General features: G+C 31.4%; 3 protein-coding genes and 1 long non-coding RNA gene across 7 annotated transcripts in view; 1 reads left to right on the plus strand and 3 right to left on the minus strand.

Annotated features, from left to right (window-relative positions):
- Window positions 1-11587, plus strand: part of LOC144546487 (uncharacterized) — a 14570-nt gene extending 2983 nt beyond the window's left edge. The window contains exons 2-3 of one of the 3 annotated variants that reach the window (XR_013508795.1): window positions 3872-3982; window positions 4025-4133. Coding sequence is in view for 2 of the 3 variants with exons in the window: in XM_078295040.1 (XP_078151166.1) it covers window positions 3872-3982; window positions 11304-11429 (237 nt within the window). In the remaining variant the exon portion in view is untranslated. Of the gene's footprint in view, window positions 1-3871; window positions 3983-4024; window positions 4134-11303 lie in introns of those variants that run through there. The other 2 variants (XM_078295040.1, XM_078295039.1) reach the window with 2 other exon arrangements.
- Window positions 11588-19491: 7904 nt separating this feature from the next.
- LOC144546267 (uncharacterized) lies at window positions 19492-59023 on the minus strand. Of its 2 annotated transcripts, XM_078294813.1 has the most exons (15): window positions 58623-59023; window positions 57103-57258; window positions 54995-55405; window positions 40346-40501; window positions 38413-38960; window positions 37255-37388; window positions 36371-36531; window positions 34957-35272; window positions 33803-34117; window positions 33227-33587; window positions 32324-32454; window positions 31152-31289; window positions 30797-30878; window positions 20560-20671; window positions 19492-19769 (listed from the first exon to the last, which is right to left on the minus strand). In XM_078294813.1, exons 1-15 carry the CDS (start codon window positions 58947-58949, stop codon window positions 19650-19652), a joined length of 3468 nt encoding a protein of 1155 aa, XP_078150939.1. In that variant the 5' UTR covers window positions 58950-59023; the 3' UTR covers window positions 19492-19649. The 2 variants fall into 2 exon arrangements, with proteins under 2 accessions (XP_078150939.1, XP_078150940.1); XM_078294814.1 differs by lacking the exons at window positions 54995-55405; window positions 57103-57258; window positions 58623-59023 and adding an exon at window positions 42302-42728 and having other exon boundaries at window positions 38413-38969.
- LOC144546271 (uncharacterized) lies at window positions 43197-44528 on the minus strand. Its single transcript, XR_013508733.1, has 2 exons — window positions 44255-44528; window positions 43197-43687 (listed from the first exon to the last, which is right to left on the minus strand). It is a non-coding gene; the product is annotated as an uncharacterized LOC144546271 (long non-coding RNA).
- Window positions 59024-62889: 3866 nt separating the features above from the next.
- LOC144546269 (putative cyclic nucleotide-gated ion channel 6) lies at window positions 62890-69250 on the minus strand. The gene is made up of 9 exons (XM_078294822.1): window positions 69020-69250; window positions 67225-67759; window positions 66772-66984; window positions 65847-66136; window positions 65306-65417; window positions 65070-65200; window positions 64264-64369; window positions 63640-64017; window positions 62890-63364 (listed from the first exon to the last, which is right to left on the minus strand). Exons 1-9 carry the CDS (start codon window positions 69079-69081, stop codon window positions 63065-63067), a joined length of 2127 nt encoding a protein of 708 aa, XP_078150948.1. The 5' UTR covers window positions 69082-69250; the 3' UTR covers window positions 62890-63064.
- Window positions 69251-72089: the final 2839 nt, after the last annotated feature.

Here is a 72089-nt window from a genome sequence, read left to right on the forward strand (position 1 = left end):
CAACTTTTGGGTTAATGGACTCCATAACCGTCCAATCTATTTTAAGGTTGAAATCTTAAAGTAGATCATCGAACCTAAATGAGGTCCAACATGCATCATTTTTATTTTATTCATTAGTACTCCAACTCTATTGGAGATCTCGAGATTTTATTTTATTAATTCACATTGGGCGCTGCATGCCAACTGCTCATTTGTATTTAACTCATATATGACTAAGAAATGAATGTTTCATATATAAATATTCAAAGATATAACTTTTAGTTGCATGAGAATCAGTTTTTGATATTGTAGTAAAAAGATATTGTCATATAGTCATAATTGTATTAAATAATCTAATTAAAATATATTTTTGCCATCACATTTATTACAGCTACCAACAACAGAATTTAATCAGGATAAAAATAAATCTATTGGATATTAATTTTTTTTTTATCCGAGACAACATTGCATGTGGCAATTTGTACCTTCTACTAGAATTTGGAGCTGTACTAGTACTAGCTAACATGGGGGCTTTGTTTATTTTATTTAATGAAATAGATTAAAAACTAAGCTAATCCTCAGTAAACATTAATCATTGCATGAATCATAAATTAAGCAATTATATACTGATATAAGGGTGAGTCTATGGTACTATGCATATTACGATTTTGCTCGTAATACGGCTCAATATTTGACTTTTCAAAATTCTAACGGTCGATCCGAACCGTTCATCTTGTTCTCCATATTAATATGTGTTTAGAGACCAAATTTTACATTTTTTGAAATTTGTTTACTATTTTTTTAGATTTATTGAAAATCACTGTTTTTGGATGGTCCAGAATTTTCAGATCAAGTGATTTTCTAAATATCTAAAAAAATAATAAAACAATTTCAAAAAATGTAAAATTTGGTCTCCAAACACATATTAATATGGAGAACAAGATGAATGGTTCAGATCGAACATTAGAATTTTGAAAACTCAAATATTGAGCCGTAGCACGGACCAACCCGTGATATGCATAGTACCATAGACTCACTCCTGATATAAAATTAGTAGATAAAAAATGATAGAATATATATATACATTACTGAATAAAAAACCAATAAATCATCAAATAAAAAATAATGAAATAAGAAATGAACAGCAAAGAAAGAAATAACACAATAAATACTTAATACTGATTCTCTTCTTCAAAATTCAAATTATAACCCCTCAAATCATAGCTAAAATCATGCTTATTAGAATTCATCGAACTGATTCTGTTCTTCATACTTGCACTATTCACAAGAGATCTCCATTTGCTATTAGCAGGAAGGCATCTCACATTTCCAACTTTCTCTTTCTCTTCGTCTTCTAGAACCCGGTACTACAGCGAAGCTCTCGAGAAACTGCAACCAAAGCACGTCATGCGGTGAGTGGCCGGCAAAGGCAAATCATCTTGAATCATGAAGTTTGTTTCGAGCGGCAACGCAACATGAAGTGCCGCCATGGTTTAATAAGGAGAGAAACAAAGATACTATAAAAGAGAATGGTTTTCTAGATGTTTTATTTTTAGTTACTGTTAAGGATGCTTTGGAGAGTTGTAAATGTAGAGGAGAGGAGAGAAATGAGAACCCTGAAGATTACTTTCAGGCTCATCGGTTGACACGTGTCAGATTAAGAGATGTGCTAAATATGCCGATGAGTATCGGTTCAAATTTAGCTTGATGTCTGATCTGAACTTTTTGATCCGCGTTATGATTCATAAGAACCATTAAAATTATAAAGTTTTAAGCTGAATGCACAAATTTTGACACAAATCGAACGGTACGTATAGATCTAACATCAAATTGAATTTGATCTGATACTCATTGAACATGCCCTTATCTTCCCATAATTTTTTATAGTGCATATACTATTTAGCTTACCCTTAATTAAGTTTGTATTCAGGTCTAGTCGACACGTGTCGAATTATGAGATGTGATAAACATGTTTATACATGTCTTTGACACGTTCATCACTTGCTACCCAAAACTAGTTAATTATGATAATGATGTGTTGATTATGAGAGCAACCAAAAGTACATGACTTGTATACATGCGCATGCATGGATGCTACATTTAAATAACCATATTTGTATATCATGTGCATAAATATATTCATCCTTTTTGGTTGTCCCTACTGGTTCCTGATTCCTTTTTATTGTCATGTTTTCGTGTATTGTCCTATGAATGATTTTGAAAACGAGTATTTGTATTTATTTGATAAAAAAAATATAGTTCTTCAATTCATTTAGAATTTAAATATATATTGGGAGAAATTCAGCACTTTATAGTTTTGACAAAGATAATTAAGTTCTTCAATATGAATTGTCATGGACAAAAAAATTAATATTATGGGCTTAAACTTAACGCCATTAAATTTCATCAAACTAATATTTTTGCAGTGCATTTACTAATTATAAAGTTTTAAACCAAATGCACAAATTTTGACACATACCGAACGATACATATCTAATATCGAACCGGATTTGATCTGATGCTCATAGAACATGGCCCCCTTTGCTTACCATATTTTGCTGTGCATTTACTATTTAGCTTACCCTTAATTAAGTTTGTATTCAGGTCGGTTTGACACGTGTTCGATTAAGATATGTGCTAAACATGTTTACGCATGTTTTTGACACATTTAGTACTTGCTACCTACAATTAATTAATTATGAGAGCTACTAAATTAAGTACATGACTTTAAACATGCGCATGCATGGATGCAATAACCATACTCCTTTTTTTCTTGAAACCCATATTTCTTTGTTTTCATGTCCCTAGCTACTGGTCCCTAATTACCTTTTATTATCATATTTTCTTGTATATTCCCTGGGAAAGATTTTGAACACGAATATTTGTATTTGTTATAACCTCAACAATATTAGTACTCTATATTTTTGACAAAGAAAAAGTTAAGTTATTGAAGATTAATTGTCACAAAAAGAAAAATTAAATGTATTACCCAAATATATAAACTCAGCGCAGCCTAAAATCTTAATTGTAACCTTGTTTACTGTATAAAACAGGCTTCAATCAAGAATAGCTTATGGGCTGGGCTTAAGTTTTTTTACAAATGGGATTTGCAAATGGAATTTTTTTCATCTAAAAGTAGCTTAATTTTTTCAAAATTAATATGCATAAACATAGGTCATCCGGTTAATGGAGGTGACGCAAAATCAAATCTCCGCATATGCTTTTGATTTTGCGTAGATCAAATCTGTGTTTATGATAAGAATTGAATATCTCAAAAATTAATGATAAGATCTTAATTACAAAGTAATTAAGATAGTAATTAAAAAATATTCGGAATTCATTTTAGATTAAACTTTGATGGAAATAAAGAAAATTTTGAGGACAATACTCAGGAAAATAAGAAATAAGCTGGAGGCCCAAACAATACCAGAAAAGCCCAAAATTAAATTCTATCCTGTTATACTATTGTTAACGGGCTTTAAAAAAGTTTACCCCACAGCTTATACAAAATTAATTTGGTTACCAATTCAGTTCAATGTTTGATCAGATTCGTTTGATCCGTATTAAGATATTATTTGTATTAAAAAAATATATCGTATGCACAAATTTTAATGCATTAGAGATCGAACTAAATTTGATCCCATATTCATTGGTACACTTCCGGTTCACACAAAGAAACCCATCAAAATAAGATCATATGGAGGCATGGAGCTCATTCATTTATTGATATAGATAGATACATTAGAAACGTAGGTACATACATAAATAAGATAAGATCATGCCTGGCTCTCCATATTACAAACTAGCATACAAATATATTAATTTAACAAACACATATCTCATGGGTATGGGTGGCCATGTGGATGATGATGTGGTCGATGATGGAGCGGAGGTGGACCGGGAGGTGGAACGTGAGGCGGAGGTGGGCTGGGATACAAAACATGAGGCGGTGGCGGCGCATGTGGGCCCGGTGGTGGTGGATGCGGGCCAGGAGGTGGTGGAGGTGCGTGTGGGCCCGGGGGTGGTGGATATGGGCCTGGTGGAGGCGGATGCGGGCCAGGAGGTGGCGGAGGTGCGTGTGGGTCCGGGGGTGGCGGCCAATGCGGATTTGGATAGTACATCTCTTCCTTCTCTTTATAGTTTGATTTAACTTGTGTTTTGTAAGTTGTATTGATATTTATAATAAGATCAGTTGAAATTAGGATTGCAACTGTTGGTCAAAGCTCAAAACTACCATTCAAAAGAGTTTTGGGAAATTTTGACATTTACTTAGGATGGAAGTCTATGAATGACATCAACCTTTGAAATCCAAAAATCAATTTTTCTGTAAGTGGTAGTTTGGATGGATCTGTAAGTTTCTAGACTTGGATAAAAGCTTAATGGAATTCAAGGATCCATTATATCTTGCAGTGTGTGTAACTTTGTGCACCATTGGTTCATGAAATATGTGCAAATGATCAGACAAGAGTAACAATTGTATCTTGTACAAAGAATTGATCCAAAAAATGCTACTTCATCAGGAATTCCATTGAACACATGTTCTTTTGTTTATTAATTGTATAATGACATTTATTTATTTTATACTAAAATCTCTGTTTTTTTTTTCCTTAAATTGTAGCTAATATTGAATTTTGAACCTATGATATTTCACCCGAACAAACATTAGTTAACTAATTGTGTTTGTCGAGAGTTCTTTAGTAACATTTAAAATTGTCCAAAAATAAAAAAATATAATAATAAATAAAAGAAAATATTTGAAAAAAGAAAAACATGCATGTCTCTAACTGAATGACATATTACCTTTTTTTTTTAGCAAATGAGGGGTTGAAGTGTTTATTTATTTATAAATTCTCAGATATTTATACAACTTCAGCAACATATATGATCTTAGTCAATTACGTAGTTTTCTTATGTCATTTCAAGTTGTCTGGATATGTTAAAATTATATACATAATTAGGTGATCTGGCTATATATGTTCTAGAAGTTGCTTTTAGTCTATTCATCACGTGACCTAAATATATACCTTATATATGATTAAGAAAGGAATGCATGTGTAGATGACAACAGGGACGTGTGGATTGAGCTGTTAGTTATCTCTCCACCTACCCTTATAGAGTCATATATATCCAGAGAGAGAGAGATAAGATCATCGATCTATGATATAACTTTGTAATTGTATATAATATTTAATCAGTATTTTATCTATTAACAAAAAATAATGTGTTTTATCTAAAAAGTTATGGATTTGAAATTTGAAAGGAATTTTTTTTTGTAGATATTTAAATTTAAAATGGACTTATATATATTCTAAAAAGAAAAAGCTTATAATTGTATGAAAAAAAGAGGGTTTAATTTAATGTTGGTTATTCTGTTTATTGTTTTGGTAAATTGTAGACAAATTAAAGTGAATAACATATTATATATAGCCGTCATACACTTGCAAAGATTTCGTGTAAATTAGACAAAAGATTAAAAAAAATCATCTGCTTAATTTTTTTATTAGAATTCATTGGCAATTAATTTTAGATTTAAATTTATTGAGAACAAAAGTCATGGAATAAAATTATTACCGTGTAACATCTCTACTAGCTAGTGCAAAAATGTTTGGTTGTGACTTAAATAGTGAAATAAGGTATTTAGGCTTCAGTTATTTCATCAAATGTGGTTTAATTGAACCAGATTGATATGGAATATGTTGATCTTTAGACTGGTAAATTCGCCTAAATTAACCTACTTCTCCAGATGGTTTAATTTTATTTGGTTGTGAGACCTAACTTTTTATTTTTATTTTTCAATTGTTTTTTAAGGAATGTAATTAAATAAGCTATTAATTTTGCTCATTTGTCTCATTTAATTTTCCAGGAACAATAATACTCTTATAAAGATAAATTTCTTATAGTCTTCATTTTTATCATTTTCTATCCATTTCTCTCTCCACAGCTAGCAGCTGCATTCTTTATCACTTAATTATTATTATTTTTAATCCAGAGAAGAAAATGAACCATTGATTCGATTTCTTTAGGCATTTTCAAAGAAACAAAATTGATGGTACGATTCATTTTATAATATATACCTTGGCCAAAAAATATATTAAATTATTTATCAAAGGAGTAGAATTATTAGGTTCTTTCTATGGAATCGAAAAATCAAACTCTCCTTCTAATTTCTGATAATGTTTTTACTAAATTTCTAAAATTAAAAGATCAAACACTCTTTTTATGGAATCGGAAAATCAAACACTCTTTCTATGGAATTGAAAAATCAAACATTCTTTCAAAATGAAGGTAATTACAAGTTTCTCACTTCAATTCTATTATTTGTTATTAATTAGTGTTACTTAGTTGTTCAATATATATGTATATACAGAGATATTGACTAATATGCTTTCGGTAGCACTTCGACTGAAGTGCTACCAAATCAAAATTTTAAAAAATCGCATTCGAAATTTCGAACTAAGTAGCTCAGTAAATTAGTTAAATATTGAACAGGTCGAATAACAGACTATTTTAGTTAATCATTTCTTATTGTCATTTAGTACACATGACGAGGTGGCTATAGACAGGCAATCTGAAGTTGTACGCTAAACAAATGAAGTTGACCTCGAGATCTGTAATTATGTTTGACTAATTAATAGATCAACTTTTGGGTTAATGGACTCCATAACCGTCCAATCTATTTTAAAGTTGAAATCTTAAAGTAGATCATCGAACCTAAATGAGGTCCAACATGCATCATTTTTATTTTATTCATTAGTACTCCAACTCTATTGGAGAACTCGAGATTTTATTTTATTTTATTAATTCACATTGGGCGCTGCATGCCAACTGCTCATTTGTATTTAACTCATATATGACTAAGAAAGGAATGTTTCATATATAAATATTCAAAGATATAACTTTTAGTTGCATGAGAATCAGTTTTTGATATTGTAGTAAAAAGATATTGTCATATAGTCATAATTATATTAAATAATCTAATTAAAATATATTTTTGCCATCGCATTTATTACAGCTACCAACAACATAATTTAATCAGGATAAAAATAAATCTATTGGATATTAATTTTTTTTTATCCGAGACAACATTGCATGTGGCAATTTGTACCTTCTACTAGAATTTGGAGCTGTACTAGTACTAGCTAACATGGGGGCTTTGTTTATTTTATTTAATGAAACAGATTAAAAACTAAGCTAAACCGCAGTAAACATTAATCACTGCATGAATCATAAATTAAGCAATTATATACTGATATAAGGGTGAGTCTATGGTACTATGCATATCACGGGTTGGTCCGTGCTACGGCTCAATATTTGAGTTTTCAAAATTTTAATGTTCGATCCGAACCGTTCATCTTGTTCTCCATATTAATATGTGTTTGGAGCAGGCTTCTAAATAGCTAGCTATAGCGGCGCTATAGCTACGCTATAGCTTTTCTGGACCATAAACGCTAAGCTATGAGATAAAATTGCGCTAACTCAGCTACGACCGCTATAGCTATAATAGCTGACCGCTATTACCGCTATATGAGACCCGCTATAGCTACCGCTATGCTACATGGTTTTTTTTTTGCAATTTATATGGACTTCTGTACTTCTATTCTTATTTCTAATGCTATATGGTCTTCTACGATAAGTATACTAAACCAAACTATATGCTTCTATTTTTATTTGTGATTTATTCTTTCATTCTATATCGAGAAATATTCAAATACTAATTATTCATTTTGATTATTCTTTTTATAGTATTCGTTTGTAAAATTATTATCGTTCGTTTCAATTGAAAGCTGATTTTGATTATTATTATAATTATAAAATGTTTAAATATGTATATTGACTTCATTTACCTTATAAAATTAATTGCTCTTTGTCTATTATAATATGTAATACCATGAAGTATAAACTATTAAATAATGTTACTTTTTAGATTTTTTTCATTCTTATTTGCGTAATTGATAAAAAATATAGACTTAGATTAGTTGTAATTTAGTTGTTACATCAATTCTCTAATATTGATTATGTTGATAATTAGTAGAAATATAGAATATAAAGTTTGAAAATGGAAAATCGCTATGTGTGATAGCTTCCGCTATAGCTACGCTATTCGCAATAGCTTTTTTTTTTGGTCTCCCCGCTATGCCGCTATAATCGCTATTTAGAACCTTGGTTTGGAGACCAAATTTTATATTTTTTGAAATTTGTTTACTATTTTTTTAGATTTATTGAAAATCACTGTTTTTGGATGGTCCAGAATTTTCAGATCAAGTGATTTTCTAAATATCTAAAAAAATAATAAAACAATTTCAAAAAATGTAAAATTTGGTCTCCAAACACATATTAATATGGAGAACAAGATGAACGGTTCGGATCGAACATTAGAATTTTGAAAACTCAAATATTGAGCCGTAGCACGGACCAACCCGTGATATGCATAGTACCATAGACTTACTCCTGATATAAAATTAGTAGATAAAAAATGATAGAATATATATATACATTACTGAATAAAAAACCAATAAATCATCAAATAAAAAATAATGAAATAAGAAATGAACAGCAAAGAAAGAAATAACACAATAAATACTTAATACTGATTCTCTTCTTCAAAATTCAAATTATAACCCCTCAAATCATAGCTAAAATCATGCTTATTAGAATTCATCGAACTGATTCTGTTCTTCATACTTGCACTATTCACAAGAGATCTCCATTTGCTATTAGCAGGAAGGCATCTCACATTTCCAACTTTCTCTTTCTCTTCGTCTTCTAGAACCCGGTACTGCAGCGCGGCTCTCGAGAAACTGCAACCAAAGCACGTCATGCGGTGAGTGGCCGGCAAAGGCAAATCATCTTGAATCATGAAGTTTGTTTCGAGCGGCAACGCAACATGAAGTGCCGCCATGGTTTAATAAGGAGAGAAACAAAGATACTATAAAAGAGAATGGTTTTCTAGATGTTTTATTTTTAGTTACTGTTAAGGATGCTTTGGAGAGTTGTAAATGTAGAGGAGAGGAGAGAAATGAGAACCCTGAAGATTACTTTCAGGCTCATCGGTTGACACGTGTCAGATTAAGAGATGTGCTAAATATGCCAATGAGTATCGGTTCAAATTTAGCTTGATGTCTGATCTAAACTTTTTGATCCGCGTTATGATTCATAAGAACCATTAAAATTATAAAGTTTTAAGCTGAATGCATAAATTTTGACACAGATCGAATGGTACGTATAGATCTAACATCAAATTGAATTTGATTTGATACTCATTGAACACCCTTAGCTTCCCATAATTTTTTATAGTGCATATACTATTTAGCTTAACCTTAATTAAGTTTATATTCGGGTCTAGTCGACACGTGTCGAATTACAAGTTGTGCTAAACATGTTTATACATGTCTTTGACACGTTCATTACTTGCTACCCAAAACTAGTTAATTATGATAATGATGTGTTGATTATGAGAGCAACCAAAAGTACATGACTTGTATACATGCGCATGCATGGATGCTACATTTAAATAACCATATTTGTATATCATGTGCATAAATATATCCATCCTTTTTGGTTGTCCCTACTGGTTCCTGATTCCTTTTTATTGTCATGTTTTCGTGTATTGTCCTATGAAAGATTTTGAAAACGAGTATTTGTATTTATTTGATAAAAAATATAGTTCTTCAATTCATTTAGAATTTAAATATATATTGGGAAAACTTCAGCACTTTATAGTTTTGACAAAGATAAGTTCTTCAATATGAATTGTCATAGACAAAAAAAAAATAGTATTATGGGCTTAATTCAACTATATATGGGCTTAAACTTAACGCCATTAAATTTCATCAAACTAATATTTTTGCAGTGCATTTACTAATTATAAAGTTTTAAACCAAATGCACAAATTTTGACACATATCGAACGATACATATCTAATATAGAACATGGCCCCCTTTCCTTACCATATTTTTCTGCATTTACTATTTAGCTTACCCTTAATTAAGTTTGTATTCAGGTCGGGTTGACATGTGTTCGATTAAGATATGTGCTAAACATGTTTATGCATGTTTTCGACACGTTTACTACTTGCTATAGCTACCTAAAATTAATTAATTATGAAATTGATGTGTTGATTATGAGATCGAGCTACTAAATTAAGTACATGACTTTAAACATGCGCATGCATGGATGCAACATTTGAATAACCATAGTCATTTTTTCCTTGAAACCCATATTTCTTTGTTTTCATGTCCCTACACTGGTCCCTAACTCCCTTTTATTATCATATTTTCTTGTATATTCCCTGGGAAAGATTTTGAAAACAAATATTTGTGTTTGTTACCTATATGTTTGACAAAGACAAAGTTAAGTTATTGAAGATGAATTGTCACGAAAAGAAAAATATAAATGTATTACATAAATATATAAACTCAGCGCAGCCTAAAATCTTAATTGTAACCTTGTTTACTGTATAAATTAAAAACAGCCTTCAATCAAGAATAGCTTATGGACTGGGCTTAATTTTTTTTACTTATGGGATTTTCAAATGGAATTTCTTCATCAAAAGGTAGCTTAATTTTTTCAACATATGGACAAACATAGGTCATCCGGTGATGGGAGGTGACGCAAAAATCAAATCTGCGCATATGGTTTTGATTTTTGCATAGATCAAATCTGCGTGGATGATAAGAATTGAATTTCTCAAATTTAATGATAAGATCATAATTTTAAAATAATTAAAATAGTAATTAAAAAATATTCGGAATTCATTTTAGATTAAACTTTCATATATGGAAATAAAAACAAAATTTAGCACAATAATCAGGAAAATAAGAAATAAGCTGGAGGCCCAAACAATATATACCCAGAAAAGCCCAAAATTAAATTCTACCCAATTGTTAACGGGCTTTAAAAAAGTTTACCCCCACAGCTTATACAAAATTAATAAATTTGTATGTACAAATTTTAATGCATTGGAGATCAAACTAAATTTGATCCGATATCCATTAATTAGTATACTCCCGGTTCACACAAAGAAACCAATCCATCACAGTAAGATCATATGGAGCTCATTCATTTATTCATATAGATAGATACATTACAAACGTAGGTGCATACATAAATAAGATAAGATCATGCCTGGCTCTCCATATTACAAACTAGCATACAAATATATTAATTTAACAAACACATATCTCAGGGGTGTGGGTGGCCATGTGGATGATGGGGCGGAGGTGGGCCGGGAGGTGGAACCTCAGGCGGAGGTGGGCCAGGATGTGAAACATGAGGGGGTGGCGGCTCATGTGGGCCTGGTGGTGGTGGATGTGGGCCTGGTGGAGGCGGATGTGGGCCAGGAGGCGACGGAGGTGCTTGTGGGCCTGGCGGAGGCGGTGAATGCGGATTCGGACGGTGCATCTCTTCCTTCTCTTTATAGTTTGATTTCACTTGTGTGTGTTGTAACTTGAGGTTTGATAGCAAGTTGTATTGGTATTTATAATAAGATCAGATGAAATTAGGGTTGTAAGTTGTAACTATTGGTCAAAGCTGAAAACTACCATTCAAAAGAGATTTGGAAAATTGTGATATTTACTTAGGATTGAAGTCTATGAATGACATCAACCTTTCAAATCAAAAAATCAAAATTTTCTGTATGTGGTGATTTGGATGGATCTGAAAGTTTCTAGACTTGACTAGAAGCTCAATGAAATTCAAGGATTCATTATATCTTGCAGTGTGTGTACATTTGTGCACCATTGGTTCATGAAATATGTGCAAATTAATGATCAGACATGAGTAACAATTGTATCTTGTACAAAGAATTGATCAAAATAATACTACTTCATCAGGAATTAATCCCATTGAACACATGTTCTTATGTTTATTAATTTTATAATGACATTTATTTTATTTTTATAGTAAAATCTCTTTTTTTTGTTCTTAATATTGTAGCTAATATTGAATTTTGAACATATGTTATTTCACACGAAGAAACATTAGTTTACCAATTGTGTTTGTCGAGAGAGTTTTTTAGTAACATTTAAAATTATCTAGAAAATTTAAAAAATATAATAATAAATAAACAAAAGAAAATGAGAGGCTGAAGTGAGAGAGATTAATTACGTACGTATTACTTTGTTTTTTTTAGCAAATGAGAGGCTGAAGTGTTAATTTTTTATAAATTCTCAGATATCTATAAAACTTCAACAACATATATGATCTTAGTCAATTACGTACGTAGTTTTCTAATGTCATTTCAAATTGTCCGGATATGTTAAAATTACATACATAATTGAGGTGAAGTGGCTATGTTCTAGAAGTTGCTTTTAGTCTATTCATCACTTGACCTTATATATACCTTATATTTGATTAAGGAATGTGTAGATGACAACAGCGACGTGTAGATTGAGCTGTTAGTATCTCTCCACCTACCCCTATAGTCCTATACGTATAGAGAGAGAGAGAGATCATCTATGATATAACTTTGTAGTTGTATATAATATATAATCAATATTTTATCTATTAACAAAAAGAGTATGGCTACGGTGCTATAGGACGTTGCATAGAGGGCTACGGTGCTACGGCTCAATATTTGAGTTTTCAAAATCCTACTGGCCAATTCGAACCGTTCATCTTGTTCTCCATGTTAATATGTGTTTGGAGACCAAATTTTACATTTTTTAGAAATTATTTACTATTTTTTTAGATAGATAGAAAATCACTTGATCTAAAAAATCCTGCACCATTCAGATATTTGATTTTCTACCTATCTAAAAAATTAGTAAAAAATTTTCAAAAAATGTAAAATTTGGTCTCGAAACACATATTAATATGGAGAACAAGATGAACGGTTCGGATCGACCGTTATAGATTTGAAATTTCGAAAGAAATATTTTTTTATGTAAAAAGTTATGGATTTGAAAATTCGAAAGAAATATTTTTTTTGTAGATATTTAATTGAAAATGGACTTATATATATTCTAAAAAGAAAAAGCTTATAGTTGTATGAAAAAAAACGGCTTTAATTTTATGTTGGTTATTCTATTTATTGTTTTGGAAAATTGTACACAAATTGAAGTAAATATCTATTATATATAGTCGTCATGCATACACTTGCAAATTTGTATAACCTAAGGATTTCGTGTAAATTAGACAAAAAAAATTGAAAAAAAAATCATCTGCTTAATTTTTTTTATTAGAAGTCATTGGCAATTAATTTTAGATTTAAAATTTATTGAGAACAAAAATCATGGAATAAAATTATTACCGTATAACATCTCTGCTAGCTAGTGCAAAAATGTTTGGTTGTGAATTAAATAGTGGAATAAGGTCTTTGGGCTTCAGTTATTCCATCAAATGTGGTTTAATTGAGCCGAATTAATATGGAATATGTTGATCTTTAGACTGATAAATTTGCCTAAATTAACCCACTTCTCCAAATGGTTGAATTTTATTTGGTTGTGAGACCTAACTTTTCATTTTTTTTATTATTTTTTAATTATTTTTTAAGGAATGTAATTAAATAAGCTATTAATTTTGCTACCATTTAAACACAAAGGAACTTGTAACTTTTAACTTTCTAAATTAACAAAATATGCAAAAATATGCACTTGAGTCATGAACAAAGTTATCTTGTGATCCTTTTGAATTAATCGGTAATTTAGTCAAGAGGGGGAAATGGGGTTGGGTTTAAATCCATCTTTGTTCCATCTGATGGGGCCTATTCGGTCATATTTAAAGAGAAAGCAATTATTTTTCGCCTATGCGTCAGTTTTAGTGTGGGAGAAAATTTTATTTCAGCCCAAGCTCTACCTTTTTGCTTTGAGTGTAGTCTGAATCTTTTTTCGCTGGCCCAAGTCTTATTCTTTCAGCCAAAGCACTACTTGTTTAAGCACATCATTAGGCCATATCGATCTTAATTATCCAACTAAATATTTTTTTAGATGAGATTAAAGCTCATAAGAAGCTTAAATTCTTAAGCCAAAATCCCTCTATCCATAGTTGATTTGTCGCATTTAATTTTTCACAAACAATAATACTCTTATAAAGATAAACTCCTTAAAGTCTTCTTCATTTTTATCATTTTCTATCAATTTATTTCTCCACAGTTAGCAGCTGCATTCTTTATCACTTAATTATTTTATTTTCTTAATCCATAGAAGAAAACTTACCATTGATTCAATTTCTTTAAGCATTTCCAAAAAAAATAAAAGTGATGGTACAATTCATTTTATAATATATACCTTGGCCAGAAAAAAAATATTAATTTTTTTATCAAAGGAATATAATGATTAAATTATTTCTATGGAATCGAAAAATCAAACACCTTTTCTAGTTCCAGATAATGCTTTTACTAAATTTCTAAAATAAAATAATCAAACACTCTTTCTATGGAATCGAAAAATCAAACACTCTTTCTATGGAATCGAAAATTCAAACACTCTTTCTATGGAATCAAAAAATCAAACATATAGCCTATAGGCGTGGCTTTCTGATTTCATTTCAAATTTTCCAGATATGTACAAATTATTTATACATATTTTAGGTGAAGTACTGCGTTCAAGAAAGTTGGATTTAAAATTTTTCTGATATGTACAAATTATTTATCACTTAGATCTAATTTCTATGGAGAAAATTTCAATTTTATCCAGTGGCTTTAAGATAAGCAATCTGAAGTTGTGAGCTAAACAAATGAAGTTGACCTCGAAATCTGTAATTATGTTTAACTAATTAATTGATCTACTTTTGGGTTAATGGACTCCATAACCGTCTGATTCGCTTCAAAATTGATGCAAAGGCGTATGAATATTAAAACTGAGGGCACAAATCTTAAAGTAGATCATCGAACCTAAAGGAGGTCCAACAAGCATCATTTTTATTTTATTTTATTAATTCACATTGGGCACTGCATGCCAACTGCTTATTTGTATTTAACTCGTATATGACTAAGCAAGGAATGTTTTGTATATAAATATTCTAAGATATAACTTTTAATTGCATGAGAATCAGTTTTTGATATTGTAGCAAAAAAATATTTTCATATAGTCATAATTGTATTAAATAATCTAACAGAAACATATTTTTGTCATCGCATTTATTAAATACAGCTACCAACAACATAATTTAATCAGAGATAAAAAAAAAAACCTCTATTAGATGTTAATTTTTTTATACGAGACAACATTGCATGTGGCAATTTGTACCCTCTACCAAAGTTTGGAGCTGTACTGGTACTAGCTAACATGGGTGCTTCATTTATTTTATTTAATGAAACAGATTAAAAACTAAGCTAAACCTCAATAAACATTAATCATTACATGAATCATCAATTAAGCAATTATATACTGATAAAAAATTAGTAGAATAAAAATTGATAGACTATAATTACATTACTGAATAAAAAAACCAATAAATCATCAAATAAAAAATAATGAAATAAGAAATGAACAGCAAAGAAAGAAATAACACAATAAATAGTTAATACTGATTCTCTTCTTCAAAATTCAAATTATAACTCCTCAAATCATAGCTAAAATCAGGCTTGTTAGAATTAATCACACTGATTCTCTTCTTCATGCTTGCACTATTCACAAGAGATCTCCATTTGCTATTAGCTGGAAGACATCTCACATTTCCAGCCTTCTCTTTCTCTTCATCTTCTAGAACCTGGTATTGTAATGCGGGTCTCGAGAAAGCACAACCGAAACACGTCATGCGGTGAGTCGCCGGCGAAGGTAAATCATCTTGCATCATGAAGTTTGTTTCAAGCGGCAACGCTACGTGAAGTGTCGCCATGGTGCCAGGAGAGAAACAAATTAAAGTTACTATTAAGGATGCTTTGGAGAGTTATAAATGTAGAGGAGAGGAGAGGAGAGGACAGGAGAGAAAGAGAGAGCAAATGAAACGCGTATAGACAGCTGGTGAACTTGATTTTTGAATCTCTGCAGCGTGGGGGACACGTTTGTTAACTGTTAATTAGTCAAATTAATTATCTAATTAAAATTCTAGATTTTGGGGCTGTCAGTTCTCAACTGTCAATTTCTAAATTTGTTTTTCTACTATTATCATTTAGAATAACAAATGATGGTTATTTTTGTTGAAAAATATATATATTTAAAAACAAGACATTTCTTAAATATATTATTGCCATTCAAAAGTTACTATTATCAGTTTCCTTATTATATTAGTTATGTTTATTATTGCCATAGATATATGTTTATACTAAGGAAACTGATAATAAGAAAATTATTTTATCAAGGAACTTAAGTCTCTCTCTCTATATGTAGAGAGAGATGGACTAACTTGTTTTGGGAATTAAAGAGGATATTTTACTTTCCGCTTATATTTTCATTTTTGAATTTCAAATAGTCAATTTGAACCTTCCAAGATGCTCTTCGTGTTAAGATGTTATTGGAGACCAAATTTTACATTTTGTTTGGAAATTTTTTACTATTATTTCAGAATTTTTGAAAATCATTACTTTGTTGAATTTTTTAAAATTTTCAAAAATTCTAAAAAAAGAATAGTGAAAAAATAGATGTTTATATTATTACAATAGTTTTTACACTATTACAATAGATGTTTATATTAGTGAAAGTGGACAATAAAAAGTTATTTTGTTGATAAACTTAGGTTGGTCTATATTTTTAACTAAATATTTAACAATTAATATTTTTTTAATATATTCTAAATATCAGTAGTCCTTTGTTATATGTGGTACTAATTAATAATTTTAAAATATATTATAAATATCTAGTTAAATTATGTAAACTGCTGGTAGTATATCTTTTCTTTGGCCAGGTGCCCAATGATTTATAAACTTGGGGACAGAACTAGGTGGTTGAAAACCTTTCCCATAAAATATTTGATTCCTCTCAATTATCTATTTTCTTTAATTCAAAACTATACTGTCAACAGATGGACTTAAGAATAATGTAATGGCTTGCTCTACAAAAAGAAATTAAGAATCAACCAATTAAACAAATTTTCTTGAATAAAAGCTTTATGCATGACAGCTAGAATAAATTGGGAAAAAAAATAATAAAATAAAACACATTCTTTGTCACTAATTTACTCATATGTTAATTAGTCAAAATATTAGATTTAGGTGCTGCTTGAGATATTCCATCTTAATTGAGCAAAAAAATGGATACTGAGTAGTAATTCCTTAATTTTCAATTTGTAGATTTATTTTTTAAACTATATATTTGTGTTAGTTAATGTGGACAATAAAAAATTATTTTGTGAATAAATTTAGGTTTGTGTTTATGCTATTGAACTAGTACTGTTTAACATATTTTTATTTCATAACTATCATGACATATATTGATCATTACAACAGTTATTTATATTAATGAAGGTGGTCAACAAATAAATTGTTCATACTATTGAAACATATTTTTATTTCATAATTCTTTTATATATGGTACTAGTTCATATAATTTGTTTATAGTCTATATCAAGTTAATCGATACTGTCATCAGATGGACTTAAGAATTATGTAATGACTTGCTCAACAAAAAGAAAATAAGAATGAACCAACTAGACAAATTTGCTTTAAAAAAAATTAAATAAAAAAAAGGTTCATGCATGACAGCTAGAATAAATTGGGGAAATAAATAAAGACACGTTCTTGATGACCAATTATTATATTTTTGGATATTGTATATACTATTTTATAATAATATACCTTTAAGCTGAAAAATCCTCATACGATTTTGGTTTTCTGAAAGGTTTACATTTACATTTTTTTTTCTCTATTCAAATTCGAGTATATATTTTATTATAAAATATGCAACATGTTCTATGTGAGTCACAATTTTATTATTTGGTAACTCTAAATGAGACATGAAAATAGTAGGTTATGATATTGGAGGAAAAATGTTTAATTTTTTTTTAAGTTTTCGTCATTTTTTTTTTGCCTTCAATGTGTTTAAATTTTTAATATATCAATATTTAAAGTCTGAAATTCAATTATCAAAATTAATTTTTTGTGCACAGAATAATGACATTTCAGTATTGTATTTTTTATTAAAGGAGTACCATTTTAATATTATTTGATTGATATCACTGGCTTGTAAAAATCCAATAATCAATTTCCCTTACAAGCTTGGTTTGAGGTCCATATAACTAGAATCAGCTTAAAAAAATAAAGACAGAAAATAATTGATTTGATATGTTCTTTATTTTGCATAATATCTATCAAATTTGTCCCTCAACTGAAAACAAATTGGATATCATCTTATTTGTATTCAATGTATATATGTATATTTAGATATGGATATTCGATATTTATATCTAGAAGTAGATATATATTGGATATCATATGATTTTTGAATTTACAAAATAGATATGGTTATGGATATGATAATTGTCGACGTATGTATTTTTCAAAAATAAGAATATATAATTAGATGTATACTTTGTAATGTAAAATTATGTTGTTCATCGTTCTAATTAGATACATCGTATAAATTTTAGCTCTGTTATATATTTATATTTTTACAGATTTTAGTATTGAAAATTTTACTTTATATTAATTTTGATTTATTTTATAAATTTCAAGTATGTCTACTTTCATAATCAAATTGTATCTGTATCTGTATCTGTATCCATATTCAAAAAATTAAAACGATTACGATTTATATAGTCTATCGATCTAGAGAGCTTCTGAGGCAAATATCTATATTAATTTTGCTTTGGTAGTCACTACTAAGTTTTCAACAACAACAAAAATTTCAAACTCGAGTTTTTTTTAAGATTGGTTCGTGGCTTTTGAATAAAAACCGGTTAATTATTTTGGTTTTTTTTATTCCACAGCAAATGTGGTCTTTCAAACGAATCAAATTAGATAGTTGACCGGGTCCAGTTTTTTTCAGTCCAACCGATCTGGAAGGGGTATTCAAATTAGTTGTGTTATTTACTTAAAAGGCCCCTAACTTTACAATAATTTTACAATTAATCCGTGGTAGTCTGGTACCCCACTATTATATACCAGTTCATCAAAATTGTATTGGTATTGACTGATACCAGTGAGATAAATGCTTATAAATCATGGTGGCACTGTATTTAAGAATTGGTACAAAGAATATTAGAAAATCTAAGATTTGCCATAGCCGTAGGGAAAAGATAAGAATTGCTTATAAGTCACCTCCTCTTCTTTTCCAATGTTGCTTCGAGAGAGGAGAGAGATGGCGATGAAACGTAACTGGAATGCAGAAGAGAGAAACGGCCAATCAACGAGCGAGAGAGGCAGGAAGAATAAACTCTAGAAGGGGAAGAGAGAGATGAAAAGGTATGGCCATTTGTGGGTACGTAGGGTATCCAGTCATGTAGACCCCACTGCTCAGTCCACCAATAGCTTTTGTTATCAGAGCTATTTTTTGGTAGGTGCCAAGTACCATTTGAGTTTTTTCTCCAAGTTGCTGCCACAAATCATGTATATATGATACTAAATATTTGAGAAAAAAGGGATTATATGCATATCCTTCTCCCCTTAATCTCAGAAAAGTATTTGATTAACTACTCCGGTGTTGGATTCTGGTACCCTAACAGTTTTTTTCATTTTTTTTTACATACATACACAAGTAATAATCGAACATCTCAAAAAACACCACCAGAAGTATGTTTCAACTAAAAAATATACAAACCAACTCCTTTATTTGTGTGAACACTGAATTTAACTGAATTTACAATAACCTGAAATCACCAATCATCAGCTCATTTTTGTCGCTCAGTAACCTCAAATCACCAATAATCAGCTCCTTTTCTGGCTCAAATATGATATATAAAACTAGGAAAAGAACAGCCTGTTGCATCAATAGGAAATAATCAAGCATGAAAAATAATGTCAAATAAATTAAGCATCTAACAGGAGCAGAACCAGAAAATTAAAATCGGAGAGCTGAAACATAAAATGTATAATGTGTGGCATGTGGAATTCGTACCCAACTCTCCATGGCCACAACATGCATTCTAACCATTAGACTAGAGCCACACATTTTACATTTTATGAGACGGGCTAAACAATTTAACACTTTTAAAAATTATAAGAGTGAGGCTATGATATTGCGCATAGCGTGGATTAGTCCGTACTATGGATTAATATCTCATTTTTCAAAATTCAAATAGTTAATATGAACTGTTCATTATGATCTCCATATCAAAATGTAGCTACAGACTAAATTTTACATTCTTTTTAGAAATTGTTTTCATTTTTTTAAGATAGGTAGAAAATCACTTTTTTTGAATGGTCTAGAATGTTTAGATTAAGTGATTTTCCATCTATCTAAAAAAATTATAAGAAAATTGTAAAAAATATAAAATTTGATCTACAAATACATTTTCATATGAACATCATGTTAAACGGTTCAGATTGACTATTTAAACTTTAAAAATGAATATATTGATCCATTGTACGGATCAATCTGCACTATGCATAGTACCATAGCCTAATTCTTTTAACAATTATAAAATATAAATGACAAAATTGCTAATTTGTGTTTATGGGGGTAGCACTGCCTAACAGTGAGCAACTTCATGATCAAAGATTCTAAAAGATTGATTTGCATAGGAAGAACTTATAAATCCTTTACATACCGCTATCATGCAGCTGATGTATCCTGGTTTCTCTCTGTAATCCACTCTTGAGAAACATAGCATTATAGCTCCAATGAGCCATGGAACACCCAAAAAGAAACCAAGTATGAACCTATTCTCAAGCCAAAATGGCAAAAGATAAAAACAAAGTTTAGGTAAGTCATGTACATGTGTTTTTATTTTCAAGATAGCAAACAAATTAAATTCTCTATTATACCAACAACTTGATCCTAAAACCCATAAAGATATATACATGTTTTGCATATAAATTGAGGCTTCTATCACAGAGAGGTAAGAAGAAAATTGCTTGAACCTAGAAGCTTACTGGCTTAATTGTGAGAAGAACAAAAAATTATAAGTTTATGGAGAACGAAAACAAAATGCACCACAAGAGTATCGATCCCAAGCATGTATGCTATGAAACAATTAAAAGGATTGATTAATTAAGCAAAAAGTTTTTATGTTTTTTCTTCTTTATTAAAAATGGACCTCCTTTGGGAATTGTTTGTTAATTCATTAAAAGAAATAGAAATACAAACTTGCAGACCAAATAGTTCAAATATAATTTAAGGTAACTAATTAGCTAAACAAAAAATTACTCCTTAATTACATTTGTAAGTACAATTACTTACAAAAGACAGCCAATATTGAACCGACAGCATGGAAGGTGTCTCTCTCTCTTTTCTCTGCCTTCAACAGGAACATTATAACCTAGCAATTTTACATGATAGAGAAGATTAAACAAACCTACAAAGCAAACTTCATTTTCCATAGTTTTTATAGAAATAATTAAGAAATATTTGGAGGAAATTGCACCACAGATAGATTTCATAAGTTTCTTCCTTTCTTTTCTTTTAGGAGACACACTGCATGTTTTATTGCCTTGAGTATATTTAATTTTGCAGTAGCAAGCAAACAAATCAACAATAAGATTAAGATGAAATACCTTTTTCAAATATGTAATTAAGATGAAAATAATCATGTTAACCTGTTTTTCTTTGATAAGAATCGACCTTGTCCATGAAAGGTATATCTTCTTCAGATTCTTCAGATTCTTCAGATTCTGTTGATTCTTCTGATTCTTCATATTTTGTTGATTCTTCTAATTCTTATGATTCAATTAAAAAAAAAATAAACATATAAAAAATCTATCATTTTTACAATCGACCTTTAATAAATCCTTTCTATATATATGGAATATGGAATAAAAACCTATTATTTAATAATGATAATGACTTCTTATCAAAATGTAACTAACAAACCATCATTTCTATTTATCAATCCTAGAAACAGTTTCTAACAATGCTTATATTATAGTACCTAGCTTCTTGGATTGACTAAACGGTATCATTGGAGCTCGGAATGTAGACTTTTCTCCATCTTCTACTTCCTTATGCGCCTTGATTGAAAGATCAGACTTTTCTACATTCAGCTTTTCAAGTGCATCCCTAGCTGCATTTAGTCTCGCAATGTCCTTATTCTTAGACGATCCATAGCCGACCTTCTCACCATCAATAAGAACTTCAACAATAATTTTTTTGCCTTCTCGCAAGGGTTTCATGAACTGGAGAACTTTGCCGTTTTTCTGGCAAAATTCGGTGAGAGCTGTCACTGGTTGCTCGTCAAAAGTGTCAGCTGTGATTAGTGGCTCCAAAAGTTTCTTAACAACCTGCTGAGACTTATCTATGCATTAGAATGATTGTTTTGAGAAACAATTACACAAAGAAAAAATAATAAATATAGAGAGAGAGATTGGCTAAAGTCATAATGATATGATCAAGTTTTTGGTGATACCAATTTGTTTTTATGATTTCTAAAGTTCAAACAGTTGATTCAAACTATTCAACGTGATCTCTATATTAAAATGTGCTTGGGATCAAATTTATGAGGATTATTCTTATTATTTATTAAAATAGATACAAAATTTTTGTTTTTCAATAATCCAAAACTGTCTGAAAACAATTATTTTGTATTCATCATAATAAATAGTAAAAAAATTCAAAAAATATAAGATTTGATCTCCAAAAATTTACAGGAAACAAGCTAGCCTGAAGACAAAACCATACAATAAAAAACACACCCCTGAATTTGTAGTTATATAAAAGCAAAAATAAGTTCAACCAAATTCTAGAGAATGTAAAGGATGAGAACCATATATAATATCTATTATATCAATATCTGGTAGTATTTTTTTAAGAGGCTGATATCAATATCCGCACTCGAGTACTCACAAAATTTCTGCACTATAACTATTATAACTACCATAACATTTTAGGAGGATCGCAAAAACTCCAGTATTGAATTTTTTTTCTAATGTATTAATACCTATGAGGTGAATATTTTTTTCATAAATAATTGTCTTTCCAACCAAATCTCTCAAACGTATCTACAACATAAATATTTGTGAGAGACTACTCAAACTACATGGGAGGATGTACTATGATCTTCACTAATTATATGATCCCCTTATTTAGTTCTCACACTCGTTCTTGTATCAACTTTCATTGGTATAAATACTTGAAAGATATATAATATATTAGTATTTCAAAAATAAGATATTAATACTTTGATGCGTAACTAATTATGATCATCTTTTTTCAGTCCCTCAATTGTCCTAGTGTCAATCTACCTTGCAATAAAATAGTGGGGACTTGTATCCCCACATGCAATCTTCTCCAATTGTCTCCACGTCAACCTTCCTCTAACAAAATAGTTGACCTCCTAAGTATAAATACTCCAGTACATAGGTATAAATATTTGGACTTAATACTAATACTTTTAGACATTATCTAGTGTCATATGTAAAAAATAATTACAAGTATAGATATAAATACTTTTAAATACAGGGACGATTGGGAAAGTGGAAAAAAGATGATCATAATAAGTTACGCATTAAAGTATTAATATCTTATTTTTCAAATACTAATATATTATCTTCCAAATATTTATATTTGCAAAAGTTGACGCATGAACGAGTGTGGGCACTAAAGAAAATGACCATATAATTAGTGAGGACCATAGAACATCATTCATTTAGGTCCTGTTCGGCTCCATCAAAAGTTTTACTGTTCACATGGGAAAAAAAAATTCACTCAAACTAAATTTTTTTTTCTAACCAGTAAAAATCAGTTCAAAAAATTTTGACTTTCATTTCTATACCCATTCCTATACATCCGCCGAACAAGGCCTTAGTGCAGAGACTCTAATAATTATTAATTTTTTAATCCATTCGTATTCAACTGAAACAAAAACTATTAGAGAGGAATTAAGAAATAAGGACCTTCCACATCATATCAAGGTTGAAATTACAATCCTGGTAAATAGCAGCAGCTATGGCCTCGATAACATCTGCCAGAACCTTTGGGGCTTTTTTGGTAGTTCCACCGTAGATCTCATCCTCTGGCTCTTGCTCCACTGCCTCTGCAAATTTTTTCACCTATATATTCACGCATCCCAAAATAATAAGAGCTTTAAAACCTTCTGCAAATTTTTTCACCTATATATTCACGCATCCCAAAATAATAAGAGCTTTAAAACCTAATACAAAATCAGGTTATTCTTATTCTAATCTTATTTGTTAAAATTAACGAATAATGAATAATTATCGAATAAATTGATAACTTATATAATTTAATTCAAAAATATAATAGACAAATAAATATATTAAATACACATCATGTATAAATTATTAATTAAATAAACCATATCGATCATGTATGTAGTTATATCATAAACTATAAAAATTCTAATTGTTGATCTCATTACTTTAACAAACATATAAATTATTAATTAAATAAAATGATATTAAATATTATAAATCAATTTAATTACTAATTAAAAAACTATATAAAATTTTCGATAAATAAATTTTTTCATAAATTACTAAGTAAAAAATATATATATAAAAAAATATTGTATAAATCAATCTTATCATAAGAGATGGGATACAGTGAGTTGCGAAGTAAAACACATTTTTACTTCACGCAATATTTTCATTTTCAAAGTTCAAATAGCCGATCCAAACCATTAGATGTTTAATCTATAATAAAATATGCTTAGAAACTAAATTTTACATTTTTTAAATTTTTTTTTTACTATTTATTAAGCCACTTTGAAAATCTGAAAATCCGGGTGAACAGTAAAAACAGTAAAAATTTCTGGACCACTGGATCGGCAATTTTCAAAGTGGCTTAATAAATAGTAAAAAAATTCCAAAAAATGTAAAATTTGGTCTCCAAGCACATTTCAATATGGAGATCATGTTGAGCGGTTCGGATTGACGTTTTGAACTTCAAAATTGCAAAATATGAGCGTGAAATAAAATAGTCGCTTTACTTCGCAACTCACCGTAGCCCATCTCCTTATCATAATATAAAGATTATATATTTATACAGAAGAGGGTTCAAATGTCTCCATTTTTTGCTCCATCATGCCTCCATTTTTGAAAACTTTAATAATTCAAAATTTAAAACTTAAAAGTCAAAATAAAACCGTTGGATATGATCTACATCATTTTTGAAAACATTTCAATTTTATTTTGATTGTCATCAAGAGCTTGTAAAAAATGCACTAATGTGGATGATTTCTAGATGTTGACTTTTGAACTTATTGATTCATATAAAAACAAAATTGAAATGTGATCATTTTTTATGAGCACATAGAGAAAATAACATAGATCACATCCAACGGTTTTATTTTGACTTTTAAGTTCTAAATTTTGAATTATTAAAGTTTTTAAAAATGGAGGCATTTGAATCCTCCTCATTTATACATATCAATAAAAAAAATTCATGAGGTTCAAATGCCTCCATTGACATGGTTAATTCTTGGACGTTGATTTTTTTAAACTTATTGATCCATATAAAAATAGAAATATGATATTTTTTTTATGAGTATGTAAGAAAAATAATATAGTTCATATTTACTGGTTTTGTTTTAACATATAAATTTAAAAAATATGTATTATTAAAAAATTAAAATGTGAAGACATAATGGAGATATAAAAAATAGAGATATTTTTCTCCTCATCAATTATATAGAATTTTGTATTTATTAATTACCTTCTAGACTAATGTGTTCTAAATAATTTTTATTCATACTCTTATTCAATAAACTAATAAATTTTTATCTTATTTGTACCACTGACCGATACATTAACAAAACAAAAATTATTCATATTCGTGTCAGGGAATAAAGAATTTTTTCTATAGAAACTAATAAAAAGGAAGGGAGAGAAATAGAAAGAGTACATCAGATTTTTGATTGATAGAAAGATAGATAAGAATTCTATCAATTCTAATAAATCGACAGTTTGGATCGATATGATTCTTACTGATCCTAACTCAGTTTTTTATTTTTTATTTTTTTCCTAGTAAAACATAAAATGATTTTAAGAAAATAGATAACGGAACTTAAAATTTAGATGAAATGGAAATATTTCATCTATTTTCTGAAAAACTTTTTATATTTTAATAGAGATGTAATTGAAAAATTTCATCCATCTATGCATCAGATTCAAAAAAATAAAAAACTAGGTTAGAATCGGTAAGAATCCTACCAATCTAAATTTTTGAATAATTAGAATCAGTAGAATTCCTACCAATTAAAAATTTGATGTACTCTTTCTCTTTATTAATTTCTATAGAAAAAAAATTACCCAGGGAATACCTTTTTTTTGAGTTGAGGGGAGTTCATCTGCACAAGAGGGTAAATCTTGTTCCGAACAGCGACACGTGCCAGCTTCTCATTAGATACGTTAGCGGAACGAAGCTTAGAAATGTGACCTGGCTTAAGGTCCGGGTAGATCTCATTCAAATAGTTTGCCATTGCCAGGTTAAGTGCTGCATCTCCGATAAACTCCAGTCGCTCATAAGAGATGGTGCCGTTGGAGTAGGAACCATGGGTTAGTGCTTGTTCTAGAAGGCTCGGTTTGCGGAAATGGTACTCGAGGATTTGCTCTGCAGAAGAGACGAGGTTGGATTTGGATTGATTCATGGTTAATTGGTAGCAAAAGAACTAGTGACCAAGTGACAAAGGAGGGGCAAAGGAGAGGGCTTTGTCAAATTGTTAATCTTATTGCTTAAGCTTTCCTTTATGCCTTTTTTGTTTAGTGGCTGTGAGATAAAGAGAAAAGGACTCAAAATTCTTTCCTATATACTTTACAATAGCGACCCAATGCTTAACCTGTAAGCTAAAGAAAAAGGGAGCAGTTTGGTTCCGATGTCCATCAAACCAATTATGGATTCAATGGACAGATCTACCATAGATTTTATCATATTAAGATGACAGAAATTAACGGGGCTTTCTAAACGAATTTAATTTATTCCAAATTCAAAAACCAAATAACCGCAAAAACTCAATAGATATTCCGACCTTTCCCTTCCTTTCCCCTCTCCTCTCACTCTTTCTCTCATCTGCGTCAGCTGCACTTCTCGCGCATGTAACCCTTTGCTAGCTCTCTCTTCTGCTCACACAACTCAGTATTGCATCTCTCGAATGCAACTCTGTGTCGTCTTTCTCTCTCATACCGCGAGTGTCAAGGCCAGATTATCACTTGCAAATAGAGGTGAAAACGGAGCAGATAATGCTCATATCAAATTTGTATCCGCCTTTCAATGGATTGAATAAGAACACAGATACGGATAGTAAATGGATGTCAAAATTCAAAATCAAATATGTCTTAAACAGATACGACTACGGAACGGATAATCTATGAATACAAATTCGAATACGGATTCATATACGGAAGAAATAATTACCGGATAATTGAGTCATATGAATAATCCACTTATATAACATAATATAAGTATTATAATTAAAACAAATATTTTTACGAATGCAAAAATAAGAAGCAAAAAAATTGCATGTTTCAATTTTCAAGTTAGTAGAATAAGTTGTGCATTGAGTAAATAATGGTTTCCTCAAAAAAAAAAAAAAAAGTAAATAATGTACATCAGTTACATCTACCCGTAGGTGTTTCATCGTTACAGAGAATCTCCCAACCCACTATCTATCTACTTTCCAAGGAAAAAGTTGTCACGTACTAGGAATTTTTTTTTATACACACACTCAATTCTTGTTATAGAAGATCGAATCTATATCCCCTGACACTCAATTCTTAATTATTATAGAAGATCGAATCAATCAAAATCTCACATAAGGGCATATGCTGATATGCAGCCCAATTAAACCAAGGGGCAACATGTCCTCAATTTTATTTATCTTATTTCTCTTATCTCAAACCGGGTCCAGATTATTATTTCTCTTATCTCCAACCGAAACCAAAGCGCAACAGGTCCTCAATTTTACAGCAAGGACCCCATGACAAGGGGTATTCAAATTAGTTGTGTTATTTACTTAAAAGGCCCCTAACTTTACAATAATTTTACAATTGGTACCTGGTATCTGGTACCCTACTATTATATACCAGTTCATCAAAATTGTATTGGTATTGACCGATACCAGTGCGATAAATGCTTATAAATCATGGTGGCACTGTATTTAAGAATTGGTAGAAAGAACATTAGAAAATCTAAAATTTGCCATAGCCGTAGGGAAAAGATAAGAATTGCTTATAAATCACCTCCTCTTCTTTTCCAATGTTGCTTCGACAGAGGAGAGAGATAGCGATGCAACATAACTGGTATTGAATGCAGGAGAGAGAAAGCGCCAATCAAAGAGCAAGAGGGTATCCAGTCATGTAGACCCCACTGCTCAGTCCACCAATAGCTTTTGTTATCAGAGCTATTTTTTGGTTGGTGCCAAGTACCATGAGAGTTTTTTCTCCAAGTTGCCACCACAAATCATACATATATGATACTATTTGAGAAAAAAGGGATTATATATATGCATATATGCATATATCCTTCTCCCCTTAATTCAAGAAAAGTATTTGATTAACTACTGCTGTATTAGATTCTGGTACCCTAAGTCCCTAACAGACAAGTAATCGACATATCTCAGAAAAACCACCAGAAGTACGTTTCAACTAAAAAATATACAAACCAACTCCTTTATTTGTGTGAACGCTGAATTTAACTGAATTTACAATAACCTGAACACCAATCATCAGCTCCTTTTATCGCTCCAATATGATATATACAACTAGCAATTGTGGCAAGAACAGCCTGTTGCATCAATAGGAAATAATCAAGCATGAAAAATAATCTCGAATAAATTAAGCATCTAACAGGAGCGGAACTAGAAAATTAAAATCGGATGGCTGAAACATAAATGTATAATGTGTGGCATGTTGAATTCGTACCCAAGTCTCCATGGCCACAACTTGCATTCTAACCATTAGACTACAGCCACACATTTTACATTTTATGAGGCGGTATGAACCATATAAACACTTTTAAAAATTATAAGAGTGAGGCTATGGTACTGTGCATAGCGCGGATTGGTCCGTAATATGAATTAATATTTCCTTTTTCAAAGTTCGAATAGTCAATCTAAATTGTTCATTATGATGTCCATATCAAAATGTAGTTGCAGATTAAATTTTACATTCATTTTAGAAATTGTTTATAATTATTTAAGGTAGGTAGAAAATCACTAATTTTGAATGGACTAGAATGTTTAGATTAAGTTATTTTCCATCTATCTAAAAAAATTGTAAAAGAATTGTAAAAAATGTAAAATTTGATCTACAAATACATTTTCATATGAACATCATGTTGAACAGTTCAAATTGACTATTTGGACTTTAAAAATGAATATATTGATCCATTGTACGAATCAATCCGTGCTATGCATAGTACCATTGACTCAATCCTTTAACAATTATAAAGAGTAGAACTAGGGTGTTCTTAAGTTCACCAAGCCAACCCCTTGGAGAACTCAAGTCTAAAACCCGTGAAATTGGCTTCAAATGATGAATCCAAACCGTTGAAACCCGTCTATCTTACGAGTGATGCATCTACTTGTGAAAATTTTAAACATTTGCATTAATTTAGTATAAAGTCAAGCAGTCAAAAAACGTTCAAAAAATGAATGTATTAAAATTAATTTATTAACATTCTAATTTTGACCAATTTACTTTATACTAAATTAATTTGAATGTTTAAAATTTTCACATGTAGATGCATCACTAGTAAGGAGGCGGTTTCAACGGTTTAGATTCATCATTTGAAACCGATTTGACGGATTTTAGAGTTGAGTTCATCAAGGGGCCTGGTGAACTTAAGAACACCCTAGTTCTACTCCAATTATTAAAAATAAATGATAAAATTGCTAATTTGTGTCTATGGGGGTAACACTGCCCTAACAGTGAGCAACTTCATGATCAAAGATCCTAAAAGATTGATTTGCATAGGGAGAACTTATAAATCCTTTACATACCGCTATCGTGCAGCCGATGTATCCTGGTTTCTCTTTATAACCCACTCTTGAGAATTTTAGCATTATAGCTCCAATGCACCATGGAATGCCACCCAAAAAGAAACCAAGTATGAACCTATTCTCAAGCCAAAATGGCAAAGATAAAAACAAAGTTTAGATAAGTCATGTACATGTGTTTTAATTTAATTTCAAGATAGCAAACAAATTAAATTCTCTATTATACCAACAACTTGATCCTAAAACCCATAAAGATATATACATGTTTTGCACATAAATTGAGGCTTCTATCACAGAGAGGTAAGAAGGAAATTGCTTGAACCTAGAAGCTTACTGTCTTACTTGTGAGATCAACAAAAAAATTTAAGTTAATGGAGAACGAAAACAAAATGCACCAAGGTTCTAAATATATAGTTAGCTATAGCTACACAATAGCTGTGTTATAATTTTTTCAGACCTCAAAAGTTATAACACTATTAACCGCTTTTCTTTTGTAGTGATTCTAAATAGCTAGCTTTGGTTGCGCTGTAGCTGTGCTATAGCTTTTTTGGACCTTAAAAGCTATAGCACTATAATCACTATTTATAACCTTGAAATGCACCGAAACAAGAGGATTAATTAACTTCAAATTTCTCTCTATGAAGATGGGAACTTGGTTTCCATCAAAGGGCACCTAAAATTTGCTTCGTAGCAAAGAAGGTCCTTAATTAAGGAAAAAGTTTTTATGTTGTTTTCTTCTTTATTAAAAATGGACCTCATTTGAGAAATTTTTGTTTAATTCATTAAAAGAAATAGAAATACAAACTTGGAGGCCAAATAGTTCAAATATAATTTAAGGTAACCAATTAGATAAACAAAAAATTACTCCTTAATTACATTTGCAAGTACAATTACTTACAAAAGCCAGCCAATATCGATCCGACAGCATGGAACGCGTCTCTCTCTCCTTTCTCTGCCTTCTTCAACAGTAACATTATAACCTAGCAATTTTACATGATAGAGAAGATTAAACAAACCTACAAAACAAACTTCATTTTCCATTATTTTTATAGAAATAATTAAGAAATATTTGGAGGAAATTGCACCACAGATTTCATAAGTTTCTTCCTTTCTTTTCTTTTAGGAGACACACTGCATGTTTTATTGCCTTGAGTAGATTTAATTTTACAATAGCAAGCAAACAAATCAACAATAAGATTAAGATGAAATACTTTTTTCAAATATGTAATTTAGATGAAAATAATCATGTCAACCTGTTTTTCTTTGACAAGAATCGACCTTATTCATGTAAGGTACATCTTTTTCAGATTCTTCAGATTCTATTGATTCTTTTGATTCTTCATATTCTGTTGATTCTTCTGATTCTTCATATTTTGTTGATTCTTCTGAATCTTGTGATTAAATTAAAAATAATAATAAACATATAAAAAATCTATCATTCTTATAATCGACCTTTAATAAATCCTGTATATAGCATAAAATTCTTATAATCGACCTTTAATCACTTGATCTAAAAAATTCTTATAATCGACCTTTAATAAATCTATCATTCTTATAATCGACCTTTAATCACTTGATCTAAAAAATTCTGCACCATTCAGATATTTGAATTTCTACCTAGCTAAAAAAAAGTATAAAATTTCAAAAAAAATGTAAAATTTGATCTCCAAATACATATTAATATGGAGAACAAGATAAACGGTTCGGATCGACCGTTAGGATTTTGAAAACTCAAATATTGAGCCGTAGCACCGTAGCCCTCTATGCTATCCATAGCACCCAAGCCTTACTCATATATATATATATATATATGGAATAAAAACCTATTATTTAATAATGATAATGACTTCTTATCAAACAAGAAATGTAACTAACAAACCATCATTTCTATTTATCAATTCTAGAAATAGTTTCTAACAATGCTTATATTATAGTACCTAGCTTCTTGGATTGACTAAACCTTATAGTTTTAAAAAAAAAAAAAATTGGTTCCCTTAATTACCTAAAATATTATGTTCATTTTTGTAGGCAAGTAATTGGAAATTATTTTCAGTCGATTGACCTTTTAGTTTCAAAAAATGTAACTGCAAATTTTATCTCAAAAAATTGATAATTTTAGGAATACAGCATCTGCTTTTTATCAAAAATAAAAAATAACGAAGAAATTTTGCACAGATTGGCTGGTCCCCTCTCCATAATCCATTAGACAGGCTCTATATTAACTAGGTAATTAACACTAAAGAATTATGTTAGGACCAGGCTTCCTCAACATAAAACAATATATTCATATCCATTCGATATCTCATTCGTATTCGTATACATTTAATATCCGGCTTACCAATAATTATCCCATGCTGTCAAAAGGATTCAAGTTTCCAACAGAACACATAAAAAAAGGGGGAAAAAAGATAACAAAGATAAAAACCTGGAGCAGGCTGTGCTGAGGCGGTCAGCCCCGGTGACAATGCTGGTTTAGGGTGCTGGTGTTGCGGTGGATCCGCCACGTGTCCTTCCCTCTTGACCTTTTCTTCCTTGGCACTCATCCCCTCTGTCTCGCTTTCGAAATTTTTATTGATGATAAATAATAAAAAAAAATTAAAAAAGATATGGGAAAATTTCAAAAATGGAAAGACATCCACCCAGTATGACATGCAGTCTGAACGCCATACCGGATGGAGTTTTCTACCGAAAAAACAAAAACAAAAAAAGTTTGTCGATGCCATACTGGATGGAGGTCCAGATAAAAATTGAAAAAAAAAAATCCATGGACATCATACCGAACGGAAGTCTGGTTAAAATTAGCTAAAATAGAAGTACTCTGTTGTCATCCTATTGCATTTTCTCGTACAAAGAATTCTCATTCATACCAGAGCTTTTGTATAGTAGACTGGAGACAAGATTTGAAAATATGTAACAGGAAAAAAGTTGAAACCATTATACTTTACGAGTGATGCCCATACTGCACATGCAAAATTTTGCAATTTTTAAAATCTTTTAGTACAATATCAAGCAATAAAAAAATAATGAAAAATGAATGCATTAAAATAACTTTATATTTAAAAACAGTGATTTTTAAATAAAATAAAATAAAAATTAAAAAAAAATGCAAAATTTGGTCTCTGACACATTTTAATATCGGAATTATATTAAAAAGCTTAGATTAACTGTTTGAACTTTAAAAATAAAAATAAATAGAAATTAAAATAACTTCTTTACTTCTCAAAGCATCGTACGAACCCAATTCTATATGCAAAAGAAATAAATTATGGAAATTAAAGATTAAAGTGCTTATGATAATTAATTAATAAATGAAAAGAAAAAAACATACTAGTATTCAGGAGGAGAACAATGTCTCTTCATATATAACTCATTAAGTTTCTGTTTGGCGGCCGTCTCTTTTCTCACTTCCTCTATTTTATCTTTCTCATCTCTTGTAGGTCTCAACTCAACAGAGTGATATTCTTTCTTCTCCTTTGTTTCTATTTTCTCGTGCAAGGAAGAGAATGAGATAGGGGGTAGGGAGCCGAAAGCAACCAATCGGTGCTGAGAGTGTGGTATTGTTGAAACTTGGAGTGTAGAGTCTTTATCCATTTTGATCGGAGCAAAGCGGTGAGTAGATTCGGCATCAGAGCTTAGCGGTGAGTGTCGAAGCGCAGCGGTGGGTAAATCTGATTGTCGGAGTACGTCGGCTATAGGATGAAAGCGGATCCGATGGTGGAGAGTGATGGGGAATGAGGTATTAGAGTGTTTAAGAATGTAAATAAGTAGCATTAGACAATAGGAATAGTATATATATGAATTAATAAGAATAAATGAGTTTAGATTTAAGAATTAAAGTCATTTGACTTGTTGTAAATATAATTTTTATCAATAAAATTGTTAGCTAATATTTAAAATCACTAACCTTCAAGAAAAGGTTTCTGTTTGGCCTCCTCATCTTCTACTTCCTTATGCGGCTTGATCAAAAGATTAGACTTTTCTCCATTCAGCTTTTCAAGTGCATCCCTAGCTGCATTTAGTTTCGCAATGTTCTTATGCTTAGACGATCCATAGCCGACCTTCTCACCGTCAACAAGAACTTCAGAAATAGTTGTACTTTTGCCTTCTCGCGAGGTTTTGAACTCGACAACTTTGCCGTTTTTATGGCAAAATTGGGTGAGAGCTGTCGTAAGTTTCTTCCTTCCTCTTCTTTTAGGAGACACACTGCATGCTTTATTGCCTTGAGTAGATTTGATTTTACGGTAGAAAGCAAACAAATCAACAATAAGATTAAGATGAAATACCTTTTTCAAATATGTAATTTAGATGAAAATAATCATGTCAGATTTATATTTATCAATCCTAGAAACAATTTCTAACAGTGCTTATATTCTAGTACCTAGCTAGCTTCTTGGATTGACTAAACCTTATAGTTTTAAAAAAAAAAAAAAATTGGTTCCCTTGATTACCTAAAATATTATGTTCATTTTTGTAGGCAAGTAATTAGAAATTATTTTCCGCCAAACAACTTTAGCAAATTGACCTTTTAGTTTCAAAAAATGTAACTGCAAATTTCATCTCAAAAGATGGAGAGCTTTTTATCAAAAAACAAAAAATAACGAAGAAATTTTGCACAGATCGGCAAGCCTGCCAGAAAGGTGTACCGACAAAAGGGTGTTTTTTCTATTAGCGAAGGTAGTATCCGCGAGGGTATACCGACAGTAACCCTTGCGGATACCATCTCATTCTTGTAGTTGATCCCCTCTCCATAACCCATTAGACAGGCTCTATATTAACTAACTAATTAAAAGTAAAGAATTATGCTAGGAACAGGCTTACTCAACACAAAACAATATTTTGTTCATTTACCAATTACCTAAATTCCCTAGGGCTTACCCATAAATATCCCATGCTGTCAAAAGGATTTAAGATTCCAACAGAACACATAAATAAAGGGAAAAAAATAATAAAGAGATCCAAACTCGTTGTAAATATATTTTTTATCAATAAAATTGTTAGTTAACATTTAAAATCACTACATTTGCAACAACAAAAAAATTAAAAATTAAAATCACTAACCTTCAAGAAAAGGTTTCTGTTTGACCTCCTCATCTTCTACTTCCTTATGCCGCTTGATCAAAAGATTAGACTTTTTTCCATTCAGCTTTTTAAGTGCATCCCTAGCTGCATTTAGTTTGGCAATGTACTTACGCTTAGACGATCCAGAGCCAACCTTGTCACCGTCAATAAGAACTTCAAAAATAGTGTTTTTGCCTTCTCGCGAGGGTTTGAACTGGACAACTTTGCCGTTTTTCTGGCAAAGTTTGTAGAGATCTGTCATTGGTTGCTTAAAAGCGTCAGCTGTGATTAGTGGCTCCAAAAGTCTCTTAACAACCTGCAGAGACTTCTCTATGCATTAGAATGATTGTTTTGACTAACAATTACACAAAGGAAAATTTTATATATATATATAGAAGTTGGCTACTCTACTTAAGCATATGAGGGTATATACTTACAAGTCATTTTTTTCATTTTCAAAATCCAAAAAGTCGATCTGAACCGTTAGATGTGATCTCTATATTGAAATGTGCTTGGAGACCAAATTTTACATTTTTATGAATTTGTTTACTATTTATTAAGCCATTTACAAAATTGTTGATCCAACGATGGCTTAACAAAACAGTAAAATCAAAAGTCACCGTTGGATCAATAATTTTCAAAGTGGCTTAATAAATAGTAAAAAATTTCAGAAAAATGTAACATTTGGTCTCCAAGCACATATTAATATGGAGAACAAGATGAACGGTTCGGATCGACCGTTTGAATTTTGAAAAGTCGAATTTGGACCGTATGTATTTCGGCCCATATACATTCGAATGCACATTAGTCACTCTCTCTCTCTCTCTCTCTCTGTATATATATATATATATATATATATATATATATATATATATAGGCTGTGTCTAATTTGCTGCCGGCAGCATTTCTGCCGGCGGTGCTGCCACTGTTTTTTCTATTTTTTGATGTTCAAATGACAAATCTAAACCGTTAGATGTTTAATCTATATTATAATCTACTTGGAGACCAAATTTTACATTTTTTGGAATTTTTTTACTATATATTAAGCTGGATTGAAAACCGCTGATTTCAATGCTGCAGAAATTTACTGAAATCAGCGGTTTTCAAACCAGCTTAATATATAGTAAAAAAATTCAAAAAAATGTAAAATTTGGTCTCCAAGTAGATTATAATATAGATTAAACATCTAACGGTTTGGATTTGTTGTTTGGACATCACACGACTAAATATAGCCCCGGCAGCACCTCTGCCGAAATGCTGCCAGCAGCAATTTAGACAGACCCTATATATATATATATATATATATATATATATATATATATATATATATATATATATATATATATAACCAATGATTTGGTGCAATCTGTTTTTGTAATTTTTAAAGTTCAAATAGTCGATTCAAATAGCCGACCTCCTCACCGTCAACAAGAACTTCAGAAATAGTTGTACTTTTGCCTTCTCGCGAGGTTTCGAACTCGACAACTTTGCCGTTTTTCTGGCAAAATCGGGTGGGAGCTGTCACAAGTTTCTTCCTTCCTTTTCTTTTAGGAGACACACTGCATGCTTTATTGCCTTGAGTAGATTTGATTTTACAGTAGAAAGCAAACAAATCAACAATAAGATTAAGATGAAATACCTTTTTCAAATATGTAACTTAGATGAAATAATCATGTCAGATTTCTATTTATCAATCCTAGAAACAGTTTCTAACAATGCTTATATTCTAGTATACCTAGCTATTTTCTTGGATTTACTAAACCTTGTAGTTTTTTAAAAAAAAAAATTGGTTCCCTTGATTACCTAAAATATTATGTTCATTTTTGTAGGCAAGTAATTAGAAATTATTTTCAGCCAAACAACTTCAGCCAATTGACCTTTTAGTTTCAAAAAATGTAACTGTAAATTTCTTCTTAAAAAATGGAGAGCTTTTTATCAAAAACAAAAAATAACAAAGAAATTTTGCACAGATCGGTAAGCCTGCTAGAAAGGTATTTTTTCTATTAGCGACGATAGTATTCGCGAGGGTATACCGACAGTATCCCTTGCAGATATTGTCTCATTCTTGTAGTTGATCCCCTCTCCATAACCCATTAGACAGGCTCTATATTAACTAACTAATTAACAGTAAAGAATTATGCTAGGAACAGGCTTACTCAACACAAAACAATATTTTTTTCATTTACCAATTACCTAAATTCCCAAGGGCTTACCAATAAATATCCCATGTTGTCAAAAGGATTTAAGTTTCCAACATAACACATAAAAAAGGGGAAAAAATTAATAAAGAGTAAGAACCTGGAGCAGGCTGTGCTGAGGCGGTGAGCACCGGTGACAGTGCTGGTTTGGGGTGTTGGTGTTGCGGTGGATCCATCATGTGTCCTTCCCCCTTGCCCTTTCCTCCCTCAGCGCTCATCCCCTTTGTCTCGCTTCTGAAATTTTTATCGATGATAAATAAAAAAATTCAAAAAAAGATATGGGAAATTTTCAAAAATGAAAAGACATCCACCCGGTATGGCGTGCAGCCTGAACGCCATATCGGATGGAGTTTTCTACTGAAAAAAAAAATTGTCGATGCCATACTGGATAGAGGTCTGGATAAAAATTGAAAAAAAAAACATGGATGCCATACCGGACGGAAGTCCAGTTAAAATTAGCTAAAATAGAAGTACTATGTTGTCATCCTATTGCATTTTCTCGTACAAAGAATTCTCATCTATACCCGAGCTTTTGTAGAGTAGACTGGAGACAAGATATGAAAATATATAATAGGAAAAAAGTTGAAACCAATAAACTTTACGAGTGATGCTCATACTGAACATTCAAAATTTTGCAATTTTTAAAATATTTTAGTACAATATCAAGCAATAAAAAAATAATGAAAATGAATGCATTAAAATAACTTATAATATAACTTTATATTTAAAAACAGTGATTTAAACAAAATTCTAAAAGAATAATAAATAATTTCTAAAAAAATGCAAAATTTGGCCTTTGACACATTTTAATAAGGAGATTATATTAAAAGATTTAGATCAACTGTTTGAACTTTAAAAATAAAAATAAACAAAAAATAAAACCACCTATTTACTTCTCAAAGCACCACCGTACGAATCCAATTCTATATCCATACGAAATAAATTGGTTCCCTTAATTATCTAAAATATTATGTTCATTTTTGTAGGCAAGTAATTGGAAATTATTTTCAGCCAATAAAAAAATTCAAAAAAAAATGCAAAATTTGGTGTCTGACACATTTTAATATCGGAATTATATTAAAAAGTTCAAATTAACTGTTTGAACTTTAAAAGTTAAAATAAATAGAAATTAAAATAATTTCTTTACTTCTCAAAGCATCATACGAACTCAATTCTATATGCAAAAGAAATAAATTATGGAAATTAAAGATTAAAGTGCTTATGATAATTAATGAATAAATGAAAAGAAAAAACATACTGGTATTCAGGAGGAGGACAATGTCTCTTCATACATAACTTGTTAACTTTCTGTTTGACGGCCGGCTCTTTTCTCACTTCCTCTATTTTATCTCTCTCATCTTTCGTAGGTCTTAACTCGACAGAGTAATATTCTTTCTTCTCTTTTGTTTCCATTTTTTCGTCTGGAGAAGAGAATGAGAGAGAGAGAAGGGGGTCGAGATCAGCCAATTGGAGCTGAGAGTGCGGTATCGTTGGACCTCGGAGTGTAGACTTTTCTCCATCTTCTACTTCCTTATGCGCCTTGATCGAAAGATTAGACTTTTCTACATTCAGCTTTTCAAGTGCATCCCTAGCTGCATTTAGTTGCGCAATGTCCTTATCCTTAGACGATCCATAGCCGACCTTCTCACCGTCAATAAGAACTACAAAAATAGTTTTTTTGCCTTCTCGCGAGGGTTTGAACTGGAGAACTTTGCTGTTTTTCTGGCAAAATTGGGTGAGAGCTGTCACTGGTTGCTCGTCAAAAGTGTCAGCTGTGATTAGTGGCTCCAAAAGTTTCTTAACAACCTGCAGAGACTTCTCTGTGCATTAGAATTATTGTTTTCAGTAACAATTATACAAAGGAAAATTTAATATATATATAGTTGGGCTATGGTGCACTGCAATGCATAGGAATTTTTGTGCATTGGACTAATAATCACTAGATTTAAAGTTCAAATGACCGATCCAATTCGTTCATGTTCTCCATATTAATATGTGCTTGGAGACCAAATTTTACATTTTTTGGAAAAATTTTACTATTTTTTTAGATTTATTGAAAATCGCTATTTTTTTATGGTCCAGATTTGTCTGAAAACATATATTTTCAATAAATCTAAAAAAATAGTAAAAAATTTCCAAAAAATGTAAAATTTGGTCTCCAAGCACATACTAATATGGAGAACAAGATGAACAGTTTTGATCGGTCATTTACACTTTAAATCCGGTGAATATTAGTTCAATGCACAAAAATATCTATGCATTGCAATGTACCATAGCCCATCTCTCTCTATATATATATATATAGAGAGAGAGAGAGAGAGAGAGAGTACGACTAACGCGCTTCCACTATTATATCAACAATATGCTTCCGGCCTCTAAAATCTATCAAATTGGCTTCAAATGAAAAATATGAACCGTTCAAACCAAAAGAACTTTGTTTTCATATAAAAGAATTTAAGTTTTGAATTTATTTACTATCAAGTCAAGTGGTCAAAAAATGAGCAAAATAGTGCATTAAAATGCGCACAAAATCCTTTATTTTTTTACCGCTTGATTTGATAGTAAATAAATTTGAAACTTAATTTTTTTTTATATGGAAACAAAGCTGTCATTAAGGACATTGGTTTGAACAGTTTAGATTTGTAATTTGAAGACGATTCGAAAGATTTTGAAGGCCGGAAGCATATTGTTGATATACTAGAGGAAGCGCGTAAGCCATACCAATGATTTGGCTCAATTTGTTTTTGTAATTTTAAAGTTCAAATAGTCGATTCAAACTTTTCAATATGATCTCTATATTAAAATGTCCTTGGGAACCAAATTTTATATTTTTCGGGGATTCTTTTATGATTGAAAAAGATTGATGCGGGGAGACAGGTCCCCACTATTTCATTGAAGGGAGATTGACACGGGAACGATTGGAAGACTGAAAAAAAAATGATCATAATAAGTTACGCATCAAAGTATTAATATCTTATTTTTCAAATACAAATATTTTATCTTCCAAGTATTTATATTTACGAAAGTTGACGCATGAACAAGTGTGAAAACTAAAGAAAATGATCATATAATTAGTGAGAACCATAGTACATCATTGCTTTAGTGCGGAAACTCTAATAATTATTAATTTTTTAATCCATTCGTATTCAACTGAAACAAAAACTATTAGGGAGGAATTAAGAGATAAGGACCTTCCACATCATATCAAGGTTGAAATTACAATCCTGGTAAATAGCAGCAGCTATGGCCTCGATAACATCTGCTAGAACATCCGGGGCTTTTTTGGTAATTCCCCCATAGATCATATCCTTTGGCTCTCGCTTCACTGCCTCTGTAAATTTTTTCACCTATATATTCAAGCATCCCAAAATAAAAAGAGCTTTAAAACCTAATACAAAATCAGGTTATTCTTATTCTAATCTTAATGAATGATTATCGAATAAATTGATAACTTATATAATTTAATTCAAAAATATAATAGAAATAAATATATTAAAACAAATCATGCATGTATAAATTATTAATTAAATAAACATGGAGCATGCATGTAGTTATATGATAAATATTAAAATTCTAATTGTTGATCTCATTACTTTAACAAACATATAAATTATTAATTAGATAAAATTATATAAATATTATAAATCAATTTAATTACTAATTAAAAAACTATATAAAATATTCGTTAAATAAATTTTGTCATAAATTACTAAGTAATATATATAGAGAGAGAGGCTAAGCTCAAAATATTTTTTTCTAACCTCCGGAACAAATGACTCGGTTTTCTGATTTTCAAAGTCCAAATAGTCGATCCAAACAATTAGATGATTAATCTATATTAAAATGTGCTTGGAGACCAAATTTTACATTTTATGAAATTTTTTTACTATCTTTTAAGATGGTTTTAAAATTGTTATTTTTCAATGGAACCGAATATTAATAAAAATAATGATTTTCAAACCATCTTAATAAATAGTAAAAAAAATTCCAAAAAATATAAAATTTGGTCTACAAGCAGATTTTAATATAAATTGAATATCTAATGGTTTGGATCGATTGTTTGGATTTTAAAAATTGAAAACCGAGTCGTTTATTCCCGAGGCTAGGAAAAAACATTTTGAGCTTAACCATTCTCTCTCTCTCTCTCTCTCTCTCTGTATATATATATATATATATATATATATTGTATAAATCAATCTTATCATAATATAAAATTATATATTTGTACATATCAATAAAAAAAATTCAAAAGGTGGTTCAAATGCCTCCATTGATATGGTTAATTCTTGGACGTTGATTTTTTTAAAACTTATTGATTCATATAAAAACAAAATAGAAACATGATAATTTTTATTAGTATGTCAGAAAAATAATATAGTTCATATTTACTGGTTTTATTTTAATATATAAATTAAAAATATATATTATTAAAAAAAATGTGAAGACGTAATAGAAATACCAAAAATAGAGATATTTTTGTCCTCTTCAATTGTTATTCAGAATTTTGTATTTATTAATTACCTTCTAGACTAATGTGATATAAATAATTTTTATTCATACTCTTATTCAATAAACTAATAAATTTTTATCTTCTTTGTACCACTGACCGTTTCATTAACAAAAAACAAAATTATTCATATTCGTGTTGGAGAATAGAGAATTTTTTATATAAAATTTAATAAAAATAGACATCATATTTTTATTGATAGAAATATCGGTAGGAATTTTACCGATTCTAATAATTCAAAAGTTTGGATCGATATGATTATTACCGACCCTAACCTAGTTTTTTTTTCTAGTAAAATATAAAATGATTTTAAGAAAATAGATAACGTAACTTAAAATTTAGATGAAAATTTTTAGATGAAATGGAAAATTTTCATCTATTTTCTTAAAAATCTTTTATATTTTAATAGAGATGTAAATATGTAATTGAAGAATTCCATCCATCTAGACGTCAGATTCAAAAAAATAAAAAACTGGATTAGGATCGGTAAGAATCCTACCGATCTAAACTTTTGAACTATTAAAATCGATAGAATTCGTACTGATATTTCTACCAATTAAAAACTGAATATACTCTTTCTATTTCTTTCTCTGTCTTTATTAATTTCTATAGAAAAAAAATTACCCAGGGAATACCGTACCTGTTTATCGAGTTGAGGGGAGTTGATCCGCACAAGGGAGTAAATATTGTGCTGAACAGCGACACGTGCCAGTTTCTCATTAGATACGTTAGCGGAACGAAGCCTAGAAATGTCACCCGGCTCAAGGTCCGGGTAGGTCACATTCAAATAGTTTGCCATTGCCAGGTTAAGCGCTGCATCTCCGATAAACTCCAGTCGCTCGTAAGAGATGGTGCCGTTGGAGTAGGAACCATGGGTTAGTGCTTGTTCTAGAAGGCTCGGTTTGCGGAAATGGTATCCGAGGATTTGCTCTGTGGAAGAGACGAGGTAGGATTTGGATTGATTCATGGTTAATTGGTAGCCGAAGAACTAGTGACCAAGTGACAAAGGAGGGGCAAAGGAGAAGGCTTTGTCAAATTGTTAAGTCTTATTGCTTAAGCTAGCTTTCCTTTATGCTTTTTTTTGTTTAGTGCCTGTAAGATAAAGAAAAAAGGACCCAAAATGCTTTCCTTTCTACTTTATAATAGCGACACAATGCTTAATCAGTAAGCTAAAGAAAAAGGGAGCAACTTGATTACGATGCCTATCAAATCATTTTCGAGTTTGATGGGCAGATCTACCCATCTATCCTTAGGTGTTTCATCGTTACATAGAATCTCCCAACCCACTATCTATCTACTTTCCTAGAAAAAAGTTGTCACGTACTAGGAATTTTTTTTTTTATATACATACTCAATTATTGTTACAGAAGATGGAATAGAACCCTCACATAGGGGCCTAGCACGTACTAGGAAAAAGTTGACACCATTAAAATGAACGCACGTGGAGTCATTAAAATGAACTCAATTCTTGTTTTCCTTTCATATCTTAAAAGCTAGGAAAAAATAATTTATGTGCTGGAGGTTTTACATCATAGAATAAACATGGTTACCAAAATTTATAACCAAAATCTCTTCCATACATATAAACACTAAAAACATTCAAATTAATATATAAAAAAAAAAAACCTAGGATCCTACTTGTGTTACAATAAAACCTATGAGATAGATACACACAACACACAAATTTACATTTTTCATTTTCACCCCCACAAAACCCTTAATTAACAGCATTGACACTGAAATCAGGCTACGGCGGCTTTTGTAACCTGACAATGGTACTAGCACTGGTACCACTTCCTCCACCTCTGTTCCTAAAATTATGCACCCCTCTCATTGCATTAGCTGCAAAGTCTGCAAACCGAGAGGCGTAAATGGTGGCACCAAGGCTTGGCCGGACCCCACGGGTCTCCTCCTTCTTACAAATGCCGGCCATTTTTCATCTCCAGTATCGCCTCCAGGTTGCCTGAATAAAGCACGCAGCCCAGGTGCGCCAGTGCTGTGGGTGATACCGGAATGTATGTTGTACCTGACACATGCAAAAAAAAGTTAAAATTAAAAGGGGAATTTTGCAATTTCTGGGAAAAACTTGATCTATATGAAGCAGCACATCTGAATTGAGAATTCTAAATAAAAAAAGAGTGAGTCTATGGTACTATGCATATCGCGGATTGTTACCGTGCTACGGCTCTATATTCGAGTTTTCAAATTCTAATGGTCGATCCGAACCGTTCATCTTGTTCTCCATATTAATATGTGTTTGGAGACCAAATTTTACATTTTTTGAAATTTTTTTACTATTTTTTTAGATATTTAGAAAATCACTTGATCTGAAAATTCTGGACCATCCAAAAACAGTGATTTTCAATAAATCTAAAAAAATAGTAAAAAAATTAAAAAAAATATAAAATTTGGTCTCCAAACACATATTAATATGAAGAACAAGATGAACGGTTTGGATCGACCGTTAGGATTTAAAAATTCGAATATAGAGCCGTAACACGGTGCCAAATCGTAATATGCTATAGTACCATAGACTCACTCATAAAAAAATATATATGAATATAAAATAAGTGGGTTAAGTAATGGTTGGTACCTGCCGAGAATGTAGACGTCTAAACTGACTCGCTACAAACTTCAAATCATCCGCTCCAAGAGCAAATGCCTCCACCTCATTCAACGACCTAACTGTTTGTGTCGAGGCAGGAAAATTCAAACTAGATTTCGGGTCAAGGGCTCACGTCAAAAGTTCTTCACCTCAAAAAGCACCTTCTTCCAGTAACCCGCAGTGGAATCATGTCCAAGTCCAATTTTTTTTAATTAAAAGTCTAAATTATTATTTCTCTTATCTCCAGCTGAAACCAAGGCGCAACAGGTCCTCAATTTTACAGCAAGGACCCTATGACAAGGGGTATTCAAATTAGTTGTGTTATCTTATTTACTTAAAAGGCCCCTAACTTTACAATAATTTTACAATTGATCCCTGGTATCTGGTACCCTACTATTATATACCAGTTCATTAAAATTGTGTTGGTATTGACTGATACCAGTGAGATAAATGCTAATAAATTATGGTGGCACTGTATTTAAGAATTGGTACAAATAACATTAGAAAATCTAAGATTTGCCATAGCCATAGGGAAAAGATAAGAATTGCTTATAAATCACCTCCTCTTCTTTTCCAATGTTGCTTCGACAGAGGAAAGAGATTGATGGCGATTCAACGTAACTGGTGTTGAATGCAGAAGAGAGAAAGGGCCAATCGAAAAATGAGAGAGAAAGGAAGAATAAAGTCGAGAAGGGGAAGAGAGATGTAAAGTGTGGCCATTTGTGGGTAGGGTATATATCCAGTCATGTAGACCCCACTGCTCAGTCCACCAGTATCTTTTCTTATCAGAGCTAGTTTTTGGTTGGTGCCAAGTACCATGCAAATCATGCATATATGATACTAACTATTTGAGAAAAAAAGGGATTATATATATGCATATCCTTCTCCCCTTAAGTCAAGAAAAGTATTTGATTAACTGCTGTGGTATTGGATTCTGGTACCCTAACAGTTTTTTATTTTTTTTTTTTTTTTTCTTTTTTACTACATCTCAATAAACACCACCAGAAGTATGTTTCAACTAAAAAATATACAAACCAACTCCTTTATTTGTATGAACACTGAATTTACAATAACATCAAATCACCAATCATCATCAGCTCCTTTTGTCGCTCCAAATATTAATGATACAACCAACAATTGTGGCAAGAACAGCCTGTTGCATCAATATAGGAAATAATCAAGCGTGAAAAATAATCTCAAATATATGAATTCTAACCACTAGACTACAACCACACATTTTACATTTTATGAAACGGACTGAACCATATAAACACTTTTAAAAATTATATAAGAGTGAGGCTGCGGTACTGGGCATAGCGCGGATTGGACCGTACTATGGATTAATATCTCCTTTTTCAAATTTCAAATAATCTATCTGAACCGTTCAATACGATCTCCATATCAAAATGTAGTTGTACACTAAATTTTACATTTTTTTTAGAATTTTTTTAGATAGGTAGAAAATCACTTATTTGAATGGTCTAGAATGTTTAGATTAAGTGATTTCCCATCTATCTAAAATAATTTGTCAAAAATTGTAAAAAAATGTAAAATTTGATGTACAAGTACATTTTCATATGAACATCATTTTGAACGGTTCAGATTGATTGTTTGGACTTTAAAAATGGATATATTAATCCATTGTACAAATCAATCCGCGCTATGCATAGTACCATAGCCTCACTCTTTTAACAATTATAAAATATAAATGACAAAATTGCTAATTTGTGTTTATGGGGGTAGCACTGCCTAACAGTGAGCAACTTCATGATCAAAGATCTAAAAGATTGATTTCCATAGGAAGAACTTATAAATCCTTTACATACCGCTATCGTGCAGCCGATGTATCCTGGTTTCTCTCTATAATCCACTCTTGAGAATTTTAGCATTATAGCTCCAATGTACCATGGAAAGCCACCCAAAAAGAAACCAAGGATGAACCTATTCTCAAGCCAAAATGGCAAAAGATAAAATCAAAGTTTAGATTAAGTCATGTGTGTTTTAAATTTTCAAGATAGCAAACAAATTAAATTCTCTATTATACCAACAAATTGATCCATAAAGATATGTACATGTTTGAGTAGAACTAGGGTGTTCTTAAGTTCACCAAGGCACTTGGTGAACTCAAGTCTAAAACCCGTCAAATTGGCTTGAAATATTGACGAATCCGAACCATTGAAACCCGTCTACCGTATGAGTGATGCGTTTACATGTAAAAAAATTTAATTTTGAAATTAATTTTGTACAGAGTCAAGTGGTCAAAAAACATTCAGAAAATGAATATATTAAAATTAATTTATTAGTCTTCTAATTTTGACCGCTTGACTTTATACTAAATTAATTCGAATATTTAAAATTTTCACATGTAGACGCATCACTCGTAAGGTAGGCGGGTTTCAACGGTTCGGATTTGTCATTTGAAGCTGATTTGATGGGTTTTAGACTTGAGTTCACCAAGGGGTTTGGTACGTGAACTTAAGAACACGTACCCTAGTTCTACTCTACATGTTTTGAATATAAATTTGAGGCTTCCATCACAGAGAGGTAAGAAGGAAATTGTTTGAACCTAGAAGCTTACTAGCTTACTTGTGAGAAGAACAAAAAAAATTTAATTCATGGAGAACGAAAACAAAATGCACCACAAGAGTATCGATCCCAAGCATGTATGCTATGAAACAAAAGGATCGATTAATTAAGAAAAAGTTTTTATTTTTTTTCTTCTTTATTAAAAATGGACCTAGCTCCTTTGGGAATTGTTTGTTAATTCATTAAAAGAAATAGAAATACAAACTTGCAGGCCAAATAGTTCAAATATAATTTAAGGTAACTAATTAGCTAAACAAAAAAATTACTCCTTAATTACATTTGTAAGTACAATTACTTACAAAAGCCAGCCAATATCGATCCGACAGCATGGAAGGCGTCTCTCTCTCCTTTCTCTACCTTCAACAGTAACATTATAACCTTGCAATTTTACATGATAGAGAAGATTAAACAAACCTACAAAGCAAACTTCATTTTCCTCAGTTTTTATAGAAATAATTAAGAAATATTTCGAGTAAATTGCACCACAGCTTTCACAAGTTTCTTCCTTTCTTTTCTTGTAGGAGACACGTACACTGCATGCTTTATGTTGCATTGAGTATATTTCATTTTACAGGACGTAGAAAGCAAAAAAATGAACAATAAGATTAAGATGAAATACCTTTTTCAAATATGTAATTTAGATGAAAATAATCATGTCAGATTTCTATTTATGATCAATCCCTAGAAACTGTTTCTTGGATTGACTAAACCTTATAGTTTTAAAAAAACAAATTGGTTCCCTTGATTACCTAAAATATTATGTTCATTTTTGTAGGCAAATAATTAGAAATTATTTTCAGCCAAACAACTTCAGCCAATTGATCTTTTAGTATCAAAAAATGTAACTGCATGATTTCATCTCAAATAAAAAAGGAGAGCCTTTTATCAAAAACAAAAAATAATGAAGAAATTTTGCACAGATCGGCAGGCCTGCCAGAAAGGTGTTTTTTTCTATTAGCGACAGTAGTATTCGTGACGGTATACCGACAATATCCCTCGCGGATACCGTCTCATTATTCTTGTAGTTGATCCCCTCTCCATAACCCATAGACAAGCTCTATATTAACTAACTAATTAACAGTAAAGAATTATGCTAGGAGCAGGCTTACTCAACACAAAACAATATTTTGTTCATTTACCAATTACCTAAATTCCCAAGGGCTTACCAATAAATATCCCATGCAGTCAAAAGGATTTAAGTTTCCAACAAAACACATAAAAAAGGGAAAAAAAAAATAAAGAGTAAAAACCTGGAGCAGGCTGTCCTGAGGCGGTGAGCACCGGTGACAGTGTTGGTTTAGGGTGCTGGTGTTGCGGTGGATCTGCCACGTGTCCTTCCCCCTTGCCCTTTTCTCCCTCGGTGCTCATCCCCTTTGTCTCGCTTTCGAAATTTTTATCGATGATAATTACAAAATAAAAAAATGAACATGGCAAAATTTCAAAAATGGAATGACATTCACCCGGTATGGCGTGCAGTCTGAATGACATACCGGATGGAGTTTTTTGCCGAATAAAAAAAAAATTGTCGACACCATATTGGATGGAGGTCCGAATAAAAATCGAAAAAAAAAAAAACTGCGGATGCCATACCAGACAGAAGTCCGGTTAAAATTAGCTAAATAGAAGTACTTTGTTGTCATCCTGTTGCATTTTCTTGTACAAAGAATTCTCATTTATGCAGAGCTTTTGTAGAGTAGACTGGAGACAAGATTTGAAAATATGTAACAGGAAAAAAGTTGAAACCAATATACTTTACGAGTGATGCCCATACTGCACATGCAAAATTTTGCAATTTTTAAAATCTTTTAGTACAAATCAAGCAATAAAAAAATAATGAAAAATGAATGCATTAAAATAACTTTATATTTAGAAACAGTGATTTTTAAAAAAAAATCAAAAAAATGCAAAAATTTGATCCCTGACACATTTTAATATCGAGATTATATTAAAAAGTTCAGATTAACTGTTTGAACTTTAAAAAATAAAAATAAACATAAATTAAAATAACCATTCCTTCTCAAAGCACCGTACGAACCCAATTCTATATGCAAAAGAAATAAATTATGGAAATTAAAGATTAAAGTACTTGTGATAATTAATGAATATATGAAAAGAAAAAACATACTGGTATTCAGGACGAGGACAATGTCTCTTCATACATAACTCGTTAACTTTTTGTTTGGCGGCCGGCTCTTTTCTCACTTCCTCTATTTTATCTCTCTCATCTCTTGTAGGTCTCAACTCGACAGAGTGATATTCTTTCTTCTCTTTTGTTTCTATTTTTTCGTGTGGAGAAGAGAATGAGAGAGAGGGGAGGGGGCCGGGAGCAGCCAATTGGTGCTGAGAGTGTAGTATCGTTGGAGCTTGGAGTGTAACTGCAAATTTCATCTCAGAAAAAGGAGAGCTTTTTATCAAAAACAACAAATAACGAAGAAATTTTGCATGGATCGGCAGGACTACCAGAAAGGTGTACTGATAGAAAGGTGTTTTTTTTTTTATTAGTGGCGGTAATAGCCGCGAGGGTATACCGACAGTATCCCTCGCGGATACCGTCTCATTCTTGTAGTTGATTCCCTCTCCATAACCCATTAGACAGGCTCTATATTAACTAACTAATTAACAGTAAAGAATTATGCTAGGAGCATGCTTACTCAACACAAAACAATATTTTGTTCATTTACCAATTACCTAAATTCCCAAGGGCTTACCAATAAATATCTTATGCTGTCAAAAGGATTCTAGTTTCCAACAGAACACATAAAAAAAGGGAAAAAAATAATAAAGAGTAAAAACCTGCAGTAGGCTGTGCTGAGGCGGTGAGCACCGGTGACAGTGCTGCTGGTTTAGGGTGCTGGTGTTGCGATGGATCCGCCACGTGTCCTTTCCCCTTGCCCTTTTCTCCCTCGGTGCTCATCCCCTTTGTCTCGCTTCCAAAAATTTTATCGATGATAAATACAAAATAAATAAAAAATGAATATGGCAAAATTTCAAAAATGGAATGACATTCACCCGGTATGGCGTGCAATCTGAACGACATACCGGATGGAGTTTTATGCCGAATAAAAAAAAAAAAGGTTTGTCAACGCCATATTGGATGGAGGTCCGGATAAAAATCAAAAGAAAAAAAAAACTGTGGACGCCATACCGGACAGAAGTCAGTTAAAATTAGCTAAATAGAAGTACTTTGTTGTCATCCTGTTGCATTTTCTTGTACAAAAAATTCAAAAAAAAAACAAATTTGGTCTCTGACACATTTTAATATCGAGATTATATTAAAAAGTTCAGATTAACTATATGAACTTTAAAAATAAAAATAACCTAAATTGAAATAACCTTTACTTCTCAAAGCACCGTACGAACCCAATTCTATATACAAAAGAAATAAATTATGGAAATTAAAGATTAAAGTGCTTATGATAATTAATGAATAAATGAAAAGAAAAAACATACTAGTATTCAGGAGGAGGACAATGTCTCTTCATACATAGCTCGTTAACTTTCTGTTTGGCAGCCAACTCTTTTCTCACTTCCTCTATTTTATCTCTCTCATCTCTTGTAGGTCTCAACTCGACAGAGTGACATTCTTTCTTCTCTTTTGTTTCTATTTTTTCGTGTGGAGAAGACAAGGAGAGAGAGGGGAGGGGGCCGGGAGGAGCCAATTGGTGCTGAGAGTGCAATATCATTGGAGTTCGGAGTGTAAAGTTTTTATCCATTTTGGTCGGAGCAAAGCAGTGAGTAGATTCGGCATCGGAGCTCAGCGGTGAGTAGATTTGGCATTGGAGCTCAGCGGTAAGTAAATCTAACCGTCGGATGAAAGCGGATCCGGTGGTGGAGAGTGATAGGGAATGAGGTATTAGAGTGTTTAAGAATGTAAATAAGTAGAATTAGACGATAATAATAGTTTTTATGAATTAATGAGAATAAATAAGTTTAGTTTTAAGAATTAAAGTCATTTGACTTGTTGTAAATATATTTTTTATCAATAAAATTGTTATGACATTTAAAATCACTAACCTTTAAGAAGACGAAGTTTATGTTTGACCTCCTCATCTAATTCTACTTTCTGTTTGATCTCCTTAGCTAATTCTACTTCCTTGTGCAGCGCCTTGGTCAAAGGAAGAAGAAGTATCTGTTTGAGCTCATCTAATTCTACTTTCTGTTTGACCTCCTCGTCTAATTCTACTTCCTTAAGCTTTTCAAGTGCATCCCGAGCTGCATTTAGTTTTGCAATGTACTTATCATTAGCCGATCCATATCCGACTTTCACACCGTCAACAAGAACTTCACAAATAGTTCTTTTTCCTTTTCGCGAGTAGTCGAACATGGCAACTTTGCCCTTTTTCTTGTAAAATTGGATGACAGCTGTCACTGGTTGCTCGTCAAAAGTGTCAGCTGTGACTACTGGCTCCAAAAGTCTCTTAACAACCTACAGAGACTTCTCTATGCATTAGAATGATTGTTTTGAGTAACAATTACACAAAGAAAAAATTAATATAGAGAGAGGGAGAGAGATTAGCTAAGGTCATAATGGTATGATCAAGGTTTTGGTGATACCAATTTGTTTTTGTGATTTTTAAAGTTCAAATAGTCGATTCAAACTGTTCAACATGATCTCTATATTAAAATGTGCTTGGGACCAAATTTTACATTTTTGAGGATTTTTTTATTATTTATTAAGATAGATACAAAATTGTTGTTTTTCAATACTTCAAAACTATCTGAAATTAAAACAACAATTTTGTACCCATCTTAATAAATACTAAAAAAAAAGTTTCCAAAAATTTCCATGAAACAAGCTAACCTGAAGACAAAACCAGACAATAAAAAACCACACCTGAATTTGTAGTTGTATAAAAGCAAAGGTAAGTTCAACCAAATTCTAGAGAATGTAACCTTAGGATGAGCACCATATATAATATTTATTATACCAATATCTGGGTACTATATTTTTTACGAAGTTGATATCAATAACCACACTCGAATATTCACAAAATTTCCGCACTATAACTATTATAACTACCATAACTTTCTAGGAGAACCGCAAAAACTCTAACACTGGATTTTTTTTATAAAATATTAATACCTAGATATAGAAGTATATATATTTATACACAAAAGTATTTATGCCTATGAAATGAACAGTTTTTACATAAATAATTATCTCCAACCAAATCTTGCAAACATACAAGCACCATAAATATATATGATGGACTCAAACTACATGAGAGACCATAAATATCAAGTATTCCAAATATTTATGACTATGCACTGAAGTATTTATACTTATGAGGTCAACTATTTTGTTAGATAAAGATTGACACAGGAACGATCGGGGGAGATTCATGCGGGGATATAGGTACCCGCTATTTCATTGAAGGGAGATTGACACGGGGACGATTGGGGGACTAAAAAAAAGATGATCATAATAATTTACGCATCAAAGTATTAATATCTTATTTTTCAAATACTAATATATTATCTCCCAAGTATTTATATCTACGAAAGTTGACGCAAAAACGAGTGTGTAAACTAAAAAAGCTGACCATAGTACATCATTCCTTTAGTGTTGAGACTCTAATAATTATTAATTTTTGAGTAAAGCCTTGGTGTTATGGATAGTATAAGGTCATCCGTGCTACAGTCTCAAAAATCTATCGTATAAACTTTAAATTTTAATTTAAGTAACTCATTAAATTGGATATATAATGAAATTATAGAATACTAATTTTTACTATTTTTGGAATTTTTTAACTATTTTTTATGATTTATTAAAAAAGACAAAAAATAGTCTAAAATATTGACAATTTTTTTTATTTCTAAGTCATTTTTTTCATTTTTCATAAATCATAAAAAATAGTCAAAAAAAAGTCAAAAATAGTAAAAACTGGTATTTTATAAGTTCATTATATAACTAATTTATTGAGTTACTTAGATCGAAATTTAAAGTTTATTCAATAGATTTTTTAGGTCGTACGTAGCATGGATGGCCTTATGCTATTGATAGCATACAAGCCTTACTCTATTTCTTTTATCCATTTCAAGTATTCAACTGAAACAAACTATTAGAGAGAAATTAAGAGATAAGGACCTCCCACATCATATCAAGGTTGAAATTACAATCCTGGTAAATAGCAGCAGCTATGGCCTTGACAACATGTGCCAGAACCTTTGGGGCTTTTATGGTACTTCCACCGTAGATCTCATTCTCTGACTCTTGCTTCACTGCCTCTGTAAAAAATTTCACCTATATATTCACACATCCCAAAATAATAAGAGCTTTAAAACCAAATATAAAATCAGGTTATTCTTATTCTAATCTTATCTGTTAAAATTAACGAATAATGAATAATTATCGAATAATTTGATAACATATATAATTTAATTCAAAAATAAAAATTCTAAAAAAATGTAAAATTCTGAAATAATTAATAATTTCCGAAATTAATTATTTCAAAAATCAGTGTAAAATTCTAAAAGAAAAACACTGATTTTGAAAAATTCTAAAAAAATAGCAAAAAATTTCCAAAATATGTAAAATTTGGTCTCCAAACACATTTTAATTTGAAAAACATGTTGAAAAGTTCGGATTGACTATTTGAACTTTGAAACTAGAGATTTGAGCACAAATTAATGCCTATTTTAATTTGCAAAGCAAGGTAGCCTCTCTCTCTCTCTCTCTCTCTCTCTCTCTCTCTCTATCTATCTATCTATCTATCTATCTATCTATATATATATATATATATATATGAGGAGGGATCGGATGACACCCTTTTTTGGTGACATCGGATAACATCGTGCTTTTTCAAAGTTTTCAAAGTCCAAATAGTCGATCCAAACCGTTCAACATAATAGATATGTTAAAATGTGCTTGCAGATCAAAATTTACAATTTTTGGAATTTTTTTACTATTTATTAAGTATTTAACAAAATTGCTATATTCAGACCGTTGAATTTTTTTACTCATCTTAATAAATAGTAAAAAAATTCAGAAAAATATAAAATTTGATCTGCAAGCACATTTTAACATATTCATCAAGTTGAACGGTTTGGATCGACTGTTTGGACTTTGAAAATGCACGGTGTTATCCGATGTCACCAAACAAGGATGCCATCCAATCCCTCCTCTCTCTCTCTCTCTCTCTATCTCTCTCTCTCTCTCTATATATATATTGTATATTATAAATCAATCTTATCATAATATAAAAATTATATATTTATACATATCAACAAAAAAAAAGCCATGAGGAGGTTCAATTGCCTCCATTGATATGGTTTATTCTTGCACGTTGTTTTTGTTTTAACTCATTGATTCATATAAATACAAAATAGAAACATGATATTTTTTATGAGTATGTTTGAAAAATAATATAGTTGATATATACTGGTTTTATCTTAACATATAAATTTTAAAAAAATAATATTATTAAAAAAATAAAATGTGAAGACGTAATGAAGATATCAAAAATAGAGATATTTTGTCCTCTTCAATTATTATATAGAATTTTGTATTATTAATTACCTTCTAGACTAATGTGTTCTAAATAATTTTTACTCGTACTCTTATTCAATAAACTAATAAATTTTTATCTTATTTTTACCACTGACCGTTACATTAACAAAAAAAGAAAAGTTTATTCATATTCTTGTCAGGGAATAGAGAATTTTTTATATAGAAATGAATAGAAAGAAAGGAAGAGAAATAGAAACAGTATATCATATTTTTTATTGGTAAAAAAATCGATAGGAATTCTACCGATTCTAATAATTCAAAATTTTGGATCGATATGATTAATTCTTACGTACTGATTCTAACCCAGTTTTTTTTTTCTAGTAAAAAATTATATTAAGAAAGTAGATAACGTAACATAAAATTTAGATGAAATGAAAAAAATTAATTTATTTTCTTAAAAACTTTTTATATTTTAATAGAGATATAATTGAAGAATTCCATCAATCTATGCATCAAATTCAAAAAAAATAAAAAAAATTGGGTTATGATCGGTAAGAATCCTATCGATCTAAACTTTTGATGAATTATTAGAATCAGTAGAATTCCTACTGATCTTTTTATCATATATTATTTCTATTTCTTTCTCTTTCACTTTATTAATTTCTATAGAAAGAAAAATATCCAGGGAATACCTTGTTATCGAGTTTAGGGGAGTTGACTTGCACAAGGGAGTAAATATTGTGCCGAACAGCGACACGTGCCAGCTTCTCATTAGATAAGTTAGCGGAACGAAACCTAGAAATGTAACCCCGCTTAAGTTTCGGGTAGGTCACATTCAAATAGTTCGCCATTGCCAGGTAAAGTGTTGCATCACCGATAAACTCCAGTCGCTTGTAAGAGATGGTGCCCTTGGAGTAGGAACCATGGGTTAGTGCATGTACTAGAAGGCTCGGTTTGCGGAAATGGTATCCGAGGATTCGCTCTGCGGAAGAGACGAACGTGGCAACTTTGCCCTTGTTCTTGCAAATTTGGATGAGAGATGTCACTGGTTGCTCGTCAAAAGTGTCAACTGTGATTAGTGGCTCCAAAAGTCTCTTAACAACCTACAGAGACTTCTCTATGCATTAGAATGATTGTTTTGAGTAACAATTACACAAAGAAAAAATTAATACATAGAGAGCTAGAGAGATTGGCTAAGGTCATAATGGTATGACCAAGGTTTTGGTGATACCAATTTATTTTTGTAATTTTTAAAGTTTAAATAGTCGATTCAAACTGCTCAACATAATCTCTATATTAAAATGTGCTTGGGACCAAATTTTACATTTTTTGAGGATTTTTTTATTATGTATTAAGATAGATACAAAATTGTTTTTTTTCAATACTCCAAAACTGTCTAAAAACAACAATTTTGTATCTATCTTAATAAATAGTAAAAAAAAAAGTTTCAAAAAATATAAAATTTGATCTCCAAAAAATTTTGTTTCCAAAAATTTCTAGGAAAGACAAAACCAAACTAAAAAACCTACACCTGAATTTCTAGTTATATAAAAGCAAAAGTAAGTTCAACCAAATTCTAGAGAATGTAACCTTTAAGGATGAGCACCATATATAATATCTATTATACCAATATCTGGTACTATATTTTTGTTAGGAAGTTGATATCAATACCCACACTCGAGTATTCACAAAATTTTCGTACTATAACTATTATAACTATCATAACTTTCTGGGAGAACCACAAAAACTCTAACACTGGATTTTCTTTATAAAATATTAATATCTACATATAGAATTATATATATTTATACACAAAAGTATTTATGCCTATGAGATGAATAGTTTTTACATTAATAATTATCTCCAACCAAATCCCCCAAACATACATGCACCATAAATACATGTGAGGGACTACTCAAACTACATGGGAGGCCGTAAATATCAAGTATTCCAAATATTTATGCCTATGCACTGAAGTATTTATACTGAGGTCAATTATTTTGTTAGAGTAAGATTGACACAGAAATGATTGGAGAAGATTGATGCGGGAATACGGGTCCCCACTATTTCATTGAAGGGAGATTGACACGGGGACGATTGGAGGACTAGAAAAAAAAAATGATCATAATAAGTTACTCATCAAAGTATTAATATCTTATTTTTCAAATACTAATATATTATCTTTCAAGTATTTATATCTACGAAAGTTGACGTAGGAACGAGTGTGGAAACTTAAAAAGGTGACCATAGTACATATATCATTCCTTTAGTGTGGAGACTCTAATAATTATTAATTTTTGAGTAAAGTTTGGGTGCTATGGATAGCATAAGGCCATCCGTACTACAGTCTCAAAAATCTATTGTATAAACTTTGACTTCGATTTAAGTAACTCATTAAATTGGTTATATAATGAAATTATATAATACTAATTTTTTTATTTTTGGATTTTTTTAACTATTTTTATGATTTATGAAAAATGACAAAAATTAGTCTAAAATATTGACAATTTTCTTTTATTTCTAAGTCATTTTTTTCATCTTTCATAAATCATAAAAAAATAGTCAAAAAAAGTCAAAAATAATAAAAACTGGTATTTTAATTATAAGTTCATTATATAACCAATTTACTGAGTTACTTAGATCGAAATTTAAAATTTATTCGATAAGTTTTTTAGGTCGTACGTAGCACGGATGGACTTATGCTATCCATAGCATACAAGCCTAGCTTACTCTAATTTTTTTATCAATTTAAATTATTCAACTGAAACAAACTATTAAAGAGGAATTAAGAGATAAGGACCTCCCACATCATATAAAGGTTGAAATTACAATCCTGGTAAATAGCAGCAGCTATGGCCTCCACAACATCTGCTAGAACCTTTGGGGCTTTTACGGTACTTCCACCGTAGATCTCATCCTCTGACTCTTGCTTCACTGCCTTTGTAAATTTTTTCACCTATATATTCACGCATCCCAAAATAATAAGAGCTTTAAAACCAAATATAAAATCAGGTTATTCTTATTCTAATCTTATCTGTTAAAATTAACGAATAATGAATAATTATTGAATAAATTTTGTATTATTTTTTTAGAATTTTTCAAAATCAATGTTTTTTTCTGAAAAAACACTCATTTTGAAAAAATTTAAAAAAATAGTAAACAATTTTGAAAAAATGTAAAATTTTGTCTCCAAGTACATTTCAATATGAAAAACATGTTGAGATGTTCGGATTGACTATTTGAACTTTGAAACTAGAGATTTGAGCGCAAATTAAAACGCCCACTTTAATTTACAAAGCATGGTAGCCTTTCTCTCTCTATATATATAGTATAATATAAATCAATCTTATCATAATATAAAAATTATATATTTATACATATCAATAAAAAAAACATAAGGAGGTTCAACTGCCTCCAATAATATGGTTTATTCTTGCAAGTTGATTTTTTTTCTTTATCTTATTGATTCATATAAAAACAAATTAAATAGAAACATGATAATTTTTTATGAGTATGTAAGAAAAATAATATAGTTGATATTTATTGGTTTTATCTTAACATATAAATTTTAAAACAATATTATTAAAAACATAAAATGTGAAGACGTAATGAAGATATCAAAAATAGAGATATTTTGTCCTCTTCAATTATTATATAAAATTTTGTATTTATTAATTACCTTCTAGATTAATGTGTTCTAAATAATTTTTATTCGTACTCTTATTCAATAAACTAATAAATTTTTATCTTATTTTTACCACTGACCGTTACATTAACAAACAAACAAAAAAGTTTATTCATATTCTTGTCAGGGAATAGAAAATTTTTTATCTAGAAATTATTAGAATGAAAGGAAGAGAAATAGAAAGAGTATATCATATTTTTAATTGGTAGAAAGATCGATAGAAATTATACCGATTCTAATAATTCAAAAGTTTGGATCGATATGATTCTTACTGATTCTACCCCAGCTTATTTATTTTCATTTTTATTTTTTCTAGTAAAATATATTTTAAGAAAATAGATAACGTGACATAAAATTTAGGTGAAATTTTTTACATGAAATGGAAAAATTTATTTATCTTCTTAAAAAGTTGTTTATATTTTAATAGAGATGTAAGTGAAGAATTCCATCTATCTATGCGTCAAATTCAAAAAAAATACAAAATTAGATCATGATCGGTAAGAATCCCACCGATCTAAACTTTTGAATTATTAAAATCAGTAGAATTCCTACTGATCTTTTTACCATATATTATTTATATTTCTTTCTCTTCCTCTTTATTAATTTCTATAGAATGAAAAATATCCAGGGAGTACCTTTTTATCGAGTTTAGGGGAGTTGATTCGCACAAGGGAGTAAATATTGTGCCGAACAGCGACACGTGCCAGCTTCTCATTAGATAAGTTAGCGGAACGAAGCCTAGAAATGTAACCCCGCTTAAGTTTCGGGTAGGTCACATTCAAATAGTTCGCCATTGCCAGGTAAAGCGCTGCATCTCCGATAAAGGCCAGTCGCTTGTAAGAGATGGTGCCGTTGGAGTAGGAACCATGGGTCAGTGCATGTTCTAGAAGGCTCGGTTCGCGGAAATGGTACCTGAGGATTCGCTCCGCGGAAGAGACGAGGTTGGATTTGGATTGATTCATGGTTAATTGGTTGCGAAAGAACTAGTGACCAAGTGACAAAAGGAGAGGGCTTTGTCAAATTGTTAAGTCTTATTGCTTAAGCTTTCCTTTATGCTTTTTTTTTTTTTTTTTAGTGCCTGTAAGATAAAGAAAAAAGGACCCAAAATGCTTTCAAACTGCTTTCCTTTATACCTTATAATAGTGACCCAATGCTTAACCTGTAAGCTAAAGAAAAAGGGAGCAGCTTCGTTCCCATGTCCATCAGACCAATTTTGGATTTAATGGGCATATCTACTGTAGATTTCATTAGATCAGGATGACATAAATTAACAAAGTTTTCTAAATGAATTTGATTTATTCCAAAATAAAAAATAAAAAATAAACCAAATAACCGCAAAAATCCAATAAATTTAAAACCAAATCCGCCTTAAACGAATACGAATACGAATACGGAGCGGATAATCTACGAATACGGATTCGAATACAGTTACGAAAGATAATTGCCGGATAATTGAGTCATATAAATAATCCACTCAAATAATCCACTAATATATCATAATATAAGTATTATAATTAAAACAAATATTTTTTTACTAATGCAAAAATAAGAAGCAAAACAAATGCATGTTTCAAGTTTCAAATTAGTAGAATAAGTTGTGCATTGAGTAAATAATGTACATCAGTTACATCTACCCTTAGGTGTTACAATAAAACCTAACCCACTATCTATCTACTTTCCTAGAAAAAGTTGTCACGTACTAGGAATTTTTTTTTTTTTTTTTATATATACACACACATAGTGACACCCCACTTCTCCCCTGGGAAAGGCATTCGCACTACAACAAAATGGTTTTTTTTGAGATCATCTTCTAATACAATTATATATTATATATTAAGATCCATTTTTATTGTTGTGAATCATGTGATCTTCAGTATTGTCAACAAGGACATATATGGGCTTTAAACCAGGCTAAATGGGTCTGGATTTTGCATGTCTAAGTGCGTCACAACCCATTTGGAAATAAATCTGCTACGATCCTGAAAGGGATTGTAGGGTCCTACGGTTCTAAAATAAATCTCTCCTCTCTCTCTTTCTCTCTAGAGCGCGCTTGATTGGAGAGCAGCCTCCGGCTTCGGCTTCGGCTCCGAGCGCATCGCCTATTTAGTCTTGATAAAAATGCTATGATCCTGGTTATAGTACGTTCGGGATAGACAGCAAAATAATGCTGTAATCACTGGGTATTCATTGCCAAATTGTTCAATTTAATAAAAATGCAATCTAATGCATGCAGGATATTCATCAAGGGGTTATTTGTATTAAAGGTTAGTTGCTGTTAATCAAGGTTGCTTTATGTAATTTGTAGGATATTCAGGAAGAGGTGATTGAACTTCAGAAACGACTGAATTCCTTGAAGAATATTCAAAGGTTAGTTGCAATCTGACAGAAACGTTTATTTTTCTCAAAGTTGGCAATTACCCCTTGTACTGTGAAATATCACTAACATAATATTTAATCTCATAGCTAATCAATATCCCAATTATAATCATATTTCTGTGTTTTCTGGGTCGCTGCTTAGTCCTCAAAATCGGATTGTAGTTACTGGTATACTGGTTTTCCTGCTGAATTTTACTGGTTTTTGCCGTTTTTTTCAGTTTTCTTTGTTTTTTTTTCCTTCTTTTCTGGTTTTTTACTGGTTTTCGCTGGCATTGAAGTTTGCTGGTACTTTTTTGTTTTCTTTGTTTTCGTTTTTACTTTTTATTGTTTCTTTAGCTAAAATGTCTTGAACAATTGTTTTCGCTGGCATTGAAAGTAGCATTGCACATCACTGCTGTGCTGTGTGCATTGGTCAATGTAGAAAAAAAAATTGCATGAAGAGCTTGATCTCTGCTCCCTAATAATTCATAGGCTTCATGTTTATTATAAAATATGTATAAAAGCTTAATAATTAAAAGAGTGACGTCAATAATATATCTAAGTACTATACATATTTTGTTTATATATTGAATATAATTGCTTCTATTATATATTATGGAACACTAGACAAATAGTCTATTAGTTTAGTGCTGATATATAAAAAAAAAATTAGGATATAGCTAGTATATTAAAAGGTCAAAACTCAAAAGTTTCAAGTTTCAAGAATAGGAATATGATGAGACTTCTCTTTTAATAATTATTAAAAAACTGCAAATTAAGCATTGGTTCTCTGAGGCACAATTGCTGTAATACTTTATACATCAATAAAGGATTATTGGTCTCTCTTATCTTATCCAACCATATGAGCTTCTTTATAGCATGATATAATGATTAAATTCTTTATGGTCTCTCTTATCTTATCCAACAATTTTAGTAATCAATTGTACTAATAATATATATTAAATTCTTTATAGCATGTTGAATTAAAAGGTGCAAAAGAAAAAAGGCTCAAAGAGAGGTACGGGGAAGAAGTAGAATAATTGCTCGTAGTCAGGCAAGTTTTCTCCCTCTTAATGAAATGGTATTTAATTATATTATTAATTGTGTAGTACAATTCGTTAGTTATTAGTATAGTACTGTTTTATGATCCAACAAAACCGGAACATTTAGTATGCATTTTAGGTTCATACCCGTTCAAAATTAATCCAATAGGGATTAATTTTGAATAGTCCCCGTTTTGGGACTGCTCTTTGAATGCTTTGTCTCATTTAGGATGTGAAGAACTGTTTGTGGATCTAGTATTTAAGAAAGATTCGGTATCATTTTCCCTTGTTGTTCCTACGAGTACGTATTTCAGCAACCGGATGACGTCATTCAGCGACCGGCGACGTCATCGGAAGAGTATCTGTGACGAGGCTTTCAGCGACCGGGCTTTCAGCGACCGGTTCTGACTTTCTGAGACCGGAATTATTTACAGCGACCGGAGTCATAACTTTCAGCGACCGGAATTCCAGTTGCTGAAAGTAGGTTCTGTTGTAGTGTCGTATCCTCTGCATTACCTCAAAAAAGAATCTTTTGAGTTAATACATATGGACCGTCCGATCAGCTTTAAGATTCGTGTGAATTAAATCTCCACTAATATTAAAGACTCCTATGTTTTAGGATAGAGCCGGATGGGCTCCGTTTACAATCGGACGGTCGATAACTATTAACTCAAAAGATGCTCTTTTGAGTTAATGCAGATGATGCGGGCTCCTGGGAAAGTGGGTTCGATCTCTGCCAAAGGTAGGAAATAGTGTGTGTGTGTGGGGGGGACCTATAGGCAATTCTCAACAAAAAAAAATGTTCGAATTCGGTTCAGCAAGTTCAAAAATTCGTGATTCAGGTATAATTCGGGAATGATTCGGTACAATAAGTAAGTAAAAAAAAAAAAATACCCCAAAAAAAGACCAGCAAAAAAAATTGGCTTTTTTCGCATTTTTATCACGAATAATACGTGACTCGCGTTTTATTCGCGAATAATACATTTTTTGCGTTTTAAACAGAGTTCGATTCAGAAACGTCAAAAAAACGTTTTATACGCAAATTAAATGCGTATAAAACGCGAGTCATATCACTATGTATACACACTCAATTCTTGTTATAGAAGATTAAATCTATGAACCCTCACACTCAATTCTTGTTATAGATGATCGAATCAATCAAAACCTCACATAAGAGCACAAGCCTTTGCCACTGCGCAACGCCCAGCACGTATTAGGAAAAGTTGACACCATTAAAATAAACCCATGTGGAGTAATTAATGCATAGTCACGTAGATCATGCAAAGTTAATAGCTTGAATAGTTGCTTTAAACTGAATTTCTAATGTTGAGGACAAACAAACTACAGGGATTCAAGGTACCATTCTTGCTTTAATAAAGCTAAGAAATGTGAATTGATATGCTGGTTGCTCTTAAAGGTCAAATGTATCACTTTTATGGTTTCCTTTCATATCTTGAAAGCTAGGAAGAATTAATTTATGTGCTGGAGGTGTTACATCATAGAATAAACATGGTTACCAAAATTTATAACCAAAATCTCTTCCTCTTATACACTAAAAACATTGAAATTAATATATAAAAAAAAAACCTAGGATCCTACTTGTGTTACAATAAAACCTATGAGATAGATACACACAACACACAAATTTACATTTTTCATTTTCACCCCCCACAAAACCCTTAATTAACAGAATCGACACTGAAATCAGGCTCCGGCGGCTTTTGTAACCTGACAATGGTACTAGCACTGGTACCACTTCCTCCACCTCTGTTCCTAAAATTATGCACCCCTCTCATTGCATTAGCTGCAAACCGAGAGGCGTAAATGGTGGCACCAAGGCTTGGCCGGGCCCCACGGGTCTCCTCCTTTTTACGAATGCTGGCCATTTTTCGTCTCCAGTATCGCCTCCAGGCTGCCTGAATAAAGCACGCAGCCCAGGTGCGCCAGTGCTGTGAGTGATACCGGAATGTATGTTGTACCTGACATATGCAGAAAAAAGTTAAAATTAAAAGGGGAATTTTGCAATTTCTGGGAAAAACTTGATCTGTATGAAGCAGCACATCTGAATTGAGAATTCTAAATAAAAAAATCCAAATTTTTGGTCCAAAATAGTTATTTAAGTAAATAGCAATTCAGTTCAAAATATAAGCAAATAAGTTTTATATTAAATTTAAAATAAAAATATATAAATATAAAATAAGCAAGTATAAAAAAATATGAATATAAAATAAGTGGGTTAAGTAATGTTTGATACCTGCCGAGAATGTAGACGTCTAAACTGACTCGCTACAAACTTCAAATCATCCGCTCCAAGAGCAAATGCCTCTACCTCATTCAACGACCTAACTGTTCGTGTCGAGGTGGGAAAATTCGAACTAGATTTCGGGTCAAGGGCCCACGTCAAAAGTTCTTCACCGCAAAAAGCACCTTCTTCCAGTAAGCCACGGTTGAAGAAACCGGTACGGCCGCCATCAGTGGTGATGCTCTCGAGGGACCCGCGAACTATGAAGAGCATCTCTTCTACCGGTTCACCTTCTTTGAGAATGTAGTTGGACTTGGTGTATAGACTGGGTTTAAGCCGTTCACATACTGCGTCTAGTAACCGGTCGTCCATGTCAGCAAAAAGCGGCACCTTTATTTCAGAGATAATTAAGAGTGTTATAGTTGGAATAAGAGATACTTCAAAAGTTTGTGCCTTGCATGTGTTTAGAAACTAATTTGATATATGAGATGCCAGCAAGTGTTTAATTTTCATGCTAGTCATAAAACTACTTGTGTTCATTACCAATAAAAGAAAAAGAATCCTTTTTGTAAAGGGGTAATACATGAAATATCCCCGAAAAAAGAAAAAAGAATGGATGATCAAGGCCGTACTTACCCGCTTTACGAGGTCTAAGGTGAGGTGGCGCTTAATGTCTCTGCGCAGATCCTTTGGCAATGTCTGTACCAGTCCTTCCTCATCAACACCTCGAGTCTCTAACCACCTACACCAACATTTTTTTTAGAATATTTAGTTATACAGTTTTTCATTCTTCAAACAAAAATTTTATCAGAGGAATACAAATTCCTTTGGCTTGTATGCAGAGTCAGATTTCATTCCATTCAATTAGAAACTAGGGTGTTCTTAAGCTCACCAAGCGCTTTGGTGAGCTTAACTCCAAAGCCCAGCCTATCGGATTGACTTCAAACGACAAATCTAATCTGTCGAAACTGATCTACTTCACAAGTAATATGTTTCCATATCAAATTTGTAAGTTTTTGAATTAATTTAGTATAAAGTCATGCTGACTTTAACTTATAAACCTTTTCTCTTTTTTTTGACTGCTTGAGTTTATACTAAATTAATTCAAAAATTTATAAATTTTATGTAAACGCATCACTCATGAAGTAGATCGATTTCAACGGTTGGATTTGTCATTTGAAATCATTTTAATATGTTTTAGAGTTAAATTGACCAAATGATTGGTAAGCTTAAGAACACCCTAGTTCTACTGCCTATTTTCACTCACAATTTGTGTCAAGTTAAAGACTCAACAAACCTTAAACTACCAAACAAGAAATTAAAAAAGAGTTTAGACACAGAAAGTACCCCCACCATATTTATCAAACAGATACATGAAAACTACACCCCAAAAAAAAAAAAAAAAAAACAAAGAGAGAGAGAGAAAGAAAGAATGGAGAAACCTGTAATGCTCAAAGCGTCTGACACGTTCTCTTAGGGGTGGTGGCAAGAGGCGATGGTGCATCCACTGCTCTGCATCACGTTTTTTAACTCTCATCTCCTCCAGCCGTATTGACAGTGATTGAAGATACGTCTGTAAACAAAAAAATAAAAAATTATTCCAACAAATCCTAATATAATTCTATATTTGCTCTTATTTATGGGTTCGTGAGAGAGAGAGAGAGAGAGAGAGATGTACCTGCATGTTGCCAATGAGCAAGGCAAAGAGCAGGAGGCCAAGCACACATATAAAAATAGAAAAAATGACCTCTCCAGTGAATGTACTTGTCGCAAGTCCTTGGCCAAGTGTACTGTTACATAATAATATAGTCTTAGCAAGTCTCTTTTGTATTGACAGTACCTATTTTATGCATACATTTATGGTACCAAAAAAAAAAAAAAAACAAAAACAAAGACAAATGCTTGGCATTTTTGGACTTCTTTAGGTACTGTTTTATAATAATAGGCTTTTTTAAGCTCGAGAATCCGCATATGATTTTTGTTTTTTGAAAGGGTTACTATTACATTTTTTTTTCTCACCAAAATTGAGTATTTATTATTATAAAATATTCAACATGTTTTTACCCATGTTCTAAGTGAGTCACATTTCTATTATTTGGTACCTCTACTAAGACATGAAAATGGTAGGTTATGAAATTGGACAAAAAGAGTTTAATTTTTTTATAAAGTTCTAATGTTTATGCATACATGTATATTTTTGTCAGTATCAGGGGGTTTACCTGAGATTCTGAAATCCCCACCAGAAGCAAAAGCTGCCTTTAGTAACAAAATTGCGAGACGAGGTGATATTTTTGTCAATTGCATTCGTAAAGATTCCATATTGAAAATTCGTGCTGTTGCACTGAGTCTGCACCTGGTAAGCCATGTTTCGCCAGGTGTCATAACCAGAGAGGTGCTCATTGCCACAGTACAGGTACCGGGTGCTACATCCGGATGTTCTATGGCATATCTCGTGCCAGCAGTCATCTTCTCTCATTAGTGACAGCAAGTACCAGAATGTGCCCACATTCTGACAAAATTATATAACAAAATTTTATGACGAAAGATTGGTTTTTGTGTTAGTTATGAAGAGGTTTTTCGTGGTTTATCTGACAAGTTATTGAAAGATTGGCTTGAATTACAAAGAAAAATTAAGAGGCAATTTGGTAAGAAACATAACTTAATCTCAGGTTTCATAGCTAGATAACATTTGTGACAGTAAGTACCAGAATGTGCCCACATTCTGGTAAAAGTAAATAACAAAATATTATGATGATAAGAAACATAACTTAATCTCAGGTTTCATAACTAGGCTCTAATCGACCTTTTTTTTCTCCTTCTGGAAAACAAAAACTCATTGTTTATTTAATTTGTAACTAAGATCAAATTTTTATGATGTATGCAAACTAAAACACATATTATTAGGTACCCAAATATAAGGTTGATTTTATTTTTGTATTATTTTATTTTTGCAATTTGGTAAATATTCACACAACTTAATCTCAGTTTTCATATCTAGATAAAATTTGTAATTAGAAAAATTAGTACTGGATGCTAGTTGCAAACTAAAAACAGAATATGTAGGGTTCTATTTACAAAAATGGTGACTGTTTTTTAATTTTTATTTGCATCTTTTTTTCATATAGAGGCTTTAAGGGAGCTTACGTGGCCCGCTAGCATAAACCACAGTAGATAGTAGGCAGCACCAGCCCATGCAGTTTCGATAAAAACACCAACCGTGCTTTTAAGGTCGGTCATCAAAGGGTATAATCGGAATATCCTGGGGAAATACGGAATCACCACCATTAAGAAGAGTGCTCTTTTTGTTGTAAGTACTTTTGTACCGACCGAACTATTCAGGAATCGCCATATCATTATCTGTTATAAGAAAACAGAGATGCACAGTAAAAATCAGGTTTAGTTTATTATATTGTAAGTTTGTAACCAAGCATTTCATTTGCCCTCGACAACATTAGAAGACTGACATTTTTCTTGACCATGATGCAATTTTTTTTATTTTTGTAATAAAGGGTAAAATGGGTACTTGATAAATATAAAATGTGTTTAATTATAAAAATAACTCCATCAAAAAATAAAATGTGTTTAATTATAAAAAACCTGAGGAATGGGAAGCACAGCAAAGATATCCATCAAAAAATAACTCCTCATATACCTCCTGGCAACAAGTGCCGGGTCAGTAATCAACTCACCTGCTCCGACCCGTGTAGATGTGCTATAACTCGTTCTAAACTTCAACAAAATTCTAGGCAAGTACAATAAATCTATTATAGTTCTCACTACAGTAGACACCACTGCTAGTCTGCGATCTATCCCAATGCAATTAACATCATTGTTGATAACGGGTAAATAGAGCATTAACGGGTCTACCGCAACTGAGACTATAACCAACGTGACAAAAAACCGATTGATGCGCAGCAAAAGTCTAGAAGACGGATCGAGCATTTTCGGTGTTTTTTTGGGGGTATTTGTGTAATTCCTGGATCTTGAGTTGACAAAGGGAAGAGAAAGACTAAACGATCTAAATGAGTAACCCGAATCCATTAGAGACCTAAACGGGTTAACAAATCTCCATCTGGAGGACCCAAATCGGTTGTCTGATGCCACAGAGGATCTTGGGCTCGATTCCTCAAACCTGTAACAAACAAAAGGAATTGCTTATTAAGCAGTTAAACTGTTAGGAACATAATCATATCAAAAAAAAAATGTATTAGGAACAGAAAATAAACTAAGACCAGAACTGTTAAGAACTGGTAAGAATCACTAAAAGAACTGGTACGAACTGGTATGAACAGAAAATTAGGTACTGCTAGATACCAAGTATAAAATCAGTACAACTAAAGAACCTTTTTAATTTTCTTCATCTTTTTGGGAATACTAAAAGAATCTATATTAATTAGTTAAGTGTTAGAAACAGAATCATAAACTGAGACAAGAACTGATACGAACTGGTAAGATGAAACCCTAGTTAAGGATTTGTCTACTCCAGTCTCTGGTTTATTCTACAAATGTCATATTGTCGGTCTGATGGTACAAATTAGGTACTGCTAGGTACCAAATATAATCCCATTACAACTAAATGAACTTCTAATTTTCTTCATTTTTTTGGGGGAAAACTGAAATTTGAGGCCAAAATGAATCTCTAATAAGCAGTTAAGTGTTAGGAACAGAATCATACGCTGAGACCAGAACTGGTATGAACGGTAGAACTGGTAAGACAATAACTGGGATGAACTGGTGGCACCAAGTAGGTACCAAATATAAACCAGTACAACTAAAGGGCTTTTAATTTTCTTCATTTTTTGGGGGAAAACTGAAATTGAATAGCTGAAAAAATCTTTACTAAGCAGTCAAGTGTTATGTACAGAATCATAAACCGAGACCATAACTGGTACAACTAATGAACTTTTAATTTTCTTCATTTTTGGGGAAAACTGAAATTTGAGGCCTAAAAGAATCTTAATTAAGAAATTAAGCGTTAGGAACAGAATCATAAACTGAAACCAGAACTGGTACGAACTGGTAAGATCTGGTAAACTAAATGAACCTTCTTACCAAGCAGTTAAGTGGTAGGAACCGAATCAGAAGCAGAGACAAGAACTGGTAACACTGGTAAGATCTGGTAAAAGGAAATGAAACCCAGTACAACTAAATGAACCTTCTTACTAAGCAGTTAAGTGGTAGGAACAGAATCAAAAATTGAGACAAGAACTGGTAATACTGGTAAGATCTGGTAAAAGGAAATGAAACCCAGTACAACTAAGTGAACCTTCTAACCAAGCAGTTAAGTGTTAGGAACAGAATCAGAAACTGAGACAAGAACTGGTAGGAAGAGATCTGGTAAAAGAAAAACAAAACCCAAGATTGGAAAGAGGAGATAGTGATAGTAAAATACCTGGAGAACCTCTCTCTTTCTCCGTCGATATAAGTTACTCGGTACCCACCACAATCAAACATTTCTTTCTCTTTCTCTTTCTCTTTCTAATAATAAAACCAGTTGCCGATTCTTCTTTCGAGGCAAAGTTAGTGACTGATTCTTATGAGTTGACTTTTTACCTATTCATCAAAGGGATGGATGGATTCAAAGAGGTGAGATTTGTGGGTAGTAGCGTTAGTCAAGTCAAGCAAGTTTTTGTTAAAAGAGAGAGGAGAAGAAGGAGAAGAAGGGTCTGTCTGGTGGGGCCCAGTGGGTAATAATCAGCCTAGGCTGCTGACTTGAATCCGTATCCTCCGAACACGTATCCTCTGCATTAACTCAAAAGGGAATCTTTTGAGTTAATACATTTTGACCGTCTGATTTTAAACGGAACCAATCTGCCCGTCTGATTTTAACTCAGGATTTTCAATATTAGTGCGTATCTAGTTCGCACGAATTTTAAATCAAATTTAATGGTCTAGATTCATTAACTCAAAAGATTCCCTTTTGAGTTAATGCAGAGGATATCAATTCGTATCCTCCTTGGTACAATTAATAGTGTGAGGCCCAAATTAGGCCCAATTATAACTGTTTGAGACTTGGAAGTGTAAGGCCCAATTATAACTGTTGGATGGGTTTGATGATGATTGATGAGAGAGGTGAGATTTGAATTGAATATAGCGTCAAGTCAAACATGTTTTGTTAATTAATTAATTAATTAATAAAAGAAAAATAAAAGATGAGACTGTTTGGTGGGGCCCCATGGTTAGTTACCAGGCTAGGCTGCTGTTGTAATTAAAAGAATTCGCATCTTGTATTCTTCTGAGATATCTCAAACTTAAAGAGTTGATATGTGGAAAATCCAGACCATTCATTTTTTTCTGCACGAATCTCAAAACACAATAATACTGATATCTCATAGGATTAAAACATCATTGTATATGATTCATGTACTGCTGAAGTAACAACTGCTCTGTTAATATATTTACTCGCAAAATGAAACAAGTTTCTATAATGCAAAATTCAATTTGTTGACATAAGTAATTAAATTAAGTCAAAAAATTATAATTGTAAGAACATTAAGTTCGGATGGTCGATTTAAAATGAACAATTAATTGATATGTTTGCTTCTATATCAATATCAAAAAAAAAGGAAAAATTTCCAGTGTACCCATCCAAATATTTGAAATAGCTAATTTTCTCATCAAAATACCATAATATTTAATATCCCCATACAAATTTTAAATTTTTTCTCCTATCCCCCATTTATTTATTTTTCTTTTTATTTAATTATTTTAAAATTTAAAATGACCATTATGCCCTTTGTAATTTAAACAGAGGTGTGCAGTCCTCATTAATTTTCCTTGAACATTCTTCATACGCTGCAAGTCGATCTCTCCCTAAATTGCTTGAAGAGTTCCCGTGTGGCTGTCCCGCGCGCCCCTCCTCCGTCGACATCTCACCTTGACACGAAATCTGAGAGAATACTAGTATGGAGCCGGTTGCTTCTCTTCTAGGTTACGACCTCACCGTTGACTGGCAAATACCAATCAAGCACATACTGGCAATCAAATTGGAAGAAATAGAGAATTAAAATATTCACATAAGAGAAGGATAATCAATTAATCATACATATGCAAGGTAAAATTATGCTTTATTGTGATTAATTATAATTTTAGACCATAAGTGAGGTTGAATCATCTAAATTTCAAGGAACCAGTACCACTATGTGCCATTAAAGCACTTATAATCAATCAAAATTAGACCATATATAATAGTTTACAAAATGCAAAAATTTGTTTCATTGACCTGCATGCTAAGAAGAATTGAAAATAATTTGTAATGGACCTGCAGCTAAATAGAATTAATATTGAGTATACTTTTAAGATTTTAGTGAAAGTAAAAGAAATAAAAGCAAATAGAAGAGAAAGAAATAACAGCAAATAGAATTAATATTGAGTATACTTTAGGGAACTGATACACATAGGCACTGGTATTGACAAGTTTCAGACTCGGTACAACATGGAGAAGACACAAGATAATCAACTGGTATGGGAATCATTTTTAGTAATAGAACCATGGTTAGATAATCAAGTCACTTTTTCTTTGGAAAAAACATGCCTAGCTAAAATGCCTAGCTAAGGTTCAATTAAAAGTTATAATGTATAACATTTAGGAACAAAAATGCAAGCTTCTACAATTTTTCTGGACCAAACAGAAAATGGGATACATGATTGAAGAACCAGTTTTGAAATTTGCTCTTGTTTGCCTTTTACTTTGAAGAATGTCAGGCCAAACACCTATGACTGATTTGCGTGCACCAGTTAGGTGCCTACAATGCAACATATTGAATCTGATTTGGGGAGAGATGTTGGAGAAAATAAAGGAGAAGGAAGAAGAAGGAGACGTGGCCGGGAAACGTTGTCAGAGCGCTCGGGCAGAAAACGCTGGATACTCAAACAACCAAAGTGTGGAGATGTGAGGAGAGAAGTTGAATTTCAGAGAGGAAGGAAGGAAGAGAGGAAGAGTTCATACAAAAAATAATGGATGTGTTCATTTAAAATTAGAGGGCATATTGGTCAATTAATATTTTAAAACAATTAAATGAAATGTTAAATAGTTAAAAGGGGATAGAAGAAAGAATACTAAATTTGTATGAGGATATTGGATATATATTATGATGTTTTGATGGGTAAATTGGCTATTTCAAAAATTTAGATGGACACACTAGAAATTTTTCCAAAAAAAAAATTGTATCAAGGATAGCATAAAATAATACAAGCCCCTTTGTTTAAAAATGAATGGCATCATATATATGAAAATAAATATCAAACACTAAGAAAGTACATGATCAGTATTTGATTTAATAACAAAAATTAATATATTTTCTGTTAAAAGTTTTTCAGGTTTAAAATCCGAAAAAATAAAAATAAAAATTTTGAATTTTGAATTGTTTTTTATAAGACTGAATATTAAATTTGAAAAGTTAGATCTTCATCTTCCTTTTTTTTTTTTTTTTTAAAAAAAAGAACTATAGGAAAAGGAAAAT

This window comes from Carex rostrata, chromosome 29, assembly GCF_964058835.1.
Source record: "Carex rostrata chromosome 29, lpCarRost1.2, whole genome shotgun sequence".
Taxonomy (NCBI): domain Eukaryota; kingdom Viridiplantae; phylum Streptophyta; class Magnoliopsida; order Poales; family Cyperaceae; genus Carex; species Carex rostrata.

Coding starts and splice junctions, on each gene's coding strand:
- LOC144546267 (XM_078294813.1), bottom strand. CDS start 58,949: ATGAATCAATCCAAATCCAACCTCGTCTCTTCCGCGGAGCGAATCCTC. Junction 37,389..38,412: donor TGTCCTCCTCCTGAATACCA/GTATGTTTTTTC, acceptor TAAAAATTTCAG/AAGCGAGACAAAGGGGATGA. Junction 36,532..37,254: donor CTCAGCACAGCCTGCTCCAG/GTTCTTACTCTT, acceptor AATCTACTCAAG/GCAATAAAGCATGCAGTGTG.
- LOC144546269 (XM_078294822.1), bottom strand. CDS start 69,081: ATGTTTGATTGTGGTGGGTACCGAGTAACTTATATCGACGGAGAAAGA. Junction 66,137..66,771: donor GGTTTATGCTAGCGGGCCAC/GTAAGCTCCCTT, acceptor TAATTTTGTCAG/AATGTGGGCACATTCTGGTA. Junction 65,418..65,846: donor TGGGGATTTCAGAATCTCAG/GTAAACCCCCTG, acceptor ATTATGTAACAG/TACACTTGGCCAAGGACTTG.